This window comes from Peromyscus leucopus, chromosome 7 (assembly GCF_004664715.2).
Source record: "Peromyscus leucopus breed LL Stock chromosome 7, UCI_PerLeu_2.1, whole genome shotgun sequence".
Classification (NCBI taxonomy): domain Eukaryota; kingdom Metazoa; phylum Chordata; class Mammalia; order Rodentia; family Cricetidae; genus Peromyscus; species Peromyscus leucopus.
Genome location: NC_051069.1, coordinates 76,557,377 through 76,629,465, shown reverse-complemented (window position 1 = coordinate 76,629,465; position 72,089 = coordinate 76,557,377).

Here is a 72,089-nt window from a genome sequence, read left to right as displayed (position 1 = left end):
GATCTGAAAGTATTCCCTCCACATCTGTGTGTTGAAATTGACCTTCATGAGGGTCATGAGGGCCCACTCTCAAGAATATGATTATCTTCATAAAGGAGGCTTGAGCACCTCTTCGTCCCTCACACCATTTGAGGATACATAGAAGGCACCACTATAAGAAATAGGATCTCACTGGACACCGGATCTGCTGGTGCCTTGACACTGGATTTGTCAGCCTTAAGAACTATTAGAAATAGATTTTCTCTGTGTTTAAGTCTGTCCTGCCTATGGGATGTGCTAGGGCAAGGATGGAAAAGAGATTGTGAGAGTGGCCAACCAATGACTGTTCCAGCCTCAGACCCATGCCACAAGAGTGAGCCCACTCCCTGACACTGCCTAGAGTGCTAGGACCAGCGGCTAGGATGGTCCAGAGACCTAGGATAGAACCAAACAGTACTGGAGAAAAAAATGTCAATGTAATGATGCCTAATGATGTTCAGCTATACTCATAGATTGATGCCTAGCTCAATTGTCATCAGGAAGTTTCATCCAGTAACTGGTGGAAACAGGTGCAGAGACCCACAGACAAGCATTAGGCCAAGCTTAGGAAATCCTGCTGAAGAGAGGGAGGAAGGATTGTAAGAGCCAGAAGGGTCAAGGACATCGAAAGAAAACACAAAATCAACTAACTTGGGCTCATAGGAGCTCACAGAGACTGAACCAACAACCAGGGGACTGATCTAGACCCTCTGCATATTGATGATAGTTGTATAGCTTGGTGTTCTTGTGGGAGCCAGGGCTGTCTTTGACTCTTTTGCGGGCTTTTCGGATCTTACTCCTCATATTGGGTCACTTTGTCCAGCCTTAATAAGAGGGGAGGTGCTTAGTCTTACCGCAACTTGATATGCCATGTTTTGCTGATATCCATGGGAGGCCTGCCCTTTCTGAACAGAAATGGAGGAGAGGATTGGGAGGAGGGGCAGAGAGGAGAGGAGGGGAGTGACTTGGAGGAGAGGAGGGAGGGGAAACTGTGGTAGGTAGGGATGTAAAATAAATAAATTCATTAAGGAAAGAACAAATCTAAGGAATTTTGTTATAGCAGCTTGAACAGACTAACGCGGGGCATTATACTGGTCAATGACCAAGACTCCTTTATAGAGAGAAAGTGAAAAGAAAATATATTCCTCTGTCGTAGTTCTCTAATTGATCCCATGACATGGAAAAAGAGGGAGTTAGCTTTAACCAAGATTGGCAGGTCATAAAGAAAGCTCTTTGGTTGGACAGGAAGTGGGAGTTGAAAAGCATTACTGAGGTAGAGAGCATACACTCTTACTTTCCCATATCCTTTCAAATGAGGGCAAGCCCACCATCTATCTAATGTGGTTTGACTGAAGAATTTAAATTAAATTAAATTAAGGCGGAATGGACAAAAGGATCTGTTGAACTTACCCACTTTGCAATTTGAGGACTGGACACTGGGAGTAGGTGGTTTACCAGTTACGTTTCCATCAGCTTCCATTTGAATATTATCTCTCTTGATTGTTCAAAGACACATGTGTGCATCAGGATTTGGTAAGGACTCTTCTGGATCGAGCTTTTCAGAGTAACTGTGAGCATTCTTACCCAAGTGTTAATGGATAGACAGATCACTGACTGCTCCAGCAAGTGTGGCTCAAAGGAGCTAGATGGCACCAGCCTATTTTAGGGAGTCCAGCTTGATTTGTAAATTCTGGCTGCAGCAGATGGGATTTGGTGCTAGAGATGATATCAAAACATATTCTTATCACTTTTGAAATGTACTGAAGTGAAAAAGAAAACTGAACTTTCCCACTGAATTCAGAGAAAATGGAAGGCTTTTTTTGTGGAGAGACCTCGACGATAAGCTTGTCTCCTTGTGCCTGGGGGAGGAGAAGATAGGGCTTTTATGAAGCAGAAGAGCTCATCAGTTTGCTAGTACCCCAGATGGGGATGCTTGGGCCTGATTCAGAGAGAAATGTCTGGAATGGATCCAAATTCCAAGCTGGGGAAATAGCAGGAATTGCTTTCTCTTGACTGTGTTTAGTGTTTTTAGTATAAATCAGTTATCAGCCAGAGGTCCTTGTAACTTACGTACTAAGGTATTTTCTTTTTGTGTGAAAGAGAGTAACAAGGGAAAAATGAGCTAATCTCTCATATAAGGTTCTTGGACACAACTGCCAAAGTTTTCAACACCCAAGATATAAACTAGCATGTCTTAATGGTCTTACGGCTTCAGACCTGAGATGACAGCTGTCACTCACTTATAAAATCTCATCTCATCACAATGTCTCCTGTGTTAACCTCATGTATAAAAATAAACAAGCTGAAAGGGCTTGGCTTGATTAATGATAATATTTCAAGGCTTCATAGTAGTGTGAAATTACCTGGGATGGTTCCAAAAATATTCTAAACACTTTCCTCTTTTTCTGGTACTGATTTTTCTCAGGGTTTTTTTCTTTTGGATCCACTTAGAATAAGATTCCTTCTAGGGTCTTTGGCCAGCAGACATCCATCTTTTGGTTGTTCTGATTTTTTTAAAGCCTCTTCTCTGAAAGTGTTTCAACTCTTCCTAAGAATTTAGGTCTAATGGCTGTATATTGAGAAGGACTTTCCAAAATCCCAGTAAACATTCTGGAAGACTGAGTAAATCAATGCTTGCTGCTTTCTAGTAGACTCAGCTAGAGGATTTGAGGAGCCAATATCTATAGTTGCTTGTTCTTAACTGAGGACAAATGAACTTTGCTGGTTGGCTAGGAAGAAAGGCAAGAAGTAGATGGGTACCTGACCTTCGGTTTGGCATCCAAGGAAGCACCATGATCCTTCTCAGAATGCCTCAGCTAACAGCAGGCATTCAGGCCTGGTGGGTTTTAGATCATTCAAGTTGAGAAAACTAAACTAGTACCTCCCCTCCTTTACATTGTACTGAAAAGCCTATTGTGGTAGAGTTCAAAGAAGTATTCTTGTTTTCTGAGCTGTAAATAATATCTGGAATAGTCTAGAAGCAAACAACAACAACAAAAGCCCAGAGGACCTGAAAAAGGTGAATTTTGAGCAGTTCTTTACTCTGTTTTCTAGTCTTCCTCTGTTCTTTGCCTCTGGTGAACAGTAGAACCATGGTCTGCGTAGACACAGGATTCTTATAGCAGTTGTGTTTTAAACGCCTACTATATGCAAAACACATGGTTAGCAGCAAGATATGGGAACCAGTTTCAATACTCAAGGAAAGGGATTGGAGCTTGATGGCTAACAGCAGTAGAAGGTGGAGAGAAAAATGAAATTAGACAAGGCAGGAAGCAGAGACTTGGAATATGTGAGGACATGTTTTTCTCAAGTAGAGAGAAAACTTCTTGAGCTTGAGTTTCAAAGGTGTCCACAAAGCTTATGATTTTGTTCTTTGTTTTATCCTGCCTTTAATTTTAAGGAAACAAGTCCTTATGTAGGCTATGATGGCAGATCAGGGTAATTACTGATTTATTACAGATCTGCCAATTCACATTTGAGCAGCTTCAGAATAAGGAAATAGCACAGGGTTTAAATCACCTGCGTTAATTTCTAGAAAGTCTGTTATTAGGCTATTCAACTTTATTAGTTTACACAATTTTCTTTGCTTTTAATGACTTGAAAAAGTCCTCAATTACTTCTGTTTTCATTCTTGGCAGCATATTGTATAACACTACACTGCACTTACACCACACTACACTACATACCACACCACAGCATTTCATACTATACTACACCACACCACACTACACTACACCACACCACACCATACCACACTACATTACACCATACTATACTATACCATACCACACCACACCATGCCACACCACACCATTCCATACTATACTATACCACACCACAGTATACCACACAACACTATACCATACCATATCATACCACACCATACCACACTATACTACATTTATACCACACCACACTACACCATACCACATTACACTACATTTATACCACACTACACTACACTACACCACACCACATTATACCATACCACACTACATTTATACCACACTACACTACACCACACCACATCATACCATGCTTTACTACACACCACACCACATCATACCATGCTATACTACACAACACTACACTATACCACCCCACCCCACACAATACCACACTATACTATACCATGCTACACATGACTACTCAATCCCATCTGATCTAGGTCAAGAATGGTTCCATCTGAATGGAAATTAAAGAAGTTACAATGTGTTCTCCTTATAGGTACTATTAGGCCTAGTCAGCAAGGAAGTTGACATTTAACCATTTAGAAAGTCAGATGTTAGGACTCAGAACAGGCTGTAAAACAATTGCTAGAAAAATTCCTTAATGACTATAATGAAAATCATAAGAGTAGTTGAATGTGCCAGGCCTCATAGGGTGTCACATGTCCTGGAAGCCATCTTGGGTTTGGAATCTGATCCCAGATTTGCAACTTGAAGATATTGCTATTTATCAGTTCTGCAGTAGGAATAAAGTTGCATGGCAAATGATTCCCATTCAAACGAGTGCCTTCTGATTTAGTTGTCATAAGTAGATAAACTTAGTGTTCCTAATTTGGCCTCTTCATAAAAGCTGGTAAGTCTCAAGATATATATTCTTGCCAAGATGTTTGCATGTTCCTTTGATATCTAGTCACCAAATAGCATATTATGTAATTTTATTTTCTATTAATAGTTTTCATATATCACCCACCAAAAATCAATAACAAGTAATTGTTAGTTCCTTTTCCAGTCAAATCATTTTAGATTGGATTCAAGGTAACAATTAAACTCACCAGCTTTAAATCTAATGATACACAAAAGTGGAATGGCAAGATGCAGGATAAAAATGGTGGGTACGTAGGAAGGCCACTCTAATTTTCTTAGTTGCCATATAAAGCCTCTGGTTTCTAGGATTCCACAGGGCCACTAGAAGACTGAAATGAGACATGCTTGTTCTACACATGAGCCATTTGCCTAGTTGGAATGACAATGCAACATCCTAAGCATACTCAGGATTATAAAATATTATCAGATTCATTCAGTCTGTGCTGACCTGCTAGGCAAAGCCCATGTAGGTTAGATTCAAAGTTAATCTACTTTGTGTTAAAAATGAACTGTCCCTTTGTATTTCTCAGATTGAAGAACCAAAATTTTGTTGACCAACTTATCCATTTCTGTGCTAGTTTCCTTTAAAATAAATGTGGTTCGGACCCAGCCACTCTAGCTCTGGTGAAGAGCAAGTAGGTTTCCGATCTTTTAACTTTCTCCAACAATTCAGTTGAATTTATTCCTTATCAGAAGTTATTTTGATCTGCTTTTAAATCAGCACATGGGACATAAATAATAAATCTAATATACAAAACTATTTTCAGCTAAAATTGTCTTAGATTTGCATTTCCTCTTACAACTTTTAAGTCTAAATGTGACATTTTAGGAATACCATCTTGTGTCATTTGCTACAGACAGGAGAAGGGTAGTCAGAATCTCAACAAGAAGCTGACTCAATCTTACCAGAATACCAGTGTCATCTGGGAAATCCAGGCCAGGCTACAGGTCTCCATATCTTGAAACTGGCATCTTGTGATCTTGGCTGATAGTTTTTTTGAGGATAATGAAGAGATAGTTCATAAAAGCTGTTATATAATCATTAGAGTAAGACAACTGTGACTACTAGAAGAAATGTGAGCCAGAAGGACTCGTTCATGTCCTCATTGAATAAATAACTATTGACTACTTACCCTGAACTCTGTGGCCCTTCCAACTGAGGAAGTCAATGCTTATGAAATAAGATGATAATTACATTATCATCTGTAGATTGCACTAGTAGAGGATGGGCGGCATGGGAGGCCACAGGAATGCCAGACTCAGCTAAGAATTGAAGACCCTGTATGCTCATGGTTAAGATAGGAACAGTCTAATGGAGTGTCAGCCTGTGAGTATAACTGATGGAAAAATAAACAGAATAGTCACTAATGAGCTATGGAGACTGAAGCCCAAGGGCCCATCCTTACAGGGACCTGTAAGGAGAGAGAAAAGGACCTGTGCTGAGCAGCCAAGATGCAAGACAAGGCAAAGAGAGCAAATGGTTGTTCTCCATCTTTACTGTGCAGCAATCAATAATCTGACTGTCCTGAAGAGCAGATTCCAGCCAATGCCTAGAGAGTGTGATGCAATGGGTCTAAGATACTGTAGCCGAAATAAAACAACATTTTGTCTTGTGTGTGTGTGTGTGTGTGTGCTTGTCCATGTGTGCAGTTGTAGAGATCAGAAGTCAATGTCATCCACTATCACTTTCAAAATATTTTTAATTAAAAATTTTAAGTGTGTACACATGTAGGTGTTGGGGGGGAGGGTCATTGATGGAATACAGACCAATGAAAGCCATACTGTGAAGCACTGGCTTCCCAAAGCAAGAGTAAGCCCTAAAGTATGATTTACAAGAATGTCACTCCAATCTGTAGTTTACAGGGCTCTTTCCCAGAGCAGTGAGTAAAGAAGTCTTATTAATGTTGTTGGCTATTTTAGCACTTCCTTCCTTGGGTCGTGATACTAACTTCTGTAATGTTTCTTGCTCAGGAATGAGTAGCCGATGCTGACAGACTGCAGAGTTCTGCTGCAGGCTTTCCCAGGGCTACCTGATAATAACTGAGTGACCCTAGTGAAGCCCAAGATTCAAACACATCTTAAAACACACTTTTCTTTAAATGTGTTTTGAACTGAATCAGTTCCATATTTCAAGGCACTTTATTTTTTTTTAAATTATGGGCCATTATAAGTACATACACAGTATACACGCAAACATATAGCCAGAGTTATGCCGTAAGTTCTAGACACATTACCATGTTTCATAAATTATCAAGAGCTTTTTATTTTATTTCTTCTGTTTCTTTTAGTGGCTGCTTGTTATATGTATTTTTTATCAAACTGTAAAAACAAGTCCTTACATACGTACATATGTGCAACATATCTCTCATAAAATGGACCTTTTTTTTTAATCTACTACAGTGCCATTATCGCCCTTAGCAATAACAATTTGCAGATAATATCTTTTACTTGCTTCATAATCAAATTTCCTGAAATATCTCAAGACGCCCACCCCACCAGATAATTGGTTTAAATCAGCATCACACATTAATGACTTCATTCAGTGAATGATGCTGGAGTTGAGGTTCTGGAAGTGGCCTCTCCCATTGGAGGGTCCTATTCTTCCAAAACAATGAATAACATACTGCAATTCTGTTCCCCCACAAAACTCTGGAGCAAGAAAGGCATCCACTTTCCTCATGCCATCCTGAACATTATGTGTTTGAGGCTCAATTTTAAAAACCAGTCAATTAAGCTATCCCCACAGGATGCTCTGACTCACTCACACAGTGTGGGTGATAAAGGAGGGAGTGAGTTAGAACTTAGGCTGTTGGCTCTGTGTCCTATGAAAGGGGTTAGCAGCAATTTCCTCTGTACTACATTTCTACAAAATGCAATAGTGGGATGATCAGAGACTGAGTTCTCTTTACCAGGTTATTCCAATAGCACCGTGTTCCAAAATCCTGTTCTGACTTTATTTTCTCAGTCCAGTATTCCAGTAGAAAGACTTTGTGGAGTCTGTGTCCATGGTTGTGAAGTGGAGCTCATCTTGTCCATACGAGAGGCTAATTTGTGAGGCTAAAATGGGATTGCATCTATGGCCTCCCCTGTTACTTCCTTCTTCTGTCTCTTTCTTCTCCTTAAACTAAAGCAATAGGAAGCCTTTGGCAGCTTCTTTAGTTGTGTTTTGTGGTCCTTAGCCTACTGTGAAGTATTTTCTTCTTTACTGTTTCTTTTTGCCTGGAGTTCCCCTAACTCTGTAACACTGACATGTAAACCACCACGGCTGTTCCTGGGTTGAAGAGATAATAAATGCAGGCGTGTGCATGGTTTAGACACAATTTACATGCTGGTCTAGCAGGCAGGCCTCTCGAGGCCTCTTCATATCCACACTGGCCAACTGCAGCTTAATCTGACAAGGATAATGTGCAGAATGTAAATATTACCATTTGTTCCATGTCATCTCAGATCAGACACTAATTTGCAAATGTAATTTATCATGTCTAAAGAAAACCAAAATGACAGCTCTTACCAGTATTTGCTATTTTTGTGTTAACAATAGTTCATTTATGATTGTTATTGTTTCAGGCAGAAAATATGTCTCAATGTGTTCAGCTGGCAGTGTGGGCTTTACATCTTTACAGGCTTCATCTGGGCCTTTCCTGTCTCCTCCCGTAGCTTGTGGTTACCTAGGCTGCTCTTTGGATGGTTGGCTCCTGTTCTCCACACTCCTCCTGGGGCTGAAGGAAACATTCTGATGTTTCCAGCCCTGGGATCTGCTTTGGAAAGTCTAAGGGGCTGTATGAAGACTGAGGACAATGTTTGATATCAAGTGCTTTTGTGCATTCCAGTAGGAAATACATGGAGCGGCAAAGTTATGGAGAACATGGTTGAAGGCATATTCTAGAAAAATTTGTGCCTGGGCAATTTCTGAATCTCAGTTTGAAGGACTCTCCAGTTAGTAGGCTGAACAAAAAGGCACAATTTCCATCTGTGTACTACTAATGGATCATAGAATAGTGTCCATGTCCCCTAAACAAAATGATCTATCTATGCTGAAGAAGAGTGTTCATCAGGTTGAAAATTAAGTGGGTCCCTATTCACAAATCACTAGTTTTTCCCCCTCCTCTTTGTGATTCTTTCGAGGTTAACAAAGATTCTATTTTGGCAAGTTTACCAGGTCTTTTATCTTTGTACGACCACTGCAGTTCATTGCCCAGCCAGCTATAGAAAGATGAATAGATCCTTGCGTGACTGCTGGTGAGGTAGACGAATGCCAGGAAAGAGAGAAGGCAGTGAATCTCCAGCCCTGGAGGTCCTCATTTCAGAATGTAGAGAAGATGTGCCAACCTCAGTAAAACATTCATGACACTTCAGAAGAGCTGAAGGAGCTTTCTGCCTCATTTCTCACATGGAAAAATAGGGAGAGTCAAGTATCCCCAGCTGGAAGGAATAGGTTTTTGTTTATCTTTAATTGAAAGCAACGCTCCACCACTGCACTTACAGCAGGTTTTGTGCATCTCCCCCTGGTGAATGGTGCAGGAGATAAGAATAGACAGTTTCTGGGAGGGGCTCTGGCCTGCAGATACCACTTTTGTCATCTGGATTGGAAAAGCTTGGCCAGCTGCTTTGATTCAGCAAAGCCAAATTTCTAAGACTTCCTTGACCTTTGCTTAAACTGTTTTTGAGATGAGCTGTGTTTTTGTTATTGCTTGATGGGCTAGAAGGAACTATCAAGTTAGTCATAGTGTGAATAAATCATTAACAAGCCCCAAATGACTGATGAAGAGTTCGCAGCTGAGAATTAGCACCTGCTTGGTGGCCACAATCTAAACATTGTTCAGGGAGCCACTGGTTGAGTTTTGTAGATCAGAGCTTGTGGCTGTGGGCTGTAGCTGTAGAGCATTCATGGTGTGTGTGTGTGTGTGTGTGTGTGTGTGTGTGTGTGTGTGTGTGTGTGTAATAGTCGCTGGTACTAAGGCAGCTGTGTGAGGCTCTTTTGAGGCATTGCATGGAAAGGCTTGGTTTGGGGGTGGAGTGAATTTTATATCCAGACATCAGTGTCTGGATAGTCATTTCCTCACAGCCTTGGGGTGATTTTTGATGTGAAAAAGTATCTTCCTCTCCAAGCAAAGACCTATAAAAAAATAAAAATAAACTTATAGCTCCCTAAGTTGAACATGTAGGAGCTGTGGTGAAATATACATTAAGGTAAACTATGGAGAAATTACAATATTTCATTTCTGCCAGATACAACCTCATTGGGCTTGGGAGACAGCTTGTTGGAACTTAGTCCCACATCCACTCAAGAGAGTTTTATTTTTTGATTTGTGCCATTGATTGCGCAGTCAGCCTCGACTGGTTAAAAGGTGTACGTCAGTCTTTCTGGCTTTCTACTTTTCCTTAGATATGCATCGCTCTCCGTCATGCCAAAGGCAGCCCGAGAGGCTTCGATACCACCTTTACATAAACTGCATAATACTCTTGTCATTTGATAGATGTAGAATTTCCCATAGTTTCTTAATTTCCATGACAAATATGCATTGAGAATTGCTTCATTTTCCTCACTTAAGTAGAGAAATGGAAATCAAATAATATGTACCTTACAGAATTGCTTCAAAATGGTAGCTCAAATAAAGTCTAGAACATATCAAGTACTATATATGCTAGATATTTCTTCCATCCCTATTATCAAGGTGGGGATAGGGTGATGATATAAAAAATCATGAATTGTCAATACTTTCCTTTGCTATTTAGCTGGAGAAGATATCAACACATATGAAACAAATAAAGATTAGGACTTAGACCCAAGTGATTGTGATAATAAGAGGCAGGACTGAACCCAAGAATGCGGAGATTTCTATGACTTGCTACATATATAAAAAGATTCATGGGGGTTGAAAAGTTAGCTCAGAAGGTAAAATAGTACAACCAAGGACCTGAGTTTGACCCCCATGTAAAAGCTAAGAATAAGCACTGTGGTGGGCGTATATAATCTCAGTGCTAGGAATGTGGAGTTCCTGTGGCTCTCTGGACAGACAGCTTTGCCAATCAGTGAACTTCATGTTCAGGGAGAGACCCAGTCCCTCCAACTAAGCCTCCTTTCTGTGATAAGGCCTTTCTTAGTACCAGTAAATAATATGTAAGCTGCCAAGGGAGGGAATCAATCAACAGTCCCACCCAACTGTAATGCCTATGAACCACAAGAACCAGCATGGCAAGATATCCCTAAAGCTACAATAATGGCATTCATCTCCTGGTGAGTGTCTAGTTGGACTTAAATCCCACACAATAGGAGGGAAATCATACCTGGACCTAGAAAACTGGCCAACTACCTGGGATAGTAAGGTTGTGGATCTTAGAAGAGAACCTGCTACCTCCACTTTATTAGACCAGTGTAATTCCTAACTGTATTTTAAAACTTATCCTTACATCCACAGATGACTGTATCTCTTACTCTCCACCATAGAAGCTTCTCTTTATAACAACCATTACAGAAAGTCACAGTTGGTCGTAATGCAGAGATCAGCTGATCATGGGAAGCCCAGTCCCAACAGATAAATCTACAACAAAATTCCTGCCACTAAAGCTTAGGGACCATCACAGATGTCAGTGTAAACACAGACTGTGGGTACTTGAAGAGTGTTTGTAGAAAGAGTGATTGAGTATAAGAATGAATTAATTAATCACAACATAATGCTTTTGAATGAGCCCTCCTAAAATAATAACAAAATGTGTCTTTAGAGTTCAAATTCAACAAAGATGTACCCTCTATTCTAAGTTCTAGCTAGTTCAAGCCACCACAGGTCAAATGTATCTGAATGCCACTTACAGGGTATACCACTTTTCTATTGTTATTGAAACAAATTACTATACATTTTGTAAGTTAAAATACCATGAACATACTATTTCAGAGTTTTGCGTGTCAGAGCACCATGCAGATCTCATAGAACTAGCAAGCAACTGAGTGTTATCAGGGCTGTGTTTCTTTGTGACTCCTCCAGGGGAAAGATTGTTCACTTGTTTCATCAATGGTTGACCAAATTCAATTCATTTTGAGTATAGGACTGAGATTCTACAAGTTAGATGCCAATTCAGGGCTTCTGAAGCTAGTTGATTCCCTAGCATATGGCCAGGGGGGTGGGGCAATCCCAATCTTTTTCATTCCCTGGGTCTTTCCTACCTCTTTTTATACCACAATTTTCTGACCATATGGTTTTTCCACAGTTAGTGGTTCATGTAATTATGTTGGACAATCCAAGGCAAACTCTCTGTTTTACAGTCTTATGATGAATGAGCTTAATCACATCTGTTGATGCTCTTTTTTTCTTGTAACCTAATATACTCTCAGGTTCTGAGGATTAGGTGGACACTTCTCAGGGAGAGTTATTCTTTCTTCTACAGAGAGGAATATAGCACATGATTAACATGATCTAGATGACACATTCAACACATTTTTCTTTAGGATTACTAAACCCATAGTCCTCAGCTTCAGCTCCCTTCTTATCCATACAGTGCATCACGTTTAAGGGAGAAAAAACACAACCCGGAAGGATGTGCTGCAAGAAATGATACCAATATCTTTGTATATGGAAACAAGTTGAACATTTTTTGTACATTTCAGTTATTTATTTGCTCATGGAAAATTATGGCTTGCACTGACCACTGTGAAAGCTTTTTATAAAGAGAGGCTTGCATTCAAGTAAAATGTGTTCAATGTAATAAACTGTAAATAAATTATTACAGCAAAAGAAAGTCCTTCTACTATGTATTGTAATGATGGAAATACAAGGTGCTATGAGAAAATAGAAGGTAGAGACTTTTTCCTCCAAAAGTTAGAATAAATTTTCAGCATCAAGTTATTGATAGGCTACATAGACCTGGTGTAAAACTGTCTTCTAAATTTTCATGTTTATGCCTAGTGTATTAGTTACTTTGCTGTAGCTTTGATAAAATACCATGGCTAAAGACAGCTTAAAGAGTTTATTTCCGGAGGGAGAGTCCATAATGGTGAAGGAGACATGGAGGTAGGCACCTGGATCGTGATGCTGAGAGGTTACATCTTCAATTGCAACCGCTCAGTAGAGAGTTTGAGCTAAAGTCCACCCCCAGGGATGTACCTCTTCTAGCAAGGCTGTACCACCTTTCCAGTTGTGAACCAAGTACTCAGATACCAAAGCCCATGGGGACATTTTTCATTCAAATAATCACAGCGAGATTTAAGAAAAAAAAATGACCAAAGTTCTGAGAAGGCACTGAAGAGGAAGTGGGCTTGGAGGGCAACCCCCCCCCCTCTGCTGTGTTTGGTACCTACCACCCGTGTCCTTGGTTTGGGATGAGGAGAGGTATATGATCAATGCCACTGAGAAAGCATTTTACAAGTATAATTTAATTTGACAAAGAGGTGAAAGGATATGGCACATTAAAAATCCCCTGGCAAGTTGTTGGGAGCCAGTTTGGGTGAGGTGGGAAGTTTTAATTCTTTAAGCTTATTTGCCTTTTAAAGTTTCAAAAGAGGGTAAATGTATATTTGTTTCAAGCTGGAAATTCTAACAATAGGAATCATTATCAGTATAAATGTCCAAGATATCTTATTTTTAAGTTTATCACATATACCATCTAAAAATACCAGCTAGTATTAATACGTGAAATGTCACCTGACAAGCTGTAGATTTTATCCACAGCATCACAAGCAAAGCAAGAACACTGTCCCTATTAATGCAGGAGGTCACAGACTTTACCTAGCTGAGGAGCTTCAGGGTATTCATTGGTGTTCTGGGAGCCAGCACCTCCCTCCCCCGAAAGCAGTGGTTCTGGAAGGAATGCACTGGGAATCCTCCACTGCCCTTTATCTGCGAGCCTGACAGGGCAATTCTAACCCGAAAACTGATGAGATGGCCGTGCTCTCCGGCCTCACTGGGACTGCCTGAGTATCTCCTCTTACTCCAATGGGGGAGTGACTGGTATTTAAGCACAGATAACTGTAATCTTGGTGGTGAGGGTGAGTCAGAGAGGGCATTCCAGAAATGCAAATGACTCAGAAAGGGGCTGCCTACACATGGGGACAGAGGCCCCAGACCAGTCCCAGTTATAAGTGTGCTGACAGGAAGACAGGGGCTTCAGGAGCAGTGTGTGCAGAAGGACTGAGTCCTACTTTCACAGCTCAGATGGGAATGCGGGAAGGAGGAGTCGGGTTTGGTCTCCTGCCTCACACTGCATAATGCTTGCTGAGATAGTTTCATGTCTGGGGCAGACAGTTGGAGCAAAGGACTTGAGTTAGGGGAATCCTGGATGAAAAGAATTACTCTTCTAAATCGGACCTCTCTATATTCAATAATCCAAATAAGACAACAAAAGGCAAAATTGTGTATATCACCTTAAGATTTTAGCGTGCTTTTTGCATGTTGTGTTGACTTTTCTAGCACAGGTGTTTCCAATGCAGGTGTTTCTGCATCTAGTAATAAAACAATGGAATAATTCACAGTCACCAATCCTTACTTGCACTAAACAGACAAAAGCCCCAAATCTTATTTACACTCCCCAGTGTAAGTTTTTTTTTTTTTTTTTCGAGACAGGGTTTCTCTGTGTAGCTTTGCGCCTTTCCTAGAACTCGCTTTGGAGACCAGGCTGGCCTTGAACTCACAGAGATTCGCCTGGCTCTGCCTCCCGAGTGCTGGGAATTAAAGGCGTGCGTGCCGCCGCCGCCGCCGCCGCCGCCGCCGCCGCCGCCGCCGCCGCCGCCGCAGCCGCCGCCGCCACCACCACCACCCGGCTGCCAGGGTAAGTTTTAATTGCCAGCTCTCTATGAAAGAAATCAAGACAGAAGACAGCATAGGCTGTTTCACTGACAGTCTAGGCTGTCACACTAGCAGAATAGTAAGCATATTATTGAGTAGATGTCCTTCCAAACTGCAGCTTCCTCATAAGAATTTTAAAGAAAATTCAACTATAAAATTGTTATGTCAGTGGCAAGAAAGGAAGGCATGAACTTCTGGCTGAGTAGGACATAGTATGGTCCTAAGCATGCCCAGTGGGAACACAGAACAGACCCTGAAAACTACTGCAGAGACTGAGCAAATGCTAATGCTGTGCCATCGTAGACATCTTAATGATAAAAGCCAGCTTTGCATGTTATACCTTCCATGAGGGTTCTTCCTTGCTGTCAACTAGACCACGGAAACACACCTCTCAGTGTAGTGATACTTTATCTGTGCTCTAATAAATAAAGCTTGCCTGGAGATCAGAGGGAAAAAGTAAGCCATTATAAGTAAACACAAAAATCATGCAATATTAGCACAAGCCTTTAATCCTATCACTTGGGAGGCAGGAATCTGTCTGGACCTATGTGAGTTCAAGGCCACACTGGAAACAGAGCCAGGCGTGGTGGCACACACCTTAAATCCCAACACTAGTTAACCAAGGAGGTCTGGAGGTCTGTACAGACAGACAGGAAGTGACAGATCTGGGCAGGAAGAGGAAGTAATGTAGCTGGACAGAGAGAGCAAATCAGATGACAGAACAGCAAGGCATATAGGCGTAGGTAGACAGGAAGCTCCCTTTGGAAGCTGCAGAGATGGTAAGGTGAGGTTAGCATGTGGCTATTCTTATTCCTCTGATCTCTCTCAGGTTTTCACTCCTATATGTGGCTCCGTGTTTTATATTAATAAGATCATTTAGAAATTTGTCTACATCTCAGGATGATTATGGCAGTGTTCACAGAAAGGTCTAACTGAGGAGGGAAGAGCACCCTAAATGTGAGTGGCACCATTTCCTGCCATTGGGCCCAGGACTGAATAACAAAGAGAAAACAAGCCAAGCGGGAGCATTCATCTCTTTCTGCTTCCTGTCTACTGACACAGTGTACCCAGTTGCCTCACACTCCTGCACTCATGTCTTCTCTGCCACAGTGGACTGTATTCCCTTGGACTGTGAGTCCAAACAAACCTGCTTGGGTAATTAGCCCCCACCCCTCAGAGCTGCATATTTATCTTTCTGGGTGAAGTCATATCCTCTGATGATTCCACAATATTCATAGAACAAAAACATTTCTGAGGATTCACCAAAGACTGTGCAGCCCTTGGGCTGTCCCCAAACATCCCACTGTGAGGACACTCTTCTCAAGAACTTGAGCATGTCCTCATTCCTCACTCTCCACTCAAATTATCTCCCAGAGTTCTCCATCTTTTGCTATTAACTGATAGGTCAAAGGTACCTGAATTTCACTGAGAGGTAAATTAGTAGATGTGAAAAGCCACATATTACATACCCCTTTCAGAGTCCATGTACTCCTGCCTCATAACTACCCCAGAGGCATTTACTTTTCCTGGGATACCTTGTGGTATTCATCTGTGTACTGAAGTTAGAGGCAGCGCTGTTCACCTTAGAGGTTTGTAGGAAGACAAGAGAGTGACTGAGGGGCTTACCATGGCATGGCAATTACATTTCTATTATGCTGTTAATTTTACTATGTTGCATATTTGAGGCCCACAATTTGCAGTGAGTTTTCTATAAACAGTATCTGTTTCTCAGAGACTTGATGAATACTCCCTCTTTTGTTATGTGCTTCTAATATTTTATTGTTGTTGTTTGCAAAAAATATGCCAAGCTGGTGATTACTTGCCTGCTTTACCAAGGAAAATAAGAATTATATTTAAGTGGGAATGGGAAAATAAGATATTTTAAGTTATTATTATTATCTTAAAGGCTTTTATTAGTGTATATTCATTATACAAAAATCATGGGTTTCATAATGTTTTTTTTTGTTCAATTATGTCATGTATTCTGATCATAATCACTTCCTATTTATGTCCCACCTCCAAATCCCACTGTTTCTCTTCCCATGTAACCCCCTTTCATTATTTTCTCATTCATTCATACTTGTATGTTTATGTTTATATCTTAAAATGTTTCCTTATGTTGCTGAGACTTTTTGGTGAGATTTAACTCTGTAGCCTAGATTGGCCTCCAACTTATAGACCTCCTGCCCCAGGCTCCTTATTGCTAGAGTGCCAGGCGTGGGTTACTACAAGTTATTTTTATGCTTTATGGACTGATGGTGAATTCTATAATATGTATACAAACACACACATCTGACCCTGGTTCCTTATGTTTACATAACTAGTGTACACCAGCAATGTGTAAAGCTTCCCCCCAACCCCCCACATCCTCACCAGTACTTGTTTGCATTTTTACTGATAGCTGTTCTGACCGGAGTGAGATTAAATCTCATTATCATTTTATTTGTATTTCCCTGAGAGCTAGGATGTCGAATGTTTTTTAAAACATCTATTGATCATTTGTACTTTGTCTTTGGGTAGTTGTTGGTTTTGTTTTGTTCACTTATTGATAGGATTATTTGTCTTCTTGGTGCTTAATATTTTGAGCTATTTATATATTCAAGATATTAATCTCTTTTCCTCTTTCTCTTTCTCAGGCTTCCTCTTCTTCAATAATCCCCCTTTAACTCTCTCTCTCTCTGTACGTGTGTGTGTGTGTGTGTGCACGCGTGTGCGTGTGCGTGTGTGTGTGAAATATTTTCTCTCATTTCTAGGTTATTTCTCCACTCTGTTATCTGCTACCTTTCCTGTGCAGAAGATTTTTATTTCACACAACCTCACGTGTCAGTTCTTCCCTGCATTTCCTGTGGTACTGGAGCCCTTTTCAGAGAGCCCTTGTTTATCCCGGCATCTTGAAATTTTCCCTATACTACTGAGTTTTTTTGAGAAAATCTCAGTATGGAATCTCAAACTGGTAGCCAGCCTTCTTGACTCCGCCTCCTCGGTGCCAGGGCTCCAGGCTTGTGCTGATTACTTTTATGATTTGTGGATTTATGTGGACTGATGATTAAATCAACAATAATATTAATAGTCATGATAATAATAATTTTAGTGTATATTAAACATTTCCCTCCTGACAAGCATATTAAAGGTCTCTGCATATTAACTAATGATTTTATGTGTTATGTCAGTTGATTCTCATAATAAGCATTAATATTTACATTGTATTAAGAGGGCATTGGGCTTGAAAAAAGACTTCATTGAGCAAATGACAGATCTGGCTTTGATCCAGGCCCCATTCATCTCTAGAGTGTGCCCTCTTTTTTACCCCTGAGATTGGATGCTTCAGAATAAATTACTTAGGTAATGTGAAGAAACATGTATGAATAATTGAACATTAGCCTGTGTTGGACAAATGAGCTTGGAAACTTATCAATGGGTGGGGACTCTTATTACTAAAGAACTTGTAAGAACTTTCTTTTCTTTGCAACTGGAAAGGTGGACAGGTCGTATTTCTTTTTTTTTTTAATTGCACATCTATTTTTATGTTTTCTTTATCATTCTAAGGGATGTGATTTCATACTTCTCAGAGCTGAGGAAGGGAATGTCCAGTAGGTGAACAATGGAATAATCAATGGGGTGCTACACTCTTGAAGGTGACCACATAGGTGTGACAGTAGCAAAGAATCCCATCGCAAACTTTCTGTTTCATGGTAGATGACAGTAATGTTTCTTCCTTATGGAGCAAAAGGAACACTCTGCTTGGACAATTCAGGACACGACAGTCACATTTCTTTTGACACTAGTTTTCACAAAAAGGCTTTAGTTTTTATTTCTGAGAAGTCAAGGGTAGTCACTTTATGCTTAGTGCTTTGAGTCTGAAATACAGGGTGGTGAGAGATTATGCCTGTTTATTTTCCTAGCATTTTTATATAATAAAATAAAAAGACATACAAACTTGAACTTCTGTTTACTCTCCTTCATTTCTTCATCTGTGAAGAAGTAGGGTAGATATGTTGCCATGTGGATAGTCTTCAGAAAGCTCTGGATGTCAGTGCAGAACTTTGAGCTCTCTCTCTCTCTCTCTCTCTCTCTCTCTCTCTCTCTCTCTCTCAGTTCTAGCATTTTCTATTTCTGTTGACCCCACTACTTTATCTCTAAAATGAAAGCACAATTCACTTAGCAAAAAAACCCCAAAGGACTGAACCAAAATATTTTTAGAAGCATGTACTTAGTTTATAATTAAACCTGTGCCTCCTGATAGAGAAAATGAATCTAGAACTTGATAGAAACATGCAAATGTGTGCATCTTTGTTGGTGTGTATTCTCTTCTAGTCCCTGCTGCTAGGAAGAGAGGGGATGAATGGGTTTAGTGTTCACTCACTCACATGGAAAAATGCCTTTTCTGTCTCTTGTCAGTAGTATTTTTCCTAAACCCTTCTGTTCTTGCAGATTCATCCTATTTCTTTCTCTCTTATCTTTTTAGATTTTATCCCCTAAGAAGCCTGACTTAAAGAAATGAGTCTTTTACCCAACGAATTTCAGAACTGCCGTTCCTTGTGTGCCCACCTCCTTTGTTAGAAGCTCTGATCTCTTGCTCATCACCCTCCCCCCTCTGATAGATTTGCCCTCCTAATACTCTTTAACCCCATGGGCTTACCTTATCTCCCTGGCTCTTTTGCTTCTCTTATCTCTATCCTGTTAGCCTTAACTGATGTAATTTGTTTTCCTTAGGTTTCCTCCTCCTCTGTAAAGACATGAACACTCACCCTGAATATTTCTCACCTCTTCATTAGTCTCTGTCAGCTGAATTCCAATCCGACACACACTCCAGGAAAGTTCATAGCCAAGTCCAGGCTTTTCTCATACCTCTGGGCTTTCATTCCTCTCCACAGTGTCATAGGATACGTGCTAAATCTCACTCCTTAACTCCTGCAGATTTGTTTTCGATGCTTGCTCTCACTTTCTAGTGAATTGATGCTGTTATCAAGTCTTGGCTGAACAGTTGATCTCAACTTCGAGCAAATATTCTCACTGAGTTTTCTAGAATTGGAGTCAATTGTCCATGTTTTTTCTGGTCTACCTTGCAGTATAATCTTGGGTAGATCACTATGTTTCTATGGACCTCAGTAAGGTTTAAGACTTTATATACATACATATACATATATAAGTATTTCAAATATCTAGACACATAGACTTACTGGATTATAATGAGGTTCCAAGAGCAATTCCAAAACTTTTCATAACATTGTAATGAATAATTCCAAGTTTCCTTTCTTAGAATTAAAAATTATTTTCGATTTCTTGAGGGATGAGGGCCGTGGAGGAAGCTCAGACTGCTTACAGTTATTTGTATTTATCTTTGATGAAAAACATTGGCAAATATGGTGCATTATATTTAACACATTCAATTCAGTTGAAAAAAAATTTCCAATTCATGGCTTATGGCCGAGATGAGGGGGAGGAGATAAAGGAATCTTGGCTGATGGAACATGTGGGAACCACTGGACTAGGCAGTCCCAGAGGTCTCTGCTGGTTCTTTGGTTTCATGAATGTTGAATCTGTTTGGAGCAGGCTGGAATGCATCTGTAGAGGAAGCTGTCAGCTCTCAGGACTCTGACTCAACTTGTCTGCTGGGATGAAAAGCAGGAGATTTCTCTCCAGGAAGGTCAGTTATCATCCCTTCCTTTCACATGAGGCTTGACCTCCTATGGGTTAGCACAGTCCTTGGGAATCCAGTACTCTGGAGCTAAATATGAAGCAAATGTTGCTTCAAGTACATTTTGTCCTTTTCTTTCCTTTCAGGTTTTAAGCTACCACAAAATGACTCAGGGAAAAAGTCTGTCTGTAGGTTGTACAGATTAGGGTGACAAGAGTTAGATGAGTGACAAGGTCACTGGGGATTCTGACGTGACTACACATCTGAAATTTAGTGCCATATAGTCTCTGAGGAAATCTCAACCAAGAGAACTTCGACTCATCTGGAGATGAAGGTGCTATGGACTTCAGTGTGGCCCTCAGGACTCCTCTAGTCTTAGAGTCAGAAAAGAAGGCAGAATGAAGATGTTCAGAGTCTTCATCTTGTAGTTGCTAGGGAACTAGAATGTGTGACCAGGTAATAATGAGTTGGTGACCAATTAAAACATGTATCTGCCACACAGAGTCAAGATAGTAAAGAAAAATGATATGATATAAAACATTTTATTAAAATGAAATGATAAAATATTCTATTATAGACTTTACAAATATTTTTCTGAAAAATCAAAGGGAAAATTTGGTAATTCCATGGTGAATAAAAAAGAGAAGGGATTTATTCATTTTATTAGTTATTGTGATAGTTCAGAGGTTGAGTAAGGAAGGCACTGTGGGTGAAGAGACCAGTTTCATGACTTCCTAAATGTGTGACTTTGGCCTATTGTCCTATACCTTAGTTTCCTCTCATGATGGGAACAGCATCGCCGGTCATGCATACTTATAATTGATCAATTACATGTATGAAATACAGAACACCACCTGGCCCACTCAACCAATGTGGCTGTGACCAAGATTGGGTAGATCATTGAATAATTAGATAAACTACTAAGTAGAGCAACTGACTTATGGACACTGACAGCATCCCACAAGGCAGACAAACTGATTAAAAGCATGGAAAGCTAATATTTTGTTAGTCAGACCTTTATACTTGACTTGATATAGAAATAAATTGTAATGTTGAACAAAATTTATTGCAATTATTCTGCTCTTTTCTGACACAACCAGCGTATGATATGCCCATATGAAATGTCAATAATCAGAGTAAAACTGAAACCTGATGTTTCTGAGCCCAAAATAAACAGGTTTACAAAGATATAAATACCAAAAATTTTGTGAACAGGGTTGGAGATAGAGCTCAGCCAGGAGAGTGTTTGCCGAGCATATGCCAGGCCCTGATTCAGTCTCAGCACTCTATAAGGCAAGGATGATGACCCACTCCTGTATCCCTGGCATTCAGGAGATGGGCACAGGAAAATAAGAAGTTGAAGGTCCATACTCAGTTACACAATGAGGCCAAGGTGAGCCACATGAGTCCTTTTCTCAAAATAAATAACTAAAGCGGGATTGTGGGGGCAGGGCTTCAGCTCTGTTAGAGTACCTGCCTAGCCTTCACAAGGCTCTAGGTTTGAACTCCAGTACACCCAACCCTAAAAACAGAGAGATTAACAACAAATATAACTTACCCACAATGATTTTATCAGGTATAAACATACCTGTTTTCATTACAAAGAGCCCTTATATGGTTATAAGCATCTTATTAGTTAATCATATCAATGGAATTTCAAGTCACTAAGGTTTAATGTCAGGAATTACAATTTACCTCAAATGTTCCTGTAGTTGTTTTGGAGGAAGCAGCCTGCTTTGAATTTTCTCTACTTGGGGTTTAGACAGAACAGACAAAAATATTCATTAATCTGTTCATCCAACCATCCATCCAATATTTGAGTACCAGCCAAGTTTCAGGCAAGTGGGAGAATGATTAGGAGAAGTGCTCCCTGTTCTTTGGGGGTCCTACACTTAAGGGAAAGACAGATTTCTCATTAGTGGATGATTATGCTCTGATGAAAATTTGAGGTGCTATGAAGTTTATATTTATGAGGTAGGGAAAGCTTCACTCAAGGAGAGACATTCAAATAAGCCTTGATGGGACGTTAGTGAGAATGTGAGCACAAAGGAGGGAAGAGCCAGAAGAGAAAAGCCACTTCAGTAAAGGAGAGGAAAGAAGAAGGTAGTACAGTGAGAAGGAGCAGTGCCACCGTGGCTGGCACATGGTGACTTACAGCAATGATGGGTGGATGTGAGTCCTGGCAGGCTGTATTTTAGATGCATCAGAAGCACAGGAAGCTATGATGTGCTGTACATAGAGCTGGCCCAATGGTTTACAGACATCACATTGCCTCCTAAATACAGACTGGAGGACATGGAAAGAGATAGAGGGAGAGAAGTTAAGAAATGTCTCTGCAGACCAAGAACAAACTTGAGCATTGAATGGATGTGGTAGAGACGGGGGGGTGGGGTGGGGGATTCTCCCCATGGACTTAGCAGTCTTCAAAAGATTTTGAAAGATGGTGCTGTTACTTGTTGAGATGGGGAATGTTGGCATAGAAGATACGGAAGAATGATCTAGGAGTCCATGTAAACTTTTGGATGAGACACCCCCATGGGACTCTTCCATGTCCAGCTGAAAAGGGGTCTAGAAATCCACAGATGCTGATGCAGGCCGCACAGGTGGAGGCATGAACCACCTACTGGAATTGGCTGCTGAGAAGGTACTAAAAACCCTGACCAGAGAGCTTTTATTGGAAAGGTAATTTGACAATGTTTGACAATCGACTTAGTTATGACTTCGTTATTTATAAAAATATACAGCATGGGATCCATCTTTTTATATTAAAAGAATAAGAAGGAATCTAAGTTCTTTCTCTAGCTGCCCATTTTTATACTATGGGACAAATGTTCATATTTCTTTCCTTTTTTTTTTTTTTAAAAAAAAAAAGACACATTGTCATTCCAAACTTCTTCTCAGGTTGTCAAACCTGAAACAATTGTGGTATGGTGAACTTGTTGATTGACTTTACTTATTCATCCATAATTATGAACATGTGTCAGACCATCCCAAGGCATCTCATATGTATGTGATTCGTACAGTCATTATTTGTCAGTTAAAATCATACAAATGGCTCTGGGTAGGTGGGTAAAGCATTTGCTGGGCAGAAATGAGGACTGGCCTTTGAATCCCCTGAACACATACAAAAGTAGGTGCCTGTAATCCCAGCATTCCTATGGTAAGATGGGAGGCAGAGCCCGGAAGAGAAGCAGGCAAAGCTCACTTGGTCAGCTAGCTTGGAGTATACAGCAGTAAAAAACAGAGACTCTGTCCAAACAAGGTGAAGGGCAGAGGACACCAAGGTTGTCCACACACAGGCCTTGGCACATGCACACCCACATCCCCATGAATGCACAAGCATCATCCTTGTATATGCATACCATACACAAACACACAATAGAATACAAATAATTTTAAAAAAAGCATGAATTCTTTGCTGATATCATGTTGAAATGTGGACCTCCCCCTGGTGCCAAACCTGTTAAATTTTGTAGGGAAGCTATATATTTGTACTCTCCTGTGATCTATCTGATTAAAACCGACAGACAAAAAAAAAACAAAGGAATTTCAGTTAAACATGGCTTAAACCCTGGAAGCCAAAAGAAGAAAAAAAAATCATCTGGGTAGATTTGGGTGTGGGTGCCTACTTACATCATTTTTTTAAATAAAGCATTTTCTTGAAGCGTCTCATTTTTTTTTTTACCCTAAGCAGTGGTTACTCAATCTCACCTGCTAACTCTTGGTCCGTACATCACCCGGCGCTCTTCTCGTGTGTAACATGTCCAGTGTTCCATCTCTTAAAATGTGCAGAGATTTTGATAACCACGTAAAACAAACCTTGTCACATTCCTGCGTAATCAGGAATTCTCCTCTGTTGAAAACGCCTTGGTGATGCTGAGGTCTACATGCCCTTAAGTCCATCCCTCCAGCGACTATCAGAATGAGCACAACTCCAACTGCTCCCGCTCAGCCGCACTCAGCGGCAATCTCTCAGCTATGCCCTTTGGTGTTGGGAGTCACCAACACCCTGGGAACAGGGGATGCTTTCTGTGACGCTCCTGGGGAGCAAATCTTTGGGGCGGTGTCTTCCCAAGGCACATAAAACAAATAGTGCCTGTCTTCATTCATCATTTTCTCCACAGTATTTTTAGACTGAGGAAGAAATCGCCTGGCTCCATGCTCCGCCTAGCCTATTTGGAAAAGCTTTCTTTGCTCTATCCCTTCCTGCCCCCTCCCCCCAACTCCCTGGTTATGGTTCTCCTCACCTTAGGAAAGTGGTGATAAAACTGTGTATCTTACAAGCCACCAGCACTTGACTGGTACTCCAAGGGGGTCACAGAGTAAGTAGGTGTTTGATTAAATGTCTGTCTCGAAGGGTTAGAAGCCTCTGAAAGGTTTCCAGGAGCTAGAGCGGGGTGGGGCGGTGGTAGGGGTGAGAGTGGGGTCGCCTCTAGGGAAGCTGGCTGTAACAGGGGGTACACTTTCTCCTTTCATCGGCTCGCAGTAGCAGACACACATCATTTCCAGGAGTTCATCCAGGGAATGGTAGGAGTGAGGGTTAGGGCCACTATCCCTCCCTTTCTGAAGGTGATGTCTTTAGACTCTAATTAGAGAGCCGAGCAACAAAGAAACGTCTGAGTCACCCGCTCCAAAGCCTGTAAAAACAAACTCTGAGGAAAGATACTTTTTGGGAAGTGCCGGTAACTTAGTCACTCTGTTCAGGCACTACTGACAGGGCCTCTTTCCCTTTCGCCCCTCCCCTCTCCAAGCAGCAGTTAAGTAAATGAGTCAAGCAGAAGGCTCATTTTCTCCATTTTGTTGGGCATAATGGATGGAGTAGGTGCCCCGACTGTCATTAAACTGGTTCCATCTTGGTGACTGATTCTGAAGGTCTCAAGGTAGATTCAGAACGTCCTTGGACAGCATTAGGACCAGCTGTCCACACAGCACAAATTTCCTGACAATGGTGATTTATTTTAAAAAAGAGAAGCAGTGGTTTTTTTTTTTTTTTTTTTTTTTTTTTTTTTTTTTTTTTTTTTTTTTTTTCCCCAATGGGACAACATAGGCAGCTTGGAACTAAAAGCTCTGGGTGGGAAAGCTGGGCCTGTCCCTTAACTCGCTGTGTCTGTGAACTCCTTTGCTGAGTTTTACAAGTGTGTCCTCTTACTCTTCTGATTAAGACAATCACTCCTAACTGACAGGATTGTTGTGAGAAATAAATGAGGTAATGGTCGAGAAAAGGCCTAGTACAGGGATTGGAAAAAGACAAAACAGGTGCCCAATAAATGTACATTCAATCATTCACTCCCTTGCCAAACAAATAATATTTCTCAGTATAACTTGGCATTATTTGATCATAATGGATAACATAAGTTATGAAAGAACAAAGTTGACTATCTACAGTACGTCAGCTCCTCTGTGTTTGAACAGATTTTACATTAGTATCGGAAGGGTGTGCTTCCTTTGAACTCCTTAAGTTTATCATCCTTTGATATCCTGTGCTACTGCCTTCCAGTTATTCTGTTTATTTTGGCCTTATTATTAAAACTACTAATCAACATCAAGTTCTTTTTAATGCTCATTGGAGATGTGTTCTTTTTAAACATACTTTTATGTTCAGGGGAGTCATCGAGTTGGTTTGAATTTTTGAGGGTCTCTCTACTCCCCAGGGGTCTTTCAAGGGATGTGCTAACAGTCACTGCCCTGGGAAGGTGAGCAGCTGTCCTGGCCTCACTCACAGAGGCTTATGAAATAAAAGGTTCTTAGGGGTGTTGGTGTCACATTCTTCTTCAGGGATATGTATCTCATGCATTTCATTTTCTGGTGGGCAAATGTCATTTCTTTTGTATTTTAGATGGTTGCTCTAAGCCAGCCTGGCTGAGGAGTAAATTTAACTGATTAGTTGTTTTTATTACATCTAGTTTGAAATGTTGAAACATAGGATTCTTGGACTTACCCTTCCACCAGGGTTTTCTGTCTCAATTTAATTCATGTTTGTCATTTTGTGTTTCATGGTCCGATTGATTGACAGTCACCCATTCAAGGCCCTGCTTTCTCCTGTGATCTCACATTACCATTTAGGAAGAGGCAGAAAATGGTGCCCATTATTACCCACAAAGGTGGTGACAGTTCAGGGTACACATGACTGCTGCTTGTCATCACTCTTAAGAAGTCATTTTACCCTTGTTGAGCTTAAGATCAGACCGCAAGGTGACAGTGCTGTATAGTAGTTTGGGAGTCACGTCTCACTGTGGGTTTCCTGTTCTACCATCTTTTCTCTGTGAGGTACACTAGCCATCTGGGCTGGTACTGTAGAGGATTCTCCCCTACCTCCCGTATTTACTTCCAGAGTGGTAGAAATAATAGGAGTTTTGTTTTAACTTCTCCATAAGAAACTGTCCAATCTCTGGGTAGCCACAGAAGTACATAAACATTGAAAGCAAGTGTGAGACATTGTACTGTGGAAAATAAAAGAAAATGAGAAAAATCTCTCCAAGCAATCTGTGGTCTTTTGGATAGCTGGGAAGCATGCAGTGTGTAAAGCTACTGCCCACGGCAGTAGAGAATATGGGTCACTCAGGCTGTATGACATTTGTTATAAGAGAGAATAAAATTTTTCCATGAATGGAAAGGTTCTTATGAATTTCTAGGAATCAGATATGAGGACAGGCAAGAGTTAAGTACACAGAGATAAATAGATATCCCAGATCAATCAATAAATTATTTGGGTAAAAAGGAATGACTGGGTGAATAATAGTGAATACTTGTTTGGGTAGCTTAAAACTTAATTTGGGGCTGGAAAAAAGGTTCATTCAGTGCCCAAATCCTAGCACCCATGAGAAAATCCAGGTGTAGCCACTGTACTTGTAATAATAGGCTTGTGGACGGTGGGCCAAAGGATTGCTGATTTTTGCTGGCTACCAGGTCAGGCAGAGATTTGTCTCAAAGGAGGGTAGAGAGTGAAGGGGAAGGCCACCTAATATCCTCTTCTGACTTCTGAGCATACCATCCCCCCCTGCCACATGAGAAGGGATCAATACCCTTGTATCTGTAGGAATAAGAATAGCTACAGTGTGCAGAAGGCTGTAATGCATGAACTGAATATAGTAGTGCCAATAAATAATATGGCAGGGGTAGAGAGGGCTATGCTGCAAAGGGTGGGCATGGGGATGCATCCTCTGATAAGGGTGGAGAAATTACTTCCTCATGTGATTAAAAACCCTTCAGAATCTCAGGTCTTAGCCTCTTTAGGCACCTCCCACATATCTCTATCCTAAGTTACAGGATCCCATCCCTTACCAATCAGTGCCCTTCCTTTGACTGCTGACACTCTTTGAGGTTGGAATTTGAATTTTTATAGTAATTCAACCATAAGGACTTGAGTTTGATTGTCCTTAAGTTCAGCTCTAGGGCTGCTAGAGAGAAGATTCTCTTCCAGGGCACAATTAGAAATTTTTAGTCTGCTTATGTACCTCTGGATCTCATTCTTTTCCTTTGACTGTTTAGCCAAAGATGCTAGAAGCAACCAACCAGCATGGTTATGTTTCCTATTTTTCCACAAATTTTCAAAACTTTTATGTTTATTTATGACATTAAAATCCTTGCTCCTCACAATAGGTGGGTCAGGATTATAAAATGCATTTATTCATTTATTAAAAATATTTCACACCAAAAACTTTTATTGTTCTTTATGCTACTATATGAGGCTTCAGTAACTGTAGGTTTTGGTGAATTGGAAAGACTTTTATAGATACTTACATAATTCCTTCTTAAAATTCTGTTTCTCTAAGGATCCCACTTCTGGAACTACAATCTACATTAGTCAGGGTTCTCTAGAGGAACAGAACTGAATATATATAAATAGAATTTATTAGACTCACTTAAATACAGGCTGGTAGTCTAGCAATGCCTGTCTCAAGATGAAAAGGTGAAGAGTCTGGTAGTCATTTAGTCTTTGAGGATGAATGTTCCAGTAATCCAAATCTGCTGTCAAAGTCCTAGAGGATTGCTGTCAGCTGCTGGTCTTTAGACTATAATGGAATTCTGAAGAAGTTGGATTTAATTCTAACTTCTGAACAAGATAGATGAACTTGCCAGCAAGAGTGAGGAGAAGCAGGCAAAACTGGTTTCCTTCTTCCATATTATTTTATCTGAGCTACCGCCAGAAGATAGGAACCAAATTAGGGTTAGTCTCCACTCTTCAAATAGTCTTATTAAGAAAATCCTTCACAGGCATGCCCCGCAGGTTGGGTCCCAGCAAGTTCCAGATGTACTCAAATTGAAAATAAAGATCAGCCATCACACTTGCCCACACACCAAAAATCAATCAATCAATAAATATGGATTCAATGTAATTTTAAGAGAGAATTTTGTGTTGCTTCTATTATTTAAAATTTAAAACTTTAGTGAAATTCATACATATACACAATGAAAAGAGTATATACTACAGAACATACAGATACAAGTAAAATGTATCATGATGGAATCCAGATGATCAAGTGTGGCTTCCACTGCTGTATTCTTAGTGAAAAATTAGTTTGAAATTCAACACATACATGCACACATACATGTGTGTGTACACATGTACACTTTCTTAAGTTTAGTCAACATCCCCCGCCTCCACACACAAATGCTTGCTATCTCTATATTATTGTGTTGAAGGGATATTTGGTTTTGAACATTTTATCACAAAGTGATTTAGCTCATGTCTGCAACCCATAGTGGCCAAAAGTTCACAAAACCCTAGAGAGATAAATTTGCTTAGAGGATATTATGCCATCTTTGACAAGGTCACCGAGCACCAATGTGATGGTGTGCCACTGCTTCATGTCCCTGGGTACTAACATTACAGCCACCATTTATTGCAGACTGCCCCTATACCAGACACCATATATTGCAAAGGCTACCCTTCTAACAGGGTCATCACCATCATTTACTGAAGGCTGCCCTGGGCAAGTGCCAAGTACTTTGTCTATCCAGCCATACTTGTATATGGTGATGCTATGAATCTATCTTCACTCTAGTTTTGTACAAAAAGAAACCCCAATAAAACAAACAAACAAACAAAAAAAAAAAAAAAAAAAAAAAAAACAAAGAATGAGAACGGTTAGGAAATCTGCCCAGGGTTTGATGAATTCAAATTCTGATTCAAGTGCACAACATCTGTGCATTTTCACTTAGTATTGTGACAATCTCAATGGTGAATTATAGGTATATAAGTAAATTATTCACACTTGCTCACAATTAGAATGAACTGTTAAGAAAACCATCAAAAAATTTTCATTTTCTACTGTATTTCCTGAAACTCTCTCATCAAGAAGCCCTCTTTCTCAAATAAGATACTGGAATTAGCTAATAACAAGAAGATGTTTGTGAAATGCTGTCAGAAGGTGAATCCCAAAGTCACAGCTCAAGGAGGAGTTAGTGCACACTCTCTGCTAGTGTTTGCATTAACGACAGCAGAAAACCATAAGGCCTTTCCAGGGCTTTGTCAACCCCCCAGGACATTTGGAAGATACAGACTTTGGTGCAAACATTTATAGTGTCCATTTTCTGTTCTCTTTTTCTTAACTGCCTAAGGAATCTGAAGAAGAAAGAACTAGAGGAAAAAGACAAAGAAGGGAAGGAGTAAGTAGAAGAAAGCAGAATTTCCTTGTTTAGTGTTGTCTGAGGTTTTGAGAAATTCCTTGGTTTTGTCAATGAATATTTCTCATTCATCTCTTTTGTCTTCATAATTTCTCTTTATTAATAAGGAAATTTGCAATTAAATATTGATTTCCCATGACACTTTCCAACATCACCCCTGTCCAGGGGAAGTGGACCTGTTGTCTTACTTCGGCATCAGTTATTATGCATACTCTCCATGAAATGACATTGGGTAATTTATTAAATTCAAGCATTAAATACTAAATGCTATTCATCGGACTGATGAATTTTAGTTTTTAGCTCAAACACTGAACAGAATTTATGGCAAAAAATGAATTCCTTGGCTCTTACTTGGTCTCAAACTTGTCTGTAATTAACTCTTCTCTTTAGAATATAGATACTCACCAATCTGATTACAGGAGAAGGCCAGTTCAGACCCCTCTCTACTATTGCCAAGAGTCTTAGCTGGGCTCATCCTTGTGGATTCCTGGGAATTTCCTTAGCATCAGGTTTCTCTCTAACCCCATAATGACTCCCTCTATCAAGATATCTCTTCCACTGTTCTCTCTCTCTCTCTCTCTCTCTCTCTCTCTCTCTCTCTCTCTCTCTCTCTCCAACTCACTCATCCTGTGCCCTCATGTTCTCATCTCCCATCCCCTTCCCACTATTCCCCACCCCACTCCCCAGCCCCAGTTTACCCAGGAGATCTTATCTATTTCCCCTTCCTAGTGTGATCCATGCATCTCTCTTAGGGTCTTCCTTGTTACCTAGGTTCTCTGGGGTTGTCGATTGTAGTCTGGTTATCCTTTGCTTTTCACCTAATATCCAAGTATGAGTGAGTACATACCATGTTTGCATTCCTGGGTTTGGGTTACCTCACTCAGGATGACCTTACCATTTCTGGAAAGTGGATGAGGGTGGGGTTGTGGGGAGGTGGGAGGAGCAGGAGGAGGAGAAGGAGGGGCAACTGTGGTTGGTATTAAAATGAATAAAAAAAATTAAAACAAGAAATTATAGAAAATAATATGCATAGTCATCTATAGTAAAGGATACATTTCCTTCCATTTTAAATGTGAAAATATGAAAATATTTGTGTGTGGCTACATGAAAATACTATTCCTCAAGCCATGCCCAGAAGGTAGAAGTAAGTACTCTGTGTGACATTCTCCACTTGTCATGAACTCAGCCCTAAGTGTTGAAGCCCAGCAAGTGTCCTGGATTTGGTTGAACAATGACCTTGTTATGATGAAAGTCACATTGTCATATGAAGACACTGATAAGACTGTGTTCATACCCTGTTTAACAAAAGAAACAGTCCTTCTATGAATTATGCTAAAATAACTCTTGAATCCCCAAGGTAGAATTGATGGTCTTCTGCTTTGAATATGCTTTTGTAAGAAAAGCAGAATTTGGAATGACAGGGTATATCTTTTGTCAGTTATAGACTGTTCCATGCTTAATTAAGTATTATACATATCCAGGACTTTCTCTCTCTCTCTCTCTCTCTCTCTCTCTCTCTCTCTCTCTCTCTCTCTCTCTCTTTCTTTCTTTCTTTACCAGTTCTGTGGAACTGTGGGTTGTGAACAAAATGTGTGCTCGCTAAACAAACCAACTCACCAAAACTCCCATGGATTTGAATGCAATTGTTTTAGGGGCATATTCAGAAATATAACCCATTTGGACCAGATCTTTTTGATTTTCAGTTTCCTTTTCCAAGTCATGGAATAAATTCTTTGAATGAACATACCAGGTTTGCACAGACTCATGAAAAAGCCACATACACTCCTTAAAATGTTTTAGAGGCAAAGATTCTGGTTATACCAGGCAGAGAAAACTAGAGTCTTGCAATTAGCTTCATTTGTGCAGGTTTGTGTCTGGTTTCTTTTACTCCATGGCTTCTAGAGGAAGATCAATCTCCATCCTGCCTAGTGAAAATATCAGTGTGCAATGAAAACATAACCCTTTGATGTATTTTTTGTAGGATTTTTTTCTCTTAGAAACTTTTGAGGCTTTGGTCTATGTCCTTCTCTTGGCGCTTTTATCTGTCCCACAAAGTCACCCACCAGAGCAGACACTCTGAAGTCCCACTGGGCTCCCATCAGTCCAGTAGAGACAGCCTACATGACATATTAGTCTTAAATCTAAAACATATGTTTGGAAAATGCACTATTTCCTGGTAATAATTAAGAATGCTACTTGGCAGGTTGGTAGTCACATAAAACAATCATTAGTAAACCTTATATTTATTATGTACCCTTTTTGTGGAAATGAAACCCATGGTTATAAATATGTGTAGGCAAATGGACCCAAAATGATGCACAGGTAGAATCATTTATAATGAAGATGAAAAGAACAGTCATTGATAGTTTCTTCTAACTGATTGTTCTTATAACAAAAGGCCTCATCCACCACACACACACACACACACACACACACACACACACACACAGAAAAAGAGCCACATCAAAAACATTTCTATTTTTTAAAACCATCTAGGATAAACTCACATAAATCCTCAATTGGCACTGAAGAGTTCTGCTGTACAACTAATTAAGATAAGGTCCTATAGTCAGGAGGCATTTCCTTGATAAATGGTATATTGTAGAATCAAAGAAAGTTCAGTTATTTAACCTGCTACTTCATTTTGTTTAAAACTACACACACACACACACACACACACACACACACACACACACACACACACCCCTACATATATTAAGAAATGATGTGCATAACAACTGCATCTAAAATTCTTATTTAAAAACTGAAATGATTCTGGACCAGATGGAAAATGCACCACACTGAGTCTCCCAGGGACAACTATCTCATCCTTTAAGATTTCAAGAACATCCCTATACAGCAAGGCAAGGTCTTTTGACTTGGGATCCTGCCTCCTGCAGTGTGTTTGTATGTAGGGGGTTGTTATACACTAGTTAAAGTTCATTTTGAAAATCACATCTGCATAGAAATACTGGCTCTCTGTATATGACAGATTGGCCCAGTGGTCAAACTCTACCAAGTAAGCAGCACCATTTTAGTGCCTTCCAGCTGTGTGGTCAAGATGCAACACCAGATAACCAGCACAAATGGGCAAGAATAAGCCACAGAATCTTACTAATCAACCAGTATGGTACAGAATGTCCGGAAACTTCCTTCTGAAGACATAGAGAACCAGGAGTGGTGGTAGGTGCCTGTTAGCCCAGTTCTTAGAAGGCTGAGGCGAGGCAGACAGTTCAGGAGCTTGAAAATAGCTTGAACTATGGAAGGATCTTAAGCTTTGCCGAGGATACATAGAGATACTCTCCCTCCACATGAATAAATAAATCAAATAAATTTTAGGTAAAAACTATTTTCTATGGTGTCACAAGAGGCAGGTAGAGCCCCCTTTAGAAAGTCACTGTATAAAGAGGTGCACGTAACAGAAAGTACAACTGTAGCAGCCTTTTGTGGTGTACTCACCCGCCACCCTCTCTGCAGGAAAGTGAAGAAACAGGATTTCAGTCTACATTTACTCAGTTCCATGTGAAATAAACCAGACCAGTTAAGAAATAACATTTACTTTGTTTTCTAGATTGCTGACTATGAAAAAAAAAGTCTTTGTTGCAAAGTTCAAATTCCAAATAAAGCCAGGGATGGGGAATTCAGAAAGCCTCTGGAGGAAAGGTTATAAAATTGAAATCATCTTGAAAATATGTTAGAGAATAAGTATGATTTTAATTGTTTTTTATCTTCAGATTTTTGTATTCTTATCTTCTCATTGGGCAGTATTTTCAATGCAAATTTTATAGCATTTTTTTCCTTGTAAGTAACAGGTTTGAACATCACTCAACAAAATTTCTACATCTATTCACTCACTTTTCTACATAAACTGATTAATTCCACTTGAGAGATCTATTTGATCTGTGAAGTCAGTCTTCCAAATTTAGATAAAAGCACACTGAGTAAGAAATCAATATTTAGCAACCATACATTTTGCCCAGGATTTTGTTATATAGTAAGTATTCATTAGTTCAGTTAAATTAACAAGGGAAGAGGAGGGAATAGGGAAGGAAAGAAAAGGGAGACAAAGTAAGGGAAAAGGAGAGAGGGAAGGGGAAAACAAAGAGGAAGAAGGGAAGAAAAGTGGATGTAAGAGTAGATGAGAGATGAAGGCAGCTTTAGTGGGTTGTAGTCATGATTTAGAGACTAGAGAAAAAGACACTAACAATGATAAAGATGAGAACAGATGCAGCTCTTGGGTAACAGTAGTATATAGTTGTGGTTAAGCACAAATGCACTGAAGGTTAAAAAAAGGATGCCTTAGGTTCAATTATGATTTTTTGTTTACTAACTCCATGACTATTTGCAAATTACTCTAATATTTTCTATGTCCTCATTTTATTAGCTGTAAAATAAGATAACATCTCATACAATGATTTGAGTGTTCAACGCATAAATAAATAAATGGTGGCTAAGTGTGACTTTTGAGATGGAAGATTTCATCCATGGTTTTCCCAGAATCCTTTCAAGTGAAATGGGGACTTGACCATTGTCTAGATGCACCAGGATAGGGAAAGATAGCTGGTCAAAGGAATCCAGGTCCATAGATATACAAATGCTCTGATATGGCTTTCATTAATTCATGTTGTATCTCCTAGGGCACATGTGTAATGACATGACCAGTATTTTCCATCATTTGTAGTTTGGGATCAGCTCTGCTTCACACGACTGTTCAAAATGACATTGCTTTCTCCATCTCAGTATCTCATGGCTTCACACTGTACTTTCCCATGGGGATCTCACTCTCCTCCAGTGAATCAAAGGTTAGATATTATCGTCACACTATTATCAGAGAGATACCCATGAGCAGTCATGTTTCCCCTTGTGATGAGCACCCCACAGTTGCTTCTTTCATCAAATATTTCCATTTTAAAAGGATAAAACATTTTAAATTGCAAAAACATCATCAAATATCCATTTTTTCCTGATGATATTTTTTTTTCTTTTGAGTATATGACTATGGGGATTTCTTCTTGGTCTTAAGGTTATTGTAAATACAACATTTAAATCTTCAGCACAAAAAAATATTCAATTCTTCAGTGCTCACAACTGGCCTTGAAACTCTGGATGAGTCCAGAGCACTGTGGTGGATGCAAATATATGTCAAGTCAACAGCTTATACTTCAGAATGCTGAGAGCTACTCCTCCTCTATCTCCCTACTCCCCTGCAGAGCAGACTTTGGGAAAGAGAATGGTTTTAATTATTCATTTCACTATTGTGCAACTTGTAAAAATTAATAAAATTTAGCATAAATAAAATCAGGGGCCAGAAAGTTGGCTCAGAGGTTAAGAGCACTGTTTCTCTTGAAGAAGACCTGGATCTTATTTCTAGTACCCATATGGCAGCTCACAAATGTCTGTAACTCCAGTCCTAGGGGATCTAACACCCTCTACTGACCTCTGTGGTCACCAACCAGGCACACGTGGTGTACATATATACATGCAGGTACTATACCAATTCACATAAGATAATAAAACAAATAAACAAATCTAAAAAAGTAGAGCATAAAATTGGAGGCAGGCATGGAGGTGCATGCCTTTTAAATTAGCACTGGGAAAGGAGGCTGAATCAAGAGGATCATGAGTTCAACACCAGTGTGAGTTACATTGCAAGACTCCTCTCTCTCCCTCTTTCTCTCTCACACACAGAGAATCAGAAAAACATTGGATTAATCATTGTGAAACTTGGATATATGGCTGTATGAAATGATATATGTTATCAAATGACATTTGACATATAAAATGTAGGAATGAAAGTGAATAGAAATTTAATCTTCATATTGACTTAAGTCAATTGAAACTAAAAAGAATCCATAAACAGTATCTAGCACATTTTATGTACACAGGATGGTGGTAAGGCCTATAGTTAAACATACAGTATTGTACTTAGTCTCAGTATTTGTTATCTAATATTTTATATCTAAATATTTTCTATTTAATATTTGAATAACCTAAATAATTTCTCTAATTCTCAATTATAATCCAAATACAAGACCACCAGAGTCTATGAATTAATGAACTAACCAAGGTGATTTTTTTTCTGCGCTCTCTCTCTCTCTCTCTCTCTCTCTCTCTCTCTCTCTCTCTCTCCTGAGATAGTCTCACTGTATACCTAGGCTGTCCTCAAACTCACATTCTTACTGTCTCTGCTTTTAGCATATTGTATTAGTTATATCAACATTTTCACCTGGTGAAATTGAATATTTTAAAAATCTAAACTATTAGGAAATAAACTAAGCTAAAATTATTTTTCAGCTTCTAAATATAATCTGATTGCATTTTTGTGTGTATGTATATGTTCACGTATGTGAGTACCTAATCCTTGTTGAAATCACAAAGTATCCAGGGAATGAAATTTGAAGAGCAGGCACCATTGCCAGGATCAATTATGTGGTGACAGAAAATCCAATAATTTAAATGGGCAATAGTATAATGAGTTTGGGCAGAGGCTGAGCTACAGCCATTGTGGAATCACTCTCCAAAGAGGATTGTTTTAGATTCTTCATTTTTCTGCTCTCTCATCTCTGGCTGTTTCCCATTGGCCAAACTCCTTTATTAGCCTACTTATATAGAGACTAAGAAAATGGTCTACAGAGGCCAGCACCTCCCCTCTTCCTCCACGTTTCACTCCCTTCCTAAAGGCAATGCATAGCAGAAGCACAATATACCCAATAGCATAGCCCAGAACATGGCTTTCTCATTTTCAACAACCCATAATATTTTCTTACCACATAAAAATGTCTAGTTATGAAATTCTTGTTGTGAACATTGTGTGGAAATACATATGTAAATTCTATGAGTGGCTGGAAAATATTCTGCAAACTACATTGTGTTGAGGGAAATATTATGATAGAGTTTTTCCATATGCTGTATTCTTTAAACAGGGCTACACATCAGAGCAACGTGGTATCTTGCTATTAGGTACAAAAAGGGTGAATAATACACGTGCTATAAAGTCCCTCTAACACACAGGGTAATTGAAATTTTATTGTGAGTATGTCACAACAGCCACAAAAAGGACCATTCAAAATCTCTGCTCTTCTCCAAGGACCGTAGAACCACCAATTATAAATCTTTTGTTTTTTAACCCCCATTGATGTGTTTGTGATTATATTTTCACAGAACATATGTATAGCTACTGATTCAGAAAGTTGGCTGCCATCTTAGCCATCACTTTCTGTCCTTTAAGAATTTAAGAATTCAACAGCAAGCAGGCAGATCTTTGTGAGTTCAAGGCTAGCCTAGTCTCCAAAGCGAGTTCCAGGAAAGGCGCAAAGCTACACAGAGAAACCCTGTCTCAAAAAAACAAAAAACCAAACAAGAACAACAACAACAACAAAAAAAAAAACAAAAAACAATTCTCACTCATATAAACCCTCCTCTTTCTCCCCAATTGGACTCCCGGAGCTCCACCCGGGGCCTAGCCGTGGATCTCTACATCCAGTTTCCTCAGTCATTGGATGGGGTTTCTAACACAACAATTGGGGTAGGTCAGTTCGGGCTGTCTCTCGACCACTGCCAGCAGTCTATTGTGGGGGTATCTTTGTGGATTTCTGTGGGCCTCTCTAGCATTTTGCTTCTTCCTATTCTCATGTGGTCTTCATTTACCATGGTCTCCTATTCCTTGTTCAAGGTTGGATAAAGCACAGGGACAAATAGCCAACGAATGGAAACACATGAACTATGAACCAAAGGCTGAGGGGGCCCCCCCACTGGATCAGGCCCTCTGAATGGGTGAGAGTGTTGATTGTCTTGATCTGTTTGGGAGGCATCCAGGCAGTGGGACCAGGTCCTGTGCTCATTGCATGAGTTGGCTGTTTGAAACCTGGGGCTTATGCAGGGACACTTGGCTCAGTCTGGGAGGAGGGGACTGGACCTGCCTGGACTGAGTCTACCAGGTTGATCTCAGTCCTTGGGGAGGCTTTGCCCTAGAGGAGGTGGGAATGGGAGGTGGGCTGGGGGGAAGGGGAGGGAAGCAGGAGGGGAGAGAACAAGGGAATCCGTGGCTGATATGTAGAACTGAATTGTATTGTAAAATAAAATTTTAAAAAAATTTAAGAATTCAACCAATTTCCTTACATTTAAAATTTATTTCTGTTTATTGATGTGCAGATGTTTGTGGATATATAGATGCATGTGTGCATGCATTTGAGTGTGTGTGAACAAGAATGTGTGTTTGCCACAGCACATGTGTATTGGTTAGAGGACAACCTTGGGTGAGGGTCCTCACCTTCCACCTTTTTGAGGCAGGTCTTTCATTCACCATGACATACAACAGACTAGCTGTCTCATGAGACTCCAGAAATTCTTCTTTGTCTGCCCCGATCTCACGGTAAAAGCACTGAGATTACTACAGCAAGAAGCTTTATGAGGGTCCTAAGGATCTCAACTCAGGTTCTGATGTTTCTGTAAGAGCTTTAATTTACTGAGACCTCTCCCAGTTTAGAACTCACCAGTTTTAACAAAAATGTGAGGTGTAATTGTTTTTCTTTATTAAGTATGCATATTATGGCATAGGCCATTGCCACCGAAGTATTTTAAGTTCGTTTTTTTTTTTCTGTAATGCTAATCTTTTTAACTTCACAGACTTTATATATGAATCTATCTTCTTACAATCATCTTTTTATTAAAGGCTAGTTTATTGAGATAATTAAACATTCTTTCCAGTTGGGTCCAAGTTGCTGGAAGTACATCTTTAGTACACAGCACACAGCACTTGGTGCCCTTTCACTCAATTTCTTCTGTTGACTATAGAATGACATGACAACCAACTTTTTATTAATAAAATGTTTCATTACAGTTCTATAAATTAGACTACTTTTATATCTAATTCATAGTCTGCTCTGATTTGTGTTTCTTAGTCTCCTGATTAGTTTCAGCTGTCAAATTGACAGCCTAGCATTATCTGTGTGTAGATGTAACCAACCGTCTTATTAAATAAGAAACACAGAAACAATGTAAAAGAGAAAGTCGAGAGGTCAGAGCTCAGAGCTAAATCTCACCCTTCCTTCTGCTGTCCCAGCTTCGCGAAAAGAGAGCTACTTCCTGTCGGTTTGTTTTTTTATAGTATGTCGTTCTGCCTTCTCATTGGTTGTAAACCCAAACACATGACTGCCTCGTCACTGTCTGAATGTACAGCCCCCTAGGTCTTAAAGGTATATGTCTCCAATGCTGACTGTATCCCTGAACACACAGAGATCTTATGGGATTAAAGGCGTGTGCCACCACCGCCACACTCTTGCTATGGCTCTAATAGCTCTGACCCTGAACACACAGAGATCTTATGGGATTAAAGGCGTGTGCCACCACCGCCACACTCTTGCTATGGCTCTAATAGCTCTGACCCCCAGACAACTTTATTTATTAACATACAATCAAAATAATATTTCAGTACAATTAGATTACCACCACATTTCCCCTTTTCTATTTTAATAAAAAGAAAAAAAGCAAAAGGTTATAACTAACAAAAGAAAAACTATATACAAAAGTACAATAACTATATACAATATATACAAGTAATAAATACCTAAACAGGTATTTGACAAATCAGAGAAAATAATTCCATTATCTATCCTATTTTGGTAAATCCAAGATGTATCTAATGCACTTTCTATCCTAATTAATTTTCAACTATAACTAACTAATCTTCAACCATAACTAACTAATCTTCAACTCCCTCAGAGACCCAAGAAGGGAATAATATTAGCTAACAAAAATAAAAACAGGAAGTGCATGCAAGCAACTTCCAAAAAATTTTGTGAGTTGACAGAAACAGCCAGCTGCCTGGGCAGTCACCTGAGGTTTCTCCGCAGTGTTGGGGCATCATCTTCAGCCTATAGGCTTAGTGTATCTGACAGACTCATTTGTGAAGTAGGATGTACACAAGGTCAACAGTTCAACCTCACATTGGGTGAGAGCAGTCCACGTACCAGAAACACCTGAATTCCACTAGTGTCCTGTCATGATTCAGGATTTTAAATTCTGGAAATTGTTGACAGTTTTTTAATTCAGCTGTCCATTCTTCTTGGCTGTGTATATATGGCTTCATCTCAGCATCCCCTTCTTCTCCACATCCCTCTATTAAAGGCCAGTCTACTTTCGAGAGGCATGAGCTTTCAGCTGCTGTTCCATTGTACAACAGAATCCATTGGCCCTCTGCCTGTTAAGCTGCTTTGAAGAAAAGGGCACCGTACCTTTTCCGGATGCGAAGGCCATTTCAGGGATGGGGCCGTATTGTCCTTGCCTCAGAAGATGCCTTTTGATAAAGCCATAACCACACTTGTTTTGGCAAGAATCAGTAGTCCCTTGTTTCGTGTTCTGTCTGTCCATTTTGTCCTGTTGATTCGAGGATACTTTGTTGTCCAGTGGCTAACTTTTGCCACAAGGAAAGTTGACTCCTTATGCAGTTTCTTCAATGCCCATATTTTCTCTGAAGTAGATTAGTACTGCCAGGAGCTGACATGTCTCAAAAAAGAAAAATTTTCTAAGTTATTAAAACATTTTAAATGCCATATTCTGTAGATCTCTGAAGGGTTTGAAGATGACCTGTCTAAAACATCTCTGCTTAATTTTTTAACATATCTAATCTGACTACAAGTTCTATGATAATGTCTAACTATTAGCTTTCATTTCTTTATATCCTAATAGTTGATAATAATAACATTCAAGGATCAGAAATTTGTATTACATTGTTAAATGGATGGAATAAATACAATTAGAAATATACATATAGCATTTTCTAACAATATCAGTTTCAAATTTGTATACAATATAAAACAATCCAATCCAATGTAAAGTATTTAAAATTAGTAATTGTCTTTTTCTTTTCTTTCTTTCTTTTTTTTTTTTTTTTAAAAACAAGAACCTTAAATCTAATCTCCTTTGCTTAGCCTTTTTCCTAACCCTTGACAATAACTTGTAACCAACCCCCCTAAATACTGAAAATTATCCCAGACCCAAAACCCATTAAAAAGACCAAAAAACCACCCGCCCCACACCACCTCTTTGGGAATGTGGGCGTCGTATTCTTAAAATTGCTTCCTGCTGGGTATGGGCGAAGTTTTCTTTATCCTGAAAGAAAAATTTTAGGTTAATTGTCAAATTCTAGGAGAGGTAACTATATCCTTCATTATCCAGTCTGTGTATAATGCCAAAGTTCAGGGTTTATCTCAAGTCCTTATTCAAGTAGTCTTTGAGACTGGATCATCTCAGCTAGTTATCTCAAATTTGCTCTGAGCACCTTGTAGTTCAAAGCTGATCTGTGGATGATGTTTGTCAGCTTAATGATATTATTATTGTCCACGTGGAATTTTTGTTGTTGTGGGGCCCCATCTTCTTTCTGTAGACTTCAGTTGATGTTAGGCCTGGCCGTGATTTCCTGCAGAAAACTGATAAGAGACTCGAACACAAAAACATATATATGCAGCTAGCCTTTTTTCTAGAATTAGTTAGTACTCTATGTGACCATTCATATCTTAACAAAGTTTAAAATGTATATATATATATTAATCTTATAAATTTTGATATAAAATTTATACTTTGAGAAAAGTTTAAAGAATCAGAATAGAATCAAAGAGTTGAGATTAGTAATAGAATAGTCCCTTAATTAATTTTGCTTTTGTCCTGTACCATAGCAGAAGATGGCTCTTATTCTGGCATGATACAGGGAGTTTGCATTTACCTTTTAACAACATGCTTGATTTTAAAGAAGGAGAGAGCCATTCTCCAACTCCAAAGTCAGCTTTAAATTTTAATTGAACTGGGACTATTAGAAAACCAATAGTGTTAAATCTTTAGAGAAAAGCAGAAACAAACATTTAGGAAGACATAAAATTTTTTAGATAATATATACCCATACACCGTTTCATTCTGTTTCTTGGGATAGATGATTTGTCCCTTTTCTTCAGTTGTCTCATTTGTCCAGTGTTCTTCAGATTCCTTAACCTTCATTTTCCTAAAAGACAAAAACAAAAACCTTTCCCCAAGACTAATTTTGGGGATGTTCCTTTTTGGCAAGTTATTATCTGATTAAATGAAAAGGCATGTTTTATTGATACAAGTTAGTTTAAATTGGATGTTCATGCTGGTTGATGAACTATCACCTCCTCAATTAAGAGGTCTCTCTTGTTCAAATCGAACCTTTATCAATTTTGATGGTACCCACAGCTTATCTTCTCCTGTAGAAACAAAAGCAAAACCACGTCCCCAATGTAATACATACCCTGGTTTCCATTCTGAGGTCAGCACATCCTTAAAGTATATAGGCTGATTTAATTCTGTAGTTTTTTCTATTATCCAATGTCTCTCTGCAGCTGTTGTTCCTTTCTCATTGGCATTCAGAAAATTCAAAGTTAGAAGAGCATTATGCAGTCTATTTCTGGGGGTTTTTGTTACCCATTTCTGTTTATTTAGCATATCCTTTAGAGTTCTGTTTGATCTTTCTATAACTGCTTGACCTGTAGGATTATGTGGTATGCCTGTAATATGCTTTATATTGTAATAAGCAAAAAACTGTTTCATTTTAACAGAGACATATGATGGAGCATTGTCAGTTTTGATTTGTGCAGGTATACCCATGATGGCCATAACTTCTAGCAAATGAGTGATTGCAGAATCAGCCTTTTCAGAACTCAAAGCAGTTGCCCATTGAAATCCTGAAAAAGTATCAATGGTGTGGTGTACATATTTCAGTTTTCCAAATTCTGCAAAGTGAAACACGTCCATCTGCCAGATTTCATTTCTCTGAGTACCCTTTGGGTTACATCCTGCTGGTAATGGCGTTTGATTGTAGAAGGAACAAGTAGGACATTTCTTTACTATTTCTTTGGCTTGTTGCCAGGTTATGGAAAAATCCTTTTTTAAACCTTTACTATTGACGTGATGTTTTTTATGAAATTCTGAGGCTTCCAGCACATTTCCTATCAATAATTTATCAATCTCATCATTGCCTTGTGCTAGAGGGCCTGGCAGACCAGTATGGGATCGAATGTGAGTTATATATAAAGGATGATCCCTTTTCCTGATTGTATCTTGTAATTGAATAAATAGTGAAGTTAATTCTGAAGCATCAGGGATAAATTCTGCAGTCTCAATATGTAACACCACTCTTTCAGCATACTGAGAGTCAGTTACTATGTTGAGAGGTTCTGAAAAATCCATTAATACCAACAGAATAGCATACAATTCTGATTTTTGAACTGAATTATACGGACTTTGAACCACTTTACTTAAATTTTCTGATTTGTAACCAGCCTTTCCTTCTTTGTTGGCATCTGTATAAAATGTACGAACTCCAGATATGGGTTTTTGCCATACAATTTGAGGCAAGATCCATTCAGCTCTCTTTATAAGATCAATTCTATTGCTTTTGGGATATTTGCTGTTAATTTCTCCCAAAAAATTACTGCAAGCTCTTTGCCAAGGTTCACTTTCTGTCCATAATTTTTCAATGTCCTCCTTAGTTAATGGTACGACAATTTCTGCTGGGTCTATGCCTGCTAATTGACGAAGTCTCAGTTTTCCTTTGTAAATCAAGTCAGAGATTTTTTCCACATAAGTTTTTAATTTTTTATTTGGTTTATTTGGTAAAAATATCCATTCCAAGATAATATCTTCCCTCTGCATTAATATTCCAGTAGGAGAACGCCTAGAAGGTAAAATAACCAAAATGCAATCCAGCTTTGGATCAATACGATCCACGTGTCCTTCATGCACTTTCTTTTCTACCAAGGCCAATTCTTTCTCAGCTTCAGGTGATAATTCTCTTGGACTATTTAAGTCCTTGTCACCTTCTAAGGTTCTGAACAAATTAGTCAGTTCATCATTTTTTACCCCAACAATAGTTCGTAGATGAGAAATGTCTCCAAATAATCTTTGAAAGTCATTAAGAGTCTGTAGTCTATCTCTCCGAATTTGCACCTTTTGGGGTCTAATTTTTTGTAGCTCTATTTTATATCCTAAATAATTAATAGAATCTCCTCTTTGTATCTTTTCAGGAGCAATTTGTAATCCCCAGCAAGGCAAAATTTTCTTTACTTCTTCAAATATTATTTCTAAAGTATCTGCATTTGAGTCAGCTAGTAAAATATCGTCCATATAATGATAAATTATAGATTTAGAAAATTTTTTACGTATCACTTCCAATGGCTGTTGCACAAAATATTGGCACAGAGTTGGGCTATTCAACATTCCCTGTGGGAGGACCCTCCATTGAAATCTTTTAACCGGTTGAGAATTATTATAAGTAGGCACTGTAAAAGCAAATCTTTCTTTGTCTTTTTCTTGTAAGGGTATTGAAAAGAAACAGTCTTTTAAATCAATAACTATGAGAGGCCATCCTTTTGGTAACAGAGTAGGCAAAGGCATCCCAGATTGTAGAGAGCCCATTGGCTGAATTACTTTGTTAATTGCTCTAAGGTCTGTTACCATTCTCCATTTACCAGATTTCTTTTTAATAACAAATACAGGAGAATTCCAAGGGCTGGTTGATTCTTCAATATGCTGAGCATTTAACTGTTCTTCTACCAGCTCTTCTAAAGCCTGGAGTTTCTCTGTTGTTAAAGGCCATTGCTGGACCCATACAGGCTTGTCTGTTAACCATTTTAAAGGTAGAGCTGTTGGTGTCTTTGGAAGATCATCAGTTATTGTGCCCTGTTCTTGTATAATACGGATGGCTGGTGACCACTCATTAGAACAATATCTTCTAATATTTCTCTCAGTAACATGTGCTAATTTATGATTTGTTTCTGAGATTGGAGGGATGTTAATCTGAGTATTCCATTGTTGCAACAAGTCTCGACCCCACAGGTTCATAGTTATGTTAGCCACATATGGTTTTAATTTTCCTCTCTGTCCTTCTGGACCTATACATTCGAGCCATCTTGCACTCTGTTTCACCTGAGATAATGTCCCAATTCCTAACAGTTGAACGTTTACCTCCTGAAGAGGCCAAGTTGGATGCCAAAATTCTGGTGCAATTATGGTAACGTCCGCACCTGTGTCTACCAGACCAGACAACAAAACACCATTTATTTTTATTGTTAATTTTGGTCTTTGTTCATTAATAGAAGTTTGCCAAAAAATTTTCTTTATGTTTTCTCCTGAATTTTTTATTCTCTCTGTTTCATCATCCTGACCAGCATGATTTATTCCAATAGGCATTTGGTTATTTAATTGCTCTCCAGAGCAGGCATTTCCTCTATGGCTGCAGGAAAGGTTTGAACTGGATTTGCACTGGGGGCCTGCGCGAGGCCCCTCTGGGAGTTTCCCGAAGACTGAGGCAAAGGATTACCCTGTCTGTCCTTTGTTGATCTACATTCGTTGGTCCAGTGTTTTCCCTTACCACACCTTCTGCATACTCCAGAAGGAAGGGGTCTTCTGTTGCCATTGTTCCTTGAAGAAACATTGTTTCTGGGAATGACCTGTCTACAGTCCCTTTTCAAATGTCCTTGCTTTCCACGTCCAAAACATCTAACACTCCTCAAACCTTTTGAAATTACTTCTCCTACCCATGTATCATCATGCTCATCAGCTTCAACATTAATTGTTTCTCTAATCCAATCTTCCATAGGTGCAGATCTTGCCCTTAATGGCCTGATTATTGTTTTGCATGCTGCATTTGCATTCTCAAAGGCCAAAGATTCAATTATTGCCTTACTAGCTTCTGAATCCGAGACCATTCTCTTTACTGCTGAAGCCAGTCTTTGTAAAAAATCTGTAAAAGACTCTTTTGGGCCTTGCTTCACCTTTGTAAATGACTCAGATTTTTTTCCTGGTTCCTCAACTTTGTCCCATGCATTCAAGGCTGCCGTTCGACATAAAATTAGGGTTTGGACATCATATAAACATTGTGTTTGTGCTGAAGCATATTGGCCTTCGCCCATAAGCTGATCCTGGCAAACTTGTATTCCTTTATCCCTCCATTGTTTTTCTATGTTTTTAGCCTCCTCCTTAAACCAAGTCAGAAATTGAAGTCTCTGGCTGGGTTCCAGAACACCTTGTGCGAGGTCCCGCCAGTCCTGTGGTACTATCCTATTATATGTTGACCAAGAGTTTAACATTTGCTTTACATATGGGGAATGCATGCCATAAGATACTATTGCCTCCTTAAACCTTTTTAAATCCAACATTTCAATTGGAGCCCAATTATTTTGTGTAGCCATTTGATCAGGCATCTGCTGTACGGTTACAGGATAAATTAAGGGTGACTGTGTGAAAACAGGCTTTCTTTCTGCAACCTTATGATCCCGACTTGAAACAACTTCACTGTTAATTTCTTCTGTCTGAATTTTTACAGGTTTAGCAAGTTCTTCTAAAGCTGTTATCCTGGCACTTAAATTGACTATCTTTTTAAATATTAAAATGTGGATTATTATAGTGATAAGGTGCATAATTCCACCAATACTAATATTATATAGTTGTTCCATTGCCAGACTGCCTAAAATTTCGAACAAAAACCAATTTTCTTCCAATGTACACATAAAACCCATTTTTTTTTTAAACGTGGAAAAAAATTCTCTTTTAGATAGTTTCCTTTAAAATATCTGATATATTATGACTTACCAAATCTGCGTAGGACAGTAGAAATCCGAGGGGATTTTCAAAACAGCCACCTAGTGTCCCAGGTGTAAATCCAAAGAGAAAGAGAGAGAGAGAGAGAGAGAGAGAGAGAGAGAGAGCAAGAAAGCGTAGCTGGCTAAAGTTTAAATGCAGCCACGTGTTCCCTCTTGTGCCGAATCAAGGCTTGGGTCTGGCTTCCTTAAGCTCCGACCACGTGCGTTGGCTTTACAGGCAGGGCCCTGTTCGGCAGGGCAACTCTGAGTTGTTTGTAGCACCGGCTTTAAGCAAGCAGGATTTAAGCAAGCAGCTCACCGATAGTCCAGCCTGAGGTCAAGCAGAACTAGACCCAGGCTCGGACTAAGAAGCCGATCGCCGCCGGCCGCCGCGTGCCACCGCCGCCGCCGCGGGCCGCCTGCCGCCCTTGTGGGAAAGCAGACCTGCCGCCAAGCCAAGCAGTTTTTAATGGATTCTTGTCACGTTGGGCGCCAGATGTAGATGTAACCAACCGTCTTATTAAATAAGAAACACAGAAACAATGTAAAAGAGAAAGTCGAGAGGTCAGAGCTCAGAGCTAAATCTCACCCTTCCTTCTGCTGTCCCAGCTTCGCGAAAAGAGAGCTACTTCCTGTCGGTTTGTTTTTTTATAGTATGTCGTTCTGCCTTCTCATTGGTTGTAAACCCAAACACATGACTGCCTCGTCACTGTCTGAATGTACAGCCCCCTAGGTCTTAAAGGTATATGTCTCCAATGCTGACTGTATCCCTGAACACACAGAGATCTTATGGGATTAAAGGCGTGTGCCACCACCGCCACACTCTTGCTATGGCTCTAATAGCTCTGACCCTGAACACACAGAGATCTTATGGGATTAAAGGCATGTGCCACCACCGCCACACTCTTGCTATGGCTCTAATAGCTCTGACCCCCAGACAACTTTATTTATTAACATACAATCAAAATAATATTTCAGTACAATTAGATTACCACCACATCTGTGAGCTTCTTTTTTTTTTTTTTTTTGGTTTTTCGAGACAGGGTTTCTCTGCGTAGTTTTGCGCCTTTCCTGGAGCTCACTTGGTAGCCCAGGCTGGCCTCGAACTCACAGTGATCCGCCTGGCTCTGCCTCCCGAGTGCTGGGATTAAAGGTGTGCGCCACCACCGCCCGGCATCTGTGAGCTTCTTAATTGAGAGATTTTTCTCTATCAATTGGCCTGTGAGCATATCAGTGGGGTACTTTCATGATTGCTAATTGATGTAGGAAGAATCAGCCCACATCAAGTGATGCCATTCCTGTGCAGAAGAACCTGAGCTATATAAGAAAGGTAGCTGACTGTGAACCTAGGGTTAATCCAGTAAACTATGTTCTTCTATGGTGATTTCTGCTTCAGGTTCCTTCCTTGAGTCCTTGTCTTGGCTTCCCTCAATGATAGACTTTAACCTGTAACACTAAACAAACACTGTTCTCTCCAAGTTGATGTTGGTCACAGTGTTTATCATAGCAACATGAAAGCAAACTAAAACACTTAAGCTGATAACACCATGTTGACAAGTAAGGAATTAGTAAAAGAGATTGAGAAAATAAAAACACTGGAAATACTGAGTTTCTGCATAACACAATGGAGTAAGACAATAAATACTCTGGGCTGAAATTGAGGAAACCATGTCAAATCTTGGAGACAAAGTAAGTCACATGTTTTTCTTGCTTTCATTTTCTTTATTTGTGAAATAAAAATGATGGAATATATAAGGCTGAGTTGACAAATTTGATCCATGTTCTGGATGTTGATACTATCAATTGGTCAAAAGGCCCAATCCAATCTGCATCAAAGTATCAATGGCATTCTTTATGAACCTAGAAAAATATCTAAAAGTTCATATGGTAGTCTCTTGGCTTGGGTGGGCAGAAACAAACCAGCAGTCCAGCTGGCACCTCTGGTGCCAGGAGGTTGGGCACCATTATGATGAGCAAGTGCAGGGTGGGAAATTGGGAGAGAGAAAGAGGTAGAATGGTTCATGTGCTGGGAAGAGAAGTGGGTCTTAGGGGCGAGGTTGGTAAGGAATGGGCTGATATGGATGGCCTACTTGCCACCCAGATCCATGATGATGTCTGGGCACAGGCTACTGCCAAAATCATGTCTTAGGCTGTGGCTCTGATGCATCTGAGGGTGTCTGTCTTGATGTCTGTGGCTCCTGTTACCTCTGAGGGCCCCGCGGATGACCAGAGTCTGGGCTACCACTTGTAATCATGTCAGTGTCTGAGGAATGTGCCCCTACAGGGGCCACAACAATCTGGAAGGTCTGCACTACCACCTGGGACCATGGTGACATCCAGGCCAGGAATGCTGCTGAAGGCCATGTCTGGGTCCATGGCCCTCCTCCAACTGGACTCTCTGTTGACTTTTGTGGCTCCTGTTGCCACCAAGGGCTGTGCAGAGACCCATAGTCTGGGTTAACACCTGATGTCATTTTGGTCTTTGAGGTCAAGCTGCTGCTGGGACTATATAAATCTGGGTGGCCTGTGCTGTCACCTGTGGCCATGGTGTTATCTGAGTCCATGTCCCTACAACAGCCAGGGTCTCTGTTGATGTCTGCCACTCCTCTTAACATTGAAGGCCAAGCAGACGCCCTGGGGTCAGGGCTGCCACCTAGGAACGTGTTGGCATTCAGGGACCACACTGCCACTGGGGCCATGGTGATATGGGTGACCTGCAATGCCAGAGAGGGCCACAATGACATCCAGACTTAGCTGCTGCTAAGGACCATGTCTGGGTCCATGGTCCGACTGCAGTCTGGGTCTGTGCTGATATCATGGTCCATGTTGTCACCAAGGGCCACACAGATACCATGAGTCTGGGCTGCCACCTAGGACCATGTTTGTGTCCAAAGGCTGTGCCTCTGCTGGGGTCATGCACAGCTGAGTGGTCTTCAGTGCCACCCATGGCGGGGCATGGTGTCATCTAGGCCTGGGCTGTTGCCAAGGGCCATGTCTGGGTCCATGGCACTGCTGCAGCCTCGTTCTGTGTTAAAGCCTGTGGCTCCTGCTACCATGGAAGGCAGTGAGGATAAGGATGCACAGAGTTGACCCTGTCCCTCACTGGCTGCAGTACTAGGGATAAATAGCTCTGTAATCCAGCTGGGCAGCACAGTAGAACTGACCATGTTGGCAGGGATTCAGGTGATCTGCCTCTGAGGATGTGAGAGCAGGAGAGCTGACTACCACCGCCCACCTCCCCACCCCCCCACCCCCCCATCCCCCCACCCCACACTTCTATCCCCCTCACCCCTCAACATCCTCCCTGTAGCAATTGGGAGAGCAGGCCCTGCACCTTGCCTGGGTAAACTAATGGAGCTGGTACCAGTGGTGTGAGTGCAGGAGAGCCAGACCCAAGGGCCTGAGAGCAGAACTGGCCCCACTCCTTGATACCTGCTGCAATCGGGTGAGCTAGCCAGAGCAGTACTGGAGAGCTCGCCTGGGTGGTGATGATGAGGGAGAGCTGGCGGGCTGACCAACCCAGCTACCACCCAGGCCCAGAACCAGGCGATGTGTTAGGCCACCCAACATCTACCTCATCTATGAACTGCAGGAGTATATGTAGGAACCTGACCTGCAGATCCAAAAATGCAGGATCTCCATGATAGAGGACAACAGGATATCCAAGATGCATTCAAGTGAGAGCCTGTTACTGATAGTGTAGCAGAAGCCAGAGGCCTCCAACTAGACCAATGGCTCAAAGCAATGAATATTTTCAAGTAAAAATTGTGGACTAAAGGGTATATACTATGTGACTCACTGAGCCACACCACAGCTTCCATGCTGAGAATTTTTTTGTTTTGGTTTGGTTTTTGGTTGTTCTTTCAAATTTTGTGTTTTTTGGGGGGAGCAGGGAGGGCAGATTGCAAGAGCAGAGGGTAGATGTAAGGGGAGGGGCAGATGAGTAGGATTGGGATGCATAATGTAAAATCCACAAAGAATCAATAAAAAGTTTTTTTTAATGTCATGTAAACCTGTAATACCCCCCCCCCAAATCATATGGAAGCACAAAAGACCCCAAGTAGTCAAAGCAGTCTTGAGCAAAAAGAGTAGTATTGGAGGTATCACATTACCATTAATATTAAACAATCATAACAACAACAATGGCATGGTATCGGTATAAAAAAATCACACATAGAACAGTGGTATAGAATAGAACACCACAAAATAAACCCACATAATTATAGTCAGCTGATTTTCCACAAAGATTTCAGAAACATACACTGGAGGAAAGACAGATTCTTCAACAAATGCTGCTGAGAAAACTGTATATTACATGTAGAAGAAAGAAAGAAGCTGGATTCCTATCTCATCCCATATAAATATCAGTTCAAATTGGAGCAATGTCTTTCAAGATCTAAGTATAAGCCACGACTCATGAATAGAAGTACAATAGCTCAGGAATAATAGCAAGAATTGGTAAATGGGATTGTACAAAATTGAAAAGCTTCTGAAATGCAAAGGAAAATAATGGATAGAGTGAAGAGAAAGCTCACAGAATGGGAGAAAAATCTTTTCTAGACATTCATCTACTGGAGATTTAGTATCATGAATGTATAAAGAAATGAAAAAAAAAATAAACACAAATAACAAGTAGACCAATTAAATGATCAAATGGAATGAATAGGTAGTTTTTTTTTTTTTTTTTTGGTTTTTCGAGACAGGGTTTCTCTGTGTAGCTTTGCACCTTTCCTGGAACTCACTTGGTAGCCCAGGCTGACCTCAAACTCACAAAGATCCGCCTGCCTCTGCCTCCCGAGTGCTGGGATTAAAGGCGTGTGCCACCACCACCCGGCGAATAGGTAGTTCTTAAAAGAAGAAATAAAAATGGCCAGTAAACATATTTAAAAACCATTTAAAATCTTTATCCATCGGGGAAATGCAAATAAACCATCTTAAGATTCTCTCTTAACCAGTCAGAATGTCCATTATCAAGAATTTTAAAAAATGGGAGTAGGAGAAATGCTTTAGTGGGCAAACTGCCTGCTGTCCAAGCGTAAGGACCTTAGTTCAGATCCGCATTACCTTGTAAAGCCAGGTGTGGTGGTATGCATTTGCAACCCTAGCACTGGAGGGGGAGGGGCAGATCCTGGGGCCTTACTGGCTTGTTGAGATAGCCAAAATGACATATTTAAGAAGAGAACGTGTCTCAAAAAATAAGGTGGAAGCAGTTGAGGAAGATATCCTGTTGTCAACCTCTGGCCTGCACACAAGAGGTGTGTGCACCTGTACACAGGCAGAACACACACACACACACACACACACACACACACACACACACACCCCTGCACAATTAAAAGGATAATGGAATAATGGAAGTTTGGAAGTTCCAAACCCCATTGAGGTTTGGTAACTATCACGCCCACAAGGCGGGGCCAAGGCAGGGCCTGAAGACCAGAGATCAATGTGCTGCTGGGATGCTAGAGGTTGACGGAGGAGAGTTCTCCAGAGAACATTGCCTGACTACTGCTGCGTCTTTCCCAGAACCCTCAACCTACCTATTCCTTCATTTGTAAGTTGCACCATTAAGTAAATCTTTTAACTACATGGAGTGGCCTTAATAATTTCACCAATAATTCCCAATAGATTCCCAAGTTGCATTTTCAACCTGGGCACCCAAGGGATGAGTGGCCAAAGGAAAGACAGCAGATACACACAATGGAATTTAATTCAGCCATAGAAGAACAAAATCTTACCATGTATGGAAAAGCAGATGGAACTGGACATCATAACATTAAATGAGCTAAGCCAGACTCAGAATGATAGGCAGGAATTCTGTGATGTCTTTCATGTGTGGGAGATAGGATCAGGGAGGACATGACACTAGAGGGTATTAGTGATAAAGGAGGGGAACAATAAAAAGGGAAGGAGGCAGAGAATAAGAGGGTAATTAGGAATAGATAACATCAAATAATATTACATTCATGTATTGAAATGTCATAATAAAATCCCTGATTTGGCACAGTTAATACACACCAATAAAAATTTAATAAAGGAATGAAAGAGTTCTATTACATGTTTTTCCTTATGTGTTGAATCAAAAGAAAAATGACAGCATGAAAGTTGAAGGATATTAATAGATAAGAAGAAAGTAATCAAGGGATGGGGAAGAGAGAGAGTAATGGAGATAGATATGATTAACACATGCAAGTGTATGCACATTATATGCACATATTGAAATATCAAAATGAAAACACTTGTTCTGTATAATTAGTATGTGCTATTTTGTAAAAAGAAAACAAAGCATCAAAGAGTGGCACTTGAGTAGGTTCAATAACTCATACAACTCCTGTGGTGTAGAGAACTTAAGATGATACTTTAAATGCAAACCTCCTCCCTTTTAAAATAACTGGTGGAATATTCGGATCCTGGGCCACTGAATGTGCTACTTCACAGCTTTATTTCCATGACTCCCAGCATAGAGAACTACAACAATAACAAAGGAACACTCTCAGGGAATCATACTACAGTGGGAGGGTCAGCTTGTGCTACAAAGGGTAGAACTAAAATAGGTAGGGAGCACCACAAGGCGACACAAAAAGCAGATAAACTCTGAGCCTTAAAAGCATGACAAGTGTTTACTTTCAACTCCATCTCATACTCTCTCAGAAGCATTGCCATAAACTACCAGATTGGGCCACAGGGCCAGAATGTTTACAGACTAGGAGCTCCTATGATAAATCTAAGCTAAAACTAGCTACATTAAAGGTGTCTATGCAAAGGCCAAACAAAAAATAGGGGCAAGGTTATTACCAAAGAAAAAGCCAAATTAGCCCTTCAGATTCACTGGCTCTTTATTAACTTCAAAATCTCTAACGTGGGAGTTCACAAAATTGAGCAATATACTAGCTGGCCAATTGCTTTGCTGTAAGGTAACACTTCTGATGTGTGGTTTGTAATAATAATTGCTCAGGATGCTTTGCATAAATGGGAAAGCTTTGTTTGCTAAAAACACTCTTTGCTAGAGCTTGATATATGACTAAAATAGAATGAAAGACTTGGCATCTCCATCTTCACATTGTATCTCTTCTTTGTCCTGTCTCAAAACATTCAAGTCACATTCTATGCAGTCTGCATGTAGACATGCCAATCATTTGGAAAATGTTCTATCTATCCAAGACTACTGTATGTTGGAGCTGACAACTTTCAGTACTTAACAACATGCTTCTACTCTGCTATTGTCCATCAGCACTGCCTTAAGACCAAGATGTTAGTGCCAGTTCATGAGGCCTGCTATAACTCAAAATTTCTGATGGAGTTCACTGCCTGCTAGACCACCAAGTACAAAGCTGTGATGCTTGTGCACAAGAAGAGCATTTTTTGAAACCTTGCCCATGGCTAATGAGCAATCACTAAAATTTAGCCTGCCCCCAAAGCAAAACAAGCTTATTGTATTCCTTTTGGTCACCAAGCAGGAGCTAATCTCCATCTGCATCACTGCATCTCCCTTCAGCTGGATTCAATGTTAGCCTGCTTGGGCTGATGTCCCAATAAAGTTTCATTTGTCTTGTTTGTCAAATATAGCTTGGTTTCATTTCTACTGTTTTCATGTCCCCAAATCCTTCCATTCAGTATCATCATCATACCCTCAAGAGTGGTAGGTAATATAAGAAGACAACAAGTAACCTGTATTCTTATTTGATATGTTTATTAGATAAGAAGTTAACTCTTGTAATATCAGAAAGTGATATGCAAGCTGACAAAGAAGAAGAGCAATTAATAGTCCTACCCAGCTGCAAAGTTTCACAGCAACAGCTGGCCCATCAAGATATCCCCAGTGGAGCAATAGTGGTGCCTACATCTTGGGGGTAATCAGTAATTTTCTAATCAAACTTTAGGCTTACTCAATAGGAGGGGATTCATGCCTGGTATTATAAATCTAGCCAACTACTCTTGTCTGGAGAGGCATAGATCCCAGAGAACCTACTGTTACCATTTTCCTAAACCAGTATAATTTCTAGATCTATTCTAAATATATATCCTTAAACCTACAGATAGGTGTATTTTTCAATTCTCATCAAAGAAAATTCTTTTTGCCACAGGAAGAAGACGCCACAGAGTTCCACAACTAGTCAAAGTGCAAAGAATAAATGACCTTGTAGTGCCCAGACAAAACTAGTACATCTATAACACAATCTCCACATTTGAGGCTCAGGTAACATTGCAGAAGAGTGGGTAGAAAGAGTGTAAGAACCAGAGGACTAGACAGTGAATTCTAGACATGGCAAAGATGTTGAAAACACCAAATGTCAATAATATTGCTTCCTCAAAATACATGCATAATGACAATACCAGTTGACATGTCAAAATGGATAGGAGACACTTCACCAGTCCCCATCCCTGGATGAAGAGCTATTGACAATCAATAGCTTCTGAAAATAGGAGAATCAATTTTCTCTAGGAGCAAGTCCCCTGATAAGTTATTCAGTCTCAAGGGGTCAGCCCTAAGCACATGCAATAAACATTACAACATTAATAATAAACAGCAACATTAAATAAACACAGTAGTGTGTGTGTGTGTGTGTGTGTGTGTGAGAGAGAGAGAGAGAGAGAGAGAGAGAGAGAGAGAGAGAGAGAGAGAGAGAGAGGGAGAGGGAGAGGGAGAGGGAGAGGGAGAGGGAGGGAGAGAGAGAACAACATTAAATAGACTCAGTAGTGTGTGTGAAGAAGAGGTCATGAGTTTATGAGGGAGTTGGGGAAGATACAAGAGGAGTTCAAAAGAGAATGGAAGGGTAAAATGATGTAGATAAACTCATTTATGAAATTCTAAAAATAAATAAATAAAAGAAATTACATCTAGACAGACAACTTCACAGCATAGATGTTATCTTATGTCAAAGCTAATGGCTAGTTAATGTGTTCCTCAGCTCTGTGATCCCTGACACATTTGTTCTAACTTTCAATACATACTTCTTGCTCAGTCTCTCCATGGAGGGGTGAGGCCTTTGAATTATTGCATGTTAGAAATCCTTGTATGTTTTCTTATGGACACTTTATGAAAATGATTCATCCAGACTCCCAAGGCTCCAATTTTTTAGAGAATAATAAAGATTAAAGATTGTCACAAAGCATGCAAAGTGAGACTCATTCTAGATTTATAATTTTCTATGATTTTAGTAGTTATTTTTCATACATATAATTAAACAAGATTATATTTAAAATTTGCATTTTAGCAAACCTTTCAAAAATTTAAGTAGCCTTTAGAGAATAAACAACCTTAAATTTTTCTTCTTTTTAATAAAATCAGATGTATTTCAGTTATAACATTTTGATGTTTATAAACTCTATGAAATAATTATCATAGTGAAACTAATTAATACATTTACCATGTCACAAAATTATAATTAATATGATTATTAATAATGAAATAGTTAAGATTTATTATTTTTCAGAAATTTTAAGTATGTGGCATAGTGTTTATTGGTTGACACAGATGGTGACTAGCCTCCATTCTACTACCCTCATTCAGCCTCCATTGGACTGGAACTGCAGGCATGGACCATCATGTCTGCTGACTATGCTCAATTTAGTATTTTCTTTTTTTTAATATTTCATATATAAATGATACTATTTGGTGTTTGCCCATGGACAGTAGGCAATGAATCTCAATCAGTGCACCAATATCACAAAATGAAGAAAAGTCTCTTTAAAAAATTGGCACTGGGAAAATCAGTATTTCATATGCAGAAAAAAGGAAGGAGAGAGGGGAAGAGAAGGAAGGAAAGGGTGGTACCCTAAAGGACTTCCTGAATAGGATTCCATTTGCCCAGGAATTAAAGTCAACAATTGACAAGTGAGACCTCAGAAAACTGAATATCAGTATGAAGGTTCCCCCAAAAAGTTAGAAATAGATCTACCACATGATCCAGTTATGTGATTCTTGGCATATATCCAGAAGATGACATTCTATTCTCAATACATGTGTCCATTCTTATTTATTCCTGCTTTATTCACAATTGTCAGGAAATGGAAACTGCCTAGATGTCCATCAGTGGATGGCTAGGTAACTGTGATCAGCTTGGCACCAGGAACAGCCCTTACTGGGAACCTTGGCTGGTCAAGATCAAGAGAATAAGATACTGTGGAGTTCTCAGTTCAAAGTGGGACATCTATATCACACCCTTCTCCAGGAGAGGCTCAGGGATTATTGTAGAAGAGGGAAAAGAAAGAACAAGAGTACATACCATGTTTGTCTTTCTGAGTCTGGGTTACCTCACTCAGGATGATTTTTTCTAGATCCATCCATTTGCCTGCAAACGTCATGATGTCATTGTTTTTCTCTGCTGAGTAGTATTCCATTGTGTATATGTGCCACAATTTATTTATCCTTTCTTCAGTTGAAGGGCATCTAGGTTGTTTCCAGGTTTTGGCTATTACAAACAATGCTGATATGAACATAGCTGAGCAAGTGCTCTTGTGGTATGATTGAGCATTTCTTGGGTATATGCCCAAGAGTGGTATAGCTGGATCTTGGGGGAGATTGATTTACAATTTTCTAAGAAAGCACCATATTGATTTCCAAAGTGGTTGTACAAGCTTGCATTCCCACCAGCAGTGGAGGAGAGTTCCCCTAGCTCCACATCCTCTCCAGCATAAGGTGTCTTCAATGTTTTTGATCTTAGCCATTCTGACAGGCGTAAGGTATATACCAGACTTTCAATCTTTTACAGGTACTCCAGATTGAACACATGCATATGAAGATTGGAAGTTAGGATTCATCTATTCACAGGGCCTGTGTACTCACTCATCGGAGGATACTAGATGTGGAACAAGGATGACTGGACTGCTACTCACATTACCAGGGAGGCTACCTGGAAAACAGGACCCCAAGAAAGACACAGGGATCGCCCAATGATGGAGAAATGGCTGAGATCTACATGAACAACCTGGACATGAGTGGGAGTAATGAAAGGTGAGGGTCGAGGGAAAGAGAGCCTGTGGGAGCGGGAGATCCCAGCTAGATCAAGATCAGAGAAGGAGAACAAGGAATAGGAGACCATGGTAAATGAAGACTACATGAGAATAGGAAGAAACAAAGTACTAGAGAGGCCCACAGAAATCCACAAAGATACCCCCACAATAGACTGCTGGCAATGGTCGAGAGACAGCCTGAACTGACCTACTCTGGTGATGGGATGGCTAAACACCCTAATTAGTTGTACTAAAATCCCCATCCAACGACTGAGGGATCTGGATGCAGAGATCCACAGCTAGGCCCAGGGTGGAGCTCCGGGAGTCTAATTAGCAAGAAAGAGGAGGGTTTATATGAGCGAGAATTGTTGAAACCAAGGTTGGATAAAGCACAGGGACAAATAGCCAACGAATGGAAACACATGAACTATGAACCAAAGGCTGAGGGGCCCCCAACTGGATCAGGCTCTCTGAATAGGTGAGACAGTTGATTGGCTTGATCTGTTTGGGAGGCATCTAGGCAGTGGTACCAGGTCCTGGGCTCGCTGCATGAGTTAGCTGTTTGAAACCTGGGACTTATACAGGGACGCTTGGCTCAGTCTGGGAGGAGGGGACTGGACCTGCCTGGACTGAGTCTATCAGGTCGATCCCAGTCCTCAGGGGAGACCTTGATCTGGAGGAGGTGGGAGTGGGGGGTGGGCTGGGGGGGGAGGGGAGGGGGCAGGAAGGGGGAGAACAAGGGAATCCATGGCCGATATGTAGAACTGAGTGGTATTGTAAAATAAAATAAAAGGAAAATAAAAAGATTAAATCAAAAAGAAAGAAAGAAAGAGAGAAAGAAAGAAAGAACAAACAAGAGACAGAGGTGGTGAAAAACTACAAGAAACTGTGTATCAGGCACAATAGGACAGTTGCATATATAAATTTGTGAACTCACAGTGGTTGTGACAACATGCACAAGACCTGAGGAAATCCAAACCAAACAATCCCAGCATGGAGGGGAGAGTAGGTGTGAAGTGCAATCCTTATCTGAGGAGCCATTAGTAACTAATGGCTGCCAGGAGAGAAAGAAAGGATTCACTTTAGGTAACAGTGTGGACCCTGGTGGGTCTAGAGGCTGCAGTGGATGACTCCATGCCTAAGAGTGTGCAGGCAGCACTAAGGAGACAGTGCAGTAGACCTTGTTTTGATTTTCTTTTTAATAAGGACACAAAGTTGGGTGGGTATGGAATGGAATGGAATTGGATCTTGGAGGAGATTTGGAGGGTCTAAAGACAATACAAATAATTCATATATAACACATAAATATGAAATATATATATAATGCGAATTTCCTGAAAATTCTTAAACTGTGGTTCTAAACCTGTGCCTGTGTATTCATTGTACGCTGGAAGCAGAGCACTCCAAATTGACTCTGGACTGTCTCTGCTTCTCTTTCTGACATTTCCTTTTCTTTTTTGCTACTGAAATTAGCATTTCCCCACCATCACTCACTTCATAGGATTATTGCTTATCAACTCTTCCCAGTATATTCCCCAGGGATTCTAGCAAACACTGTGTTGACACCTCTTCCTTCTCTTCCAGAAACATACTTTACACACACACACACACACACACACACACACACACACACATACACACACACACAATATAGTGTATCATCGAGTAGCCCCACCTGGCCTCTAAATTACAGAGATATACCTGCATCTGCCTGACTCTGCTGAGTGCTGGATTAAAGGCGTGAATATCAGGGGCCCAAAATATGTACTGCCTTTATCATCATAATCAATTGTACAAATCAATAAGTTTCATTATAATTCACTCCTTCCTCCCTTCTTCCTTCCTCCTCTTTCTTTCTGTTTTTTTTTTCTTCCCATTCCTGGGATTAAGTCCAAGAGTCCAGACTTGCTAGGCAAACATTCTACTCCTAAGCCCATTTTTTGTCTGGTGCTGGGTATTGAACCTTGGACTTCACACAGTAACATTTTCATATATGTGTATAACACACTTTGATCACTGAATTTATATTATGTAAGTGCCAACTTTCAATTTATAAATGATACCATGCCAACTTTTGCAAATCTAAAATAAATTCCAAGAAATTAATTTCTGAGGTAGAGAATATGAGCAGCTTTTTAAGTTCTTGTGAAATTGCCTTATGAAATTTCTGTTTTACAAATTCACACAGTCACAGTTATCCATGAGAATTATTAGCATTTATATAGTGTTCATTAAGCATAGTTCATTTTCCCCCCAAATCACTGCTAAGGTTATCAATTATGTGTGGGGACAAGGAGTTAAGAGGCCATGAACCTCTGAATAATTTCGTGATGGAAAGTGTTTTCCCTCCCTACAGCATTCCCCCAACTCTTTCTCTATCCCTTGCCCTTTCCTCTCTTCTCTCCCCCTCTCCCATTCCTTTCCTGTTCTGCCCTCTAGATTGGAGGCACTTTTTCTCCTTTTCTTACTAAGGTTAGTGAAGTCCCATCAATGTATTAAAGAACTATCTTGCTACAAACCTAGTAAGTCGCCATTTTCTTTCCCATACTCTAGAAAATCTGTTTCCTTTCTTACTACTATCAATGTATTTTGGGTTGTAGCATCATTAAAAATCTAATTATTTTAAGTCAAATAAATAGGTCTGCAGGTAGCTCCCTGTCAACTTGTGGCTATCCATTTCTATGTATGTATGTATGTATGTACGTACGTACATACGTGTCTATCTATCTATCTATCTATCTATCTATCTATCTATCTATCTATCTATCTAAGAATCTAAGCAACTAGATTCTTAGTGACTATTTCAGAGAAGACTATGACCTTGTCTTCTAGAACACCTGCTACATGGTTCCTGGATTTATTAGGGCTAACATACTCCCATAGTTTCTAATTGTTGGACATTTTCCTCCCACTCTCTATTTTTTTTACCACCTTTTAGGACAATGAACTCTTTTATTTCTACTACATCATCTTCTTTTCAAAATATTTGCTGTTCCCTTTGGTCTTTTCTTCTTTTTACTCTCCCTCTAAAAAAAGTCTCATTTTAATATTTGCGTGCAAGTATACAATGAGTTTTAATTATTTTTACCACCCATCACCCTTTCTCATTCCTCTGAAACACTTCTTATTTACAACAAGTCTCCTTCATGCTTTCATGGATTCATTGTGTATGGCCTACTACGTTTAGTTAGGGATGGCCTTCTAAGTTTAATTATGGTTGCTTGCATGAGGATGGGTAAAAGATTGTTCACCAGAACAGAGGAACTTATCAACAGCTACACCATTGAAAAAAGTGTCATTTTTTTCTCCATCCACCATTAATTATCAATAGTTCCTCTGGGAGGTGTAGGACCTTATGAGCCTTTCATTCTTCCATGATGAAATGTTGATGGCTCAATCATGTGTGAGTCTTGTGTAGGTAATCTCAGGTGCAGTGAATTCATGAATTTGATGGCCATGTTGTATCTAGAAGAAATTGTTCTGTATCACATCTCCTTACCTTCTGGCTGTTCCATTTTTTCTGTGCCCCTTTTTATGATTTTCTCTGAACTTTTGGAGATGATATACATAATCCCTTCTTCTCAGCACTTCAACCAGTTATTATTATCTGAATTAATTGCTGCCTGCTGTAACAGAAGCTTCTCTGACATAGGTTGAGGAAAAAACTAATCTATGAATATAAACACGAGTATTTAGAAGGCAGTTTGACTAGTTGTTCATTTAGCAAAATGATAATAATGTGTTCCCCTTTAGGGCCCGTGATCTCCCCAATCACCAGTTTTAGCTGGGCACAGTGGTGTACAACTTTGATCACAATTCCCAGAAGGCAGAAGCAGTGCATGTCTGTGAGTTGGAGGCCATCTCAGTTTATATAGCAAGTTATAGGACAACCATGGTTATGCTATGTGACCTTGTTTCAAAGAAAGAAAAAGAATTTAAGCAGAGGTACCCTCCAGGGATGGAAGATGATCCTCCCAGATGTCATAGGTTATCAAATAAAAATCCCAGTGCCAGGTATGGGATACCTCCTTCTGTGTTGTTGGTCAGAGAAGCCCCCAAAACATCCCAAACAATATAAGCTATTGCTATTGCTCTTGGTGGTTGTGGTGGTTCGAATAGGAATGACTCACATTGACTCGTGTATTTAAATGTGTTGTCATTGAGAGGCATTAGGAGAGGTAGCCTTTACAGTATCTGTAACTTTGTTGAAGGAAGGGTGTCACTGGAGGTGGAGTTTGGTTTTCAAAAGTTTAAACCAGGCCCAGTGGCTCTCTCTTCCTTCCTATTGCCTTCACATCCAGCTGTAGAACTCTCAGCTACCATGTCTGCTCTCAGGCCACCATCTTCCTCGCCATGAGAGAATGGACTAAATCTCTGAAACGGTAAGCAAGCCCCGATTAAATACTTTCTTTTTATAAGAGCTGCCATGGTCATGGTGTCTCTTCAGAGAAATAAAATACTGACTAAGATATTTGTTCACCCAAAACTGCATGATAAGACCCTATTGCTGGAGGCACCATGCCCTTTGGTCGTAGGAGACGGAAAAATCAATGACCTGAGCTGGAAGCGTCCTCTCTGCTGGCTAGCTTTCAGAATGCTAGAAGGTACTTTGCAGGCTGCTGGGCAAAAACATCATTGGTAGTATTACCCAGCTGTGAACACTGAAGGCCACACTAATGACTGGGAAGAATGTCACTTGTCTCCTCTAATCAGCACACTGCCAGCCTCTGAATTCTTTTCCCTGAATTAGAATCCCAGATCACCACTTACATAAGTGACTCAGCTTCTCACTCAGGTTCCCAGCCTACAAAATAGGCATAATGTCTACAATACCAGACTACTGTGAGTGAAACCTTGAATATCGTTCTTTAAATTCATGTATGCCAGAAATTTAACTTCATTTCTAGAAAAAAAAAAAAAGAGCCTCCACCTTCACTGTCTGGGTTGTTGTGAATTGGAATCTATTTGTTAATGAATCCATTTATGTCAGAACCTCAAAACCTTTCAATTTCTTGGAAATGTTGAGGGCAATTTGGACCACAGGTCTTTCTGCTCTCGTTGGTATGTCTGATTTCCTATATTTCCCAAACGCAAGCCAATGTTGACACCTGGACCACAGCAGCACTGTGTCTCTGTGCTAAGTGGGTATGCAGTCATCTTTGGCATGGTTATGAGCGCTGCAGCTGTGCCATCCCAGATATTCCCCAGCTATTCTTCCTCTTGTGATTACTGCCCCACAAGAAAGCCACGATCTACCCTTGCTAGGGAGCCACAGGCCTACTCTCTTTGTTCACTCTGAGGAGTCCATGTGTTTGGGGAATGTTTTATTGCTATTTAATGTGGAGGAAGAATTTTTCACCCCTACATCCTTTTGAAACTGTAATTGAAAGACTATTTTCTAAAATGGATTGAGCTTTAAGATGTAAGGCTACAACATTCCTGGCATCTTCTGCCCTCAGCTCTTCTCTGAAGAAATGACACATGGAGTTGGTTAATTTTATGAATAAAAGGAAAGAGGGACAAATGAGAGGAGGAAACATATAATTATCATTGCTAATCTCAAAATCTAACTGGCCAAATGAGGAATTAATGAGACTATGCTTCCTCCTCCTCCTCCTCCTCCTCCTCCTCCTCGTCCTTCTCTCTCTTCTCTCTCTCTCTCTCTCTCTCTCTCTCTCTCTCTCTCTCTCTCTCTCTCTCTGTTTAAATCTGTTCCCCCTTTTTTTCCAGTAGCAAAACACTGGTAATGGGAGGCACAGAGTGGCTTATCATCCTCACAGGTTCCTTTCTTTGTGGAAATGAACTGACCTACCCCAATCTATGCAAACATGAGTTTTTCTGGTCATCCAACTAGTAAGACTTCAGGACTCAATGGAAACAATGACGTGCTGTTTGTTCACTTTCCTGGCTATGCTTGGACTTGGAATTGTTCCTTTTAGAGTCTGGTAAGTCCTGGCAATGTGGGCCCTGGAATCCTGGATTTTTTTTATTGCGGGAGACTAAACCTCTAAATGTATCCTCAGGTTGAATTAACCATAGCCTCAATGTAGTATGCAACTTTCACTGTGTAATCATTTAGCAAATACTTGGCAACAATTCCTGGTCTACTTGTGGGAAAATGGGGAGGCAAAGTAAGTATCTAGGCCGCTTTGCTTCCTCAGTCATTCAGGGAAGAGTTGTTAGTCACTCCACACAGTGACTGAAAATAGATGTCCAGTTCAGGAAAACCTGAAGAACAGCAAACTAAAGACTGCTTTCCATAAGCATTTGCACAATGTGTTCAGTAAAAAATGAAGGGAGTGTTTGAGATGCTCATCAGAGAAATCCCTTATTACAAGGAGAGAAATAACTGAAGTATGAATCACTCATTTAATATATGGTTACAGAGAACTTTCTCTTTTTCAACTCAAGATTTTTCCAACTCTTAACAAACAGAAGGCTCTACTAAAGGTAGCCAAACTTCTTTTAAACACTCCAGAGCAATATGGTAATATCAATAGTCAATCATTATTTGTCAGTTTAGTTTGACAATTCAATAAAGCCATCTCTATGAAAAATACAAACATAGTTGAGTGTAAGTTTTGATTATTTGGTGTAGAAGATCCATCTTTTTAGAAGAAGCAAAAACTGTTTTTCTCTATGTACATGTAACTCATGGACTCTGGATAGAAAGTCAGTTTTATAAAGATGAGGATCTTGTTCTGAAGCCCTTAGCCAATATTTAGGTTTCTGGTCAAAACTCTCAGGAAAGTTGACTCTGGCTTATCCCTATAAGATATTTGCTCTACGAAACATTGGAAGTATGTACATCTATGGTATGAAAATACCTCTTCTATTTGACAGGGAAAGCCAATGCCTTTTACTTAAAAAAGTATATCATAAGTCAACAAAGGAAGATGCAAACCCCCACATAAGGAAGCAGGAAATCCGACCTCTAAGTGATCTTTAAGTACAGGGCCTTCCGAGGTCCTGGTACGTGTGCAGTCGGGAATCACTGACCCTTCCCTTGAGTTCATTGCAGCTTTTACAGTAACCAGAAGACTGTTCCAGGGTCACTAGCCGCCTTTTCTGCACTACAGCTAATCAGCATTACTAAACAAATGAGGAGGGACTTCAGTGGGAGGAGGGGAGAGCAGGGGAGAGCAGGGCAGCTGAAATCTCCATGCTTGTACAGTTTGAGGAAATGTTTTATGCCAATTCATGGTTTATGTCAGTCAAGCATATAAAAGTTACTGTGGCTACAAAAGGCCATAAAGATGCACTTTTAAACTCTTAAAAAAATAAGTCACCATAATTACAGCTTATAGTACTGTGTGTCCCCCGGGTCTCTTTGCTGCTGTTTTTAAGATACCCATGGTGAATGAGGTAAATAGAGGAGGGGAGAGTGAAGAGAGAAACCGGTGGAGTCCGTGCAGAGAAATGCAAAACTGTTCAGACTCACACAGGCTCTTTCTCTCTCACTTACTTGCTCTCTCCCTTTCTGGTTCATTTCTTAATAACTCTCTCAACTTTGGAGTTGAGAACTGGAGCCAGTACAGTGTAAGAATACCATCCCCCCATGTAATCTCTAGTGGTGTTAATTACCTGAGAAAGTGAGACAGCTCTTTTAACCCTTATTCAATGTTCTAGAAATCCCTTCTTGAGATTAAACGTCTATGTATTCACCTGAGGCAGAGTTCAGGTCAGAGCCAGTGGAGAGGCTGTGAAAGCGGTGACGGAGAAGGAGCCTCTTCAGCCGTGGTGGGTGAGAGACCCTTCTTATGGCAGGGGTGGGTAGCATTTCCCACAGCCTCCCCTGACTCTAAGTGCTCCATTTCCCTCTACCCATCGCTGTTGTCTCACTGCAGGCCTTGTCCTTCTCTCTGGACCAGACCATGGCTTCCTAACCAGGCTCTTGGCATTGCCACTCTCTTCCCGAGAACACAAGTTCAATTTCTAGAACCCATGTCAGGTGGCATACAATCACCCAGAACTCCAATTCCAGGTGATCCAGCACCTCTGGCCTCTGAGAACACCTGCATTCACATACACACACACACACACACACACACACACACACACACACACACACGGAAGGGCACATGATTTTAAAGAAGCAATTTTAAAGCATGAGCATTCTGTGAATCTCTGCCTTGCAATTGACTTGTCCATTTTAAAGCACAATGGCCTTCCTTCTTCTCAATGGAGGGTCATTGTGATCCCTGTACTAGAAGAGAAAGTGCTATTGGTACACACTCTCTCTCCACATTTCTGTTGCTGAAGTGAGAGTTTCCTGTCTCCTTGAAATAGTGAGCAGTTCTCTGGGACTGCAGAAAAGAGGAAGGCTAGAGTTTTCTACAGACCATACAGGAGAAATGGGTAAAGGAATTCACCTTCTCACTAAGCCTCCTGGGCCACACAAGCTGAGGAGGATGGTGAGAGAAGACCACCTCCACAATTACACAGGTAGTTTTGAAAGCCAGGCTGGTAGAGGCCCAGTCACTCCCACCTCTATTGCAGTGGCCAGAGTTGTCCCTGTGATTAGAAAATGAGCTACCTCATGTGTTCAAGAGGGAAACGTGGTTTTGTGTAGTTATCTCACAATCTCTATTGTACTTCACAGTTACTTTGCTCCCTCAAAGTAAGCCCGTGACACAGATGTGTCGTTTTCATAGACAAGGTGACAGGGATTTCAGTGGAAAGAGAGAGAGAGAGAAGCACAGAAACATGCAAATGACCAAGATGGCAAGTTGACTTTCATTCTCTTACCCTGAGGCTGTCAAGTTTTTGAAATGTTTTTGTCCTGGTAACAAAACAAAAAGGAGAGCGGGGTGGGGGTGGGGGGCTTGGCAATAGTGTGGTTAATGCACTTTTGGAATGAAAGAATGCCTAGTCAAACTGGATGTTTGGGTTCTGACTTTCCTAAAATGTCCTCTTCAGTTTTCTCTATGGCTTAAACAGATAATTACTACATTGTCTCTACCCCATTAATCTAATTAGTCCAGACTTAATCACAGGCTAGAGAAAGTAAAGAATTTCCCTACATGCTCATATATGTTTGGAAGTATTTTTCTGGTAAATCATTTGGGATTGGCTCAAACATTTCACTCCAGAACAAAGTATTCTTTAGGAGATTGGAGCTGAAAAGCAGAAAAACAAAGGAAATGATTTAGTTGCATGTACAAAATTACACAAGAAGTCATTGTGATACAGTTGTTACTAAGAGATAATAATGTGAGAGCTGAAGAAATGGCTCAATGGTTATGAGTACCTAGTGCTTTCGAAGATGTGAGTTTGGGTCCCAGCATCCACATCAGCTGACTCAACAGTCATCTGCAACTCAAGCTCTAGAGAGATCTGGTCGCTCTGGCCTCCGTGAGCCTGACATGTACATTCTGCGGTGGACTGAATGAGAATGGCCTACATAGGCTCACATGTTTGAATACCTGCTCTGCAGTAGGAATTGTTTGGGAAAAATTAGGAGGTGTGGCCTTGTTGGAGGAGGTATATCATAGGGGTCAGGCTTTGAGGCGGCTTCAAAAGACCACACCAGTCCCCTGTTCTCTCTCTCTCTCTCTCTCTCTCTCTCTCTCTCTCTCTCTCTCTCTCTCTCTCTCTCTCTCCCTCCCTTCCTCCCAACCCTTCCTCCCTCCTTCCCTCCCTCCCACCCTCTCTCTCTCTTCCTCCTTCCCCCACCTCTCTCTCTCTCTCTCTCTCTCTCTCTCTCTCTCTCTCTCTCTCTCTCTCTGTCGTTCTTGTGCAAAGACATGAGCGCTCAGCTACTGCTCCAGCATCTTGTCTGCCTGACAGCTGCTGTGCTCTGTAACCAGACATTTTTCTGTGTCCCACCTGGCCTGTAGCAGCTTATAATCATTCAGAAGCTTAGTATTAATTACAAACTGTTTGGTCTATGGCTCAGGCTTATTGTTAGCTAGCTATTTCATCTTAAATTAACCCATTTCTATTAATCTGTGCATCATCACGTGTCTCATGGCTTTACCTGTGTTCCATTATATCTTGTTCCCCTGGCGTCTCCCAGCATCTCCCTGACTCTGCCTTTCTTCTTCCTGTTTCTCTCTTGGGTTTCCTGCCTGGCTATATCCTGTGTTGCCACAGGCCAAAACAGCTTCTTTACTAAGCAATAGTAGCAACACATATTCACAACGTACAGAAAGACCATCCCACAGCAGTGCTCTGTTCCATGATGGCCATAACTCACCCTCTGAAACTGTAAGCCCTTTCTTCTATAAGTTGCTTTGGTCATGGTGTCATATCACGGCAATAGAAAAGTAACTAAGAGAAGTGCATATACCAACACAAAGACGCACGTAACTAAAAATAAAATGAGCAATAAAAATGATATGTCCTTGTATCTGTGTCATAACTACATGCTTACTAGCTGTTTTAAGCCAAATAAAAACTCATTTGTTCTTTCAATTTTTAATAACAATCATATACTAAGCATCAATCTGTGCCATTTTAGATCATGCATTACTTACAAAATATTTAAGTACTAAATGAACCAGAAGCAACTGTATTTGATTTGCACTTACCTGACGTATATATAAACATTTTTATTACCAGTAGAGATTTTTTTCTTCCATCTCCAAAAGGATAGTTTCTTCTGGAATGAAAAATACTTGAATCAATCCCAAATGGTTTACCAGAAAAATACTTTCAAACCACATATGAGCATGTAGGAAAATTCTTTACTTTCTCTGTGATTAAGTCTGAATTAATTATAGTAATATCAAAAGCTATCAAATCCAGAGAAAGACAATGTGAGAAAACAAGGAAACTAGTTCTTATGCACAAGAGGCTTGGCTTTAGAAAACTTCAGCGTGAAGCACTTAGAACTGGAAATCCCCAGTCTCAGTCCCAAGCCGCCCCATCCACTCTAATATTAGGTGGTTTACTAGACTAAAGTGCTTAGGTTCTAGTCCAAAGTAGAGATCATTTGGGGACATAAATGTTGAGACTGAGGCTTACACATTTTATTTCCCTAAATTATGTGTAGGAACATTTAAAATAAGCAACAGGATAAAATTTAAAATCCCTACTTTTGAAAACATTTCTTATGTTCTTGTAAGAACTTGCACGCTGCCAAAATCCACTAGAGTAAACAACTCCTGTGACTATGAAGAACCCATTTGTCCGGGCGGTATCATTCATACAAAAGGTATTAATGGTTTGTGCTTCGTAGTGTGTCCTTTCTAGTCTAAGTTAAAAAAATGAAAATTATTTATCATTTAGGACTTCATGGTAACACAATGATAATATGAAGAAAGACACGAATGTTATTCTAAGGAACTTAAAAATTATGCAATGGATATTATTTAGCGTATTTTCAAACTGGTAGATTCTATATGAACTAATGAGTTTTATTATAAATATAGTGGTTGATAATGCCAGGTTAATGTAGTGTAGTGTTTTTTGCCAGGTTCTCTCCTTGTGTTCCAAACACGTAATAATGATTGACAAAACTTAAAAAAAATTCCATCTAGGCCTATTATCACTGTGGGCCAATGTGAAAAGCCACATGTCTGCTAGGCTTCAAAGGAATAAGAAATAATGACCTCTTGGTTTTGACCAAAAGTGATCAAAACTTGAAGTAAGGGTAGGTCTGATCTAAGGCTGAAGAGGAATGAGCAGAAGCCATGGTCCCTTCCTAGCACACTCTGCAAGAGGAAACAGAGAAGTTGTAAATCACTGCTTGAGGCTCTGGCGTCTTAGAACAGTTCAGAGTATTGAAAAGTCAAAACATCAAACACTACACTACAAACATTTATCTACACTGTCTGCTGGCTTGGGGACTCAATCTGTGTTATCCCTCTGTCACTGCAGCCAAATGTTGGGGGTTGCTGCTCTAAGATATAATTCTGAACAGGGCTCTGGAGAGCCAGATGGAGTGGGGAACATTAGAAAGAAAGAAACGGGGTGGAGATGGTTATCCAAAAACAGCAAGGGATGCCATACCAGGAATATGTAAGAACAATGTAACTAAAATCCATCACTGAAATATGTTGAGACAAAATAGCATTTTAAGAAGACACTGGTAAGTTCATAGAATGGGAATTTTAATATTTCTCACCTTCTGGAATGTATATATTTTCCCAGTTTATTCAAAACATTTGCTAATTCTCAGTCACTAGGTTGGATCAGCATGATGTCAACAGTATAGGGGACTAGCATGTAGCATGCTTGCACCACAGGAATGGACGGATTATGACAGAGCCCAAGGAGCTGACCTGGCTGTGTGCATAAAACCACGGAGGGTGCAGCTCTGCCTACTTTCTATTACCCTGTTGCTTCTGTTTTTCTGAAAAACCTGCCTATTACGCAAGGCAATGAGGCTTTTGTTCTGGTTGTTTTCAATGCTTTTTTTTTCTCTCATAATCTTACCATAATGCTTTGTGTGATTTTATTTGTATTTATCTTGCTTGACTTATTCTGTTTGGAGTACACTGAGTCTCTGAAAGCTATGTGTTGAGATATCTCATTAATTTTGGAAATTTTATTAGCAGCTGCTTACCCCTCTTTTTTGCCCAGTCTGCCTATCATCCATTTTGAATTCCAGTTACATGCATGCTGCACCTTCCTGCACCGTTCCACATATCTCACTGTTCTTCTCACTGTCTTTCATTGTCTGTTTTTTCCTGTGTGCTTCACTAAATCTGTTTCCAGTTAACTAATCATTCCTGCAGCCTGCAAATCAAATAATTTGCTAACGTGAATACTGTGTTTATCAATTCTAGAATGTGCATTTGGTTATCCTATTTTAATTACTTTTCTTAGTCTATCACTTTTTGTCCACATGGTTTTCTATTTCCCTCAACATATGGTAGTTTGAAATCGTTGTCAGAAAATCCCAATATTGACTTATATTTAATGGTTATAAGACCCTGGTGTTTTGGATTATTTTGCTTTTATTTGTGTAAGTGTTTACATTCTACTCAAATACAAGTATATTTATATTTAAATGTTTAATTAACGTATAACATGTTTAGATATTAATATATCAACATACATTACACATTAATTAATACATGTTATACAACTTATGGATGTATTTAATTATTATACTTGTATATATATTTCAGCTATTAGAGTCACTGCCTGACCAATATACAGATGGCTGACCACCTCTATATGTCAGGAATTATGTGAGCTTGGTTGCAGATATAGTCAATGTCTTCCTTGATATACTCCTAGATAGTTAGAGTTTTCATCCCAAAGCCTGATGTGCTCTGAACTTTCATCATTAGCAAGTGAGACTGTGGAAGCTCTACTCTTCCTAATGGTTATTTCCCACTCTGACAAATATCCTGTAAAGAGAAACTTCTGTTGAGTATCAGTCATGCCCACATTTTTTCTTCTGGTTTCTCTCTCCAAAAGACACATGCCAAGTTGGTATGGCTTCTCAAGCAGTATGGTGTCCGTATGCATTCTGCTCATAGTGCTGAGGTATGTCCACAACTGCCTTTTGCCAATTTGTCAACCTGTTAAATGCTTCGACTGGTGCCAACAGAGGGTGCTACCTATAAATCCAAAGTCATGGATGCTGTCTGTCTAGAGGGGATGAAGACAATGGACGTGTCCATTTGTTTACCGTACACCAGCTTCACGTCTTCCCACCAACGGCACCCTGAACTCATGTCGTGACAATAACCCTGAGAGTACGCTCAGTCATAGTGCGCTCAGTCAGTTATAGTGCACTAAGTCATAGTGTTCTCAGTCATAGTGTGCTCAGTCATAGTGCGCTCAGTCATAGTGCGCTCAGTCATAGTGCGCTCAGTCATAGTGCACTCAGTCATAGTGCGCTCAGTCATAGTGCGCTCAGTCATAGAAGTTAAATCTAGTTTGTAATTTTCCCAACACTTGAGAGAACTGAACCTCATCCTGTCCCCTCAGAGACACCAGGATGCACACTTCTCTCTAAAGCCAGAGTCACAATCCCAGAGAAATTGTCTTTGAACTCCTACCTGTTAGCACTGGCCATATTACCATTTACTTCTTATTGAGTTACTTCTATAACATATAAGACACTTACTCTATTGTGAGCTTACGACAAAAGAGAACGAAGACCTTTAATCACTAAAGGAGACTGCTTGACAAAGTTCACTTTTATAAAGACAAAAGATATGGTGGAACTTTACAGCTATTATGATAGTTGAGATGCTATTAAAATTTTCTTTATTTAGTCATGTTTTACATTAGCTGTATTAACAATGACATTATCCAAAAACTGTTCCACACCACTCCCACCACACCTAGGTTCAGGAAATGAAATGACCTTCCCTATACTCATAGCAACAGTTTCCTTACTCCTTCCTCAGGATTGCTTTTCCAGTCTTGTCCTTGGGTCTTTCTTCCTCTCATTTTGACTCTTCTAACAGCTTCATGTTTCTTCCACCCAAAGATCTATCCTCCTTCACTATTGCTCATTTTCTTTTATCCTCATCAATCAAGCTTCCTCAAGGGAAAAATCTCCTTGCATGCTTATTTCCTAAGTGGTCCTCGATATGCACATCTTTCTGTGAACCTTACCACCACTTACTACTTCTGATTGTCCTAGATAATGGAGTGTGTTTATTTCTTACTTGATTTCTCAGCATGCCAACAACACTGGTTTCATCTCTGCTTCATTCTTGAAATCCTTTCTCCCCAGGTCTCTTCTCGTTCCATGTTCCATGTGGTTTTTCTCCCACCTTAGTTTCAATTTCATTTCTTTCTTTCTTTACCCATTATCTGAACGAATGGATTCAATAGAATTCAATATGTTTTTCCCTCTCAGTCTATAGCTCAACGCATCCATTCTCGTGTATCTTCCCTTTATACATATTAAGCTTCCCAAACTGTCTCTCACGTAGATCTTGACTGAAAATGTAATTCCTTACTGAAGGTGTCCCACATAAACATC